Consider the following 70,829-nt stretch of genomic DNA (forward strand, 5'->3'; position numbering starts at 1 on the left):
TCTATTAGGGTGACATAAGATCTTTTCAAGATAAGATGAGAATCTATTTTTTTTAGGATAAGATGGATCTATGAGTGTAGGATAGACTTTTTCAAGATAAGATGGATTTTGCTAGGCTAGATTCTTTGATGAGGGATAACCTAGTCCATTTAGATATTTTTATAACCGTTTTTTTTTTCTATATGTATATGCAGATGTGATTGTGGACATTACTCCACAACTAATCACACTCAATCAAAGATCCAAATCAAACAAGTATCATAAAAACAAACATTCAAGCATACAAATACCTATAAAAATAGTTTTGTTTTTGTTCCTAAGAGTAGGTCTCCTATTCCTAAAGTCACTTTAGGCACAAGATTTCAAAGTGTGAAATCCACATTTGTCTTTGGAATAAAAAGGTAAGAATAATCAGAGTAAAGCGGAAATAGATGAGAAAAGATTAAGAAAAGTTTAGAAAAGAATCAGAGTAGCCAGGGTAAGTAAAGAATGGTTGTCCGGTTCTATCTAGGTTTCGTCCTACAGTCAACATTCCTCTGATACCACTTCTGTAACACCCGGATTTTAGGGGTCCAAAGCCCGGGCGTAAACATAATCATCAGGTGTGCTGGGACCAAGTCTCACACATATGATGAATCATGGCACAGGATCGAATGTCACATCTTTATTATATAACAGGAGTTCTATACAAAATAAATAATTACATTATAAGGAGACAACGGTCCAGCAAACCAAAGTTGACTGGGAGACGACGACCTAGACCTCTCACGAACTCGCCACAGCATCCTCCATGCGCCTCATCCAGCGGTACCTGATCTTGACCTGTGGGGGGGTGTGAGACAGCAAGAGTGAGCTCACATACGTTCATCGCTCAACAAGTTGTGGGGAATAATGTGAATGAACTCGCCAAAGGTGGGAGTTCATGTGAAGTGTAAGGCTTACCAAAGAGAATGGTTAGAGCTGAGCATTGCTTTTAAAGTTGGTCAAAATTTTATTAGCAATTACTAAGTATAAGTAAATACCAACCCAATTAAATAGTAGAATAGAAGTAACAACATCACCTGCGATGCAATGCATATGACAAATTGAATTTAATTCCATAAGTTAATCATGTGAGGGTCCGAGCCGCTCATGACCGTGAGCACGGCTAGTATACCAGTTTTACACTCTGCAGAGGTGGCGCATCTTTACCCACAAGTCATGTTACCCATCTGCCAAGGGATCGCGACTTCCCATACACCTCTACCGAGGAGGCGAGGCAGGGTAACACTACGAGGCCTTTACAAAGTTCCACTAGCTTCAGAAAACCCGCTACAGTTTATAGGAAGCTCCAATGCAGGAATTCCCTTGCAGGACCGCCATCGCAGCAAAATCCTCCCGAGGGCCTCCCTACACTGACCACTCCCCTACTGCCCTTGCCCCTTTCGGGTAAGGTAGTCCTCCACTAGCTTTCCTAATTAATCAGCCAAGGGCGTCCCATTATACCCTTGTGGTAGCACTGTTTTCCCGGGTGGTCGCTCCATGTTCCAATTAACATAATGATCTTATCATGAACGATAAATAACAACGGATAACAAAAGTATAATCATGAGTAATGTATCTTCATACCCAAAACCACATAAAGCACTAGCAAGTACTACCCAAAAAGTTCAGTGGTAAACAAGGTATAAAGATAATCAAACTAGGGTAACCTATTGGGTCCCATCAAATTTAACCTATGCAGATCATTATGATTAATTAGAACATGAGTGGGTAAAAAGAAGTGATCAAGGGCACAACTTGCCTGGGACTTGAGATTCCAGGTACCAGGATGATCTTCAGGTGACTCGTGACCTCACGCTAGTCGTAGCAATACAAACAAACATGGTATAGACAAAATTAACACCACACCAAACATAAGAATAAATTGCGTAATAATAATCTACGCTTTGCTACGAGATCGTGGGATCGAGAACCGCTAAGATCGGAGTTACGATTAAGGAGTTATGATTTTATAAAAGATATATGTATTGGACAAGAAAGAAATTGAGCACATAAATTATACCTTTGTTTCATAAAATAAAATTACCGGATGATAAACAATATTATTATGAATTTATAGCAAGTGGGATAAATTAATTCGGACCTAAGATGAATTAAATATGAATTATACAAGTTTCTGGAATTATTTTTATACTAAAAATCAATTTCCCTAATCATTTATCTATTTTTATCTACCTCTGGACTGCGCGTCATTTACTAAGAAGCTCGAGGTTTAATTCGCAAAATCGACCAGACTCAACCCTGACCCGAGGTGGACGGCGGGTTATTTTAACCTAAACCGAGGGACTCTTGTGCAAAACGGATCCGCGAAGAGGTATCTAAGGTTTTCTGGCCGTCCGATCGAAAATCAGGGGCTCGGATTAGATTTCCACACTCGCGAACCGGTACGCACCCCTGGCCATCGGATCAAGATCCTACGGCCATACGATGAAAGTAACGTCATAAACTCCCATGGCCGTTGATCTGCCCATCGACGGACACGATCATACGATTGAATCGATCCCGCCCCAATCCAATCACGGCCGATCGATCTTATATCAACGATCCAAATCTACCAGCCCCCAGATCTAATCTTAACCGCACCTTTACCATCCAAGGGCCAAGCGCCCTCTTCCCCCCTCCGGCAGCCATTGCCAGCGGCAAGGTCCAGGACCGCGACGGAGCTTGGACGGAGCTCGGCCATTCCATCCAGGAGGGCCCTAATATCTAATTTACAATGCGATTCACGCAATTCCAGGCACGGCGAATGCAAGGGGAGAGCTCTCACCGGCAGGGATGACGAATCGATGGCGGTCCACGGGCGACGGCTGTTGCGCGGTGAAGAGCGCGTCGGTGAGAAGTTCCCGGAGCACCAGCAGGTCGCCCACCGATTAAACCCTCACACAGCACCGCTGGATCACGACCACCCTCCCGCTGGCACAATTGGCGCCCTACTTCCCCTATCGGTGGCGAATCGTGGCGGCGGCACCCTCCATCTTACACGGCTCTCTCGGTTCACGGGAATAGCAGCGAGATGGAGGGATGTGCAGCGGCCGAGAAGGAGAAGGTATTTATCTTCCGCACGGATGAGTCGGGAGGTGGCCACGGAATACCCGAGCGAGATTCACGCGCGCGGCGGACAGCCAACGGACACACGGGTTCGGATCGGCTCGAATCCAGGGAGTAGTTCCGCCATGCGCGGGATTGAAGGTGACGGCGGCTATGGAATAAGCTGGAGACCCGGGAAGCGAAGGACGCGTGGAGTTCGTTAGGGAATAGGGTGGATCTCCGAGCGGCGCGGCGATTTGCGCGGCGCACCCGCGGGCGACAAACCAGCGGAGCTCAGTTGGAGCTCACGTGGGAGATGGGCCTGACATGGTGGCCCACAGGTAAGTGACCCGAAATGAGAGGAGAAGCCCGATCTGCGGGGGCCACATGCCAGTGGCAACCCGGCGTGCAGATGACCACGAAGACGTCCGCGTGAATATGACGAGTGGAGCCCACATGTAAGCGCCACAAACGAAAAAGAAAAGGGAAGAGCGTAGAGTGGGCTGGCGCGGGTGAGAAGGCCGTGCGCGGGTGCAGGCGAAGTGGGCCGAAGGTGTGAGGATCCAGCCCATGCGCAGGTATCTCCTTTCCATTTTTTTTCTTTTATGTTATATTTTCTGTTTTTCTTTTTCTTTGAGTTTGAAATTCAAAGTTCAAAATTCAATTTTTCTCTGTGGTAAATCCTCCTCAATTTAAGAGAATCATGTTGCACATAATATTCTTTCCTTTATTTATAATTTGTATACAAATTTTCTTTTCTTTCTCCACTTCTAAATTCTAGAATAATTCTTGGTTTCAAAATTCAGATCTCAAGTTTCAAAACTCAAGTGCAATTTGAGATATCTGAATTTACTAGTTTATTTCTTCATATATTTATTTTGTTATTATTAATTTTTTTATACAGATTTTGGGCCTTACAATGTCTCACGAAAAAAAGTGTCAAGTTGTTGCCCCTTTGAGAAATTGTAATTGTGCTAAGTGATATATGAATAAATTTGGAGTATCTCTCGCGCCTATTGTGTTTTGCCTCTCTATAAGGAAAATAAAGTATGGTGTCATCTGCTATATGCAAACAATGTGATGCTCTATTCTAGTTGCTCTAAAGTCCCGCTCAAGTCTTTCTCTCAAATTGTGCTCAAAGAAATACTCTTGGATCAGACAGATTATTTGGATATCATGCTCTGAAATCTATAAGGTTCAAAAGATCTTTGTTAAGGAATATAACACCTATAAACTCTCAAAGTATGATGAAGCTAGTAGAAATCTGAAACCATCCTTGTTCCTTGACTAATCTTATTTGGAAAAAAAAAGTTTGTGTTCGCTCTTCATCTTAATGTCACACAAGCCTCTTATGCATTCTGTCTCACTAACTCTTTTATCCTCTGACTAGATGATGAACCCCAATGGAAATGAAGTAAATGGTGCCAATGACAATACCCCTACCTTAACAACTATGAACGAGAAAAATGAGTCACACAGATATTCGATGAATGGAATGAAGAACAACAAAAGGAATAGAAAAATGTTTGGATACATGATTAGTCCACCTCAACCACAAGCAAAAGCCACGAAACACTTGGATACCCAAACAGAAAAATCAAGTCAGGCTCAACTACATGAGATACAGACACCCAATCAACCCTCACCCCCTGTTGGTCAAGCAAAGTTGACTCGCAAAAACTCAAAGCAAGAGGTGCTTGCTACTACTGCAAAAACGAAGGACATCTTATTCGTGAATGCCCCAAGAAACGTCTAGACCGACTAGAGAAGAAAGCTGCCAAGCAGGACCTAAGCAATAGTTCATAAGACCAACCATTTTATAATTACGATAATGAAGGTCGCTTGATTAGTATACATTGCAGAGCAAAGAAGAAAGGAAGTTTCTTAATTTTAGAATAGTTCAATGTGAACTAAGAACCTACAAAGAACCATATATCTCCTTTGCTTTCGTGCTAGCCTTCCTTAATCTCGAGGACGAGATTCTTTTAAGAGGGGTAGATTTTGTAACACCCTAAAATTCATCAATTAAAAATAACCCAATTTAATTTACTAATTTCCAAAAGATAGGAAAAATATTATTTTAAAATAATGAAATGGTGACATAAATGAATGGGACAATTTCTTGATTAGATAAAATTTTGTCAAGTGTTTGATGCATTAATGACGAGGCATAAAATTTGTTTCCTAATACATTGCAAGGATTATATTTATGTTATTTTTATTGGAATATTTAAAAAATATATTTATTTATAATTTTTATTGAACAAGCTATTATAAAAAAATGAATTTCGAAATTGAAAAAAAAGAAAAAAAATGTGGACGATCGGCCGCTCGGCCAACACCGTCACGTGAACCTCACCCGTGCTCCTCTCACCTTCGTCCTTTCTCCCTATGACAAGCAGCCCAGCCATCAACACTATCCGTCTTCTACATTCCTCGCCAAATGTTTGTTGTTCGCTGTTCGCGGCCGTACCCGTTTGCCAGCCATTCCGTCTCCTCGCCTGCGTAGTGGAGCACCATTGCGGCGACGTTTCTCCTCCTGTGATTTTTCCCCTTCTCCCTCCTCGCGGCATCCCCGTCAGCAGTTACCTTCCCCCGCAGCGGCCATTGATGTTGATTCTGGCTGTTAATTACTCACGGATTAATAGCAGTGCATCAATTGCTCTTTATAGGGTCTTAATCGACACTGATTCCCTCCTTTCCTCCACTATATAGGGCGCAGCACCCCCTCCTCTCCTCCTTTCACCATCCGACACCGTTAATGGATTTTATTGGCAGTCGTTTTACCTCTGTAATTCAAGGCCGGCTTCAATGGTCGCGGTTGCAAATTCCTCCTCCCTTTGGGCTATAAAAGGTTGCGCCCAGTCCTTCTCTCCTTGCCCTTGATCGCTCTCTCGCTCACAAATCACAACATCACATGTGCTTACCGGCTCGCAGCTGTCGCGGCTGTGCTCGCCGGAGTTCATGCCTCGCTGACCCCCTGCTCCATTACTGAGCCTCCCTGCTGCTGCCTACCGTTGTGCTCGCGCCACCACGTTGTGTTGTTGCCGTTGCCGGAGCTCCGTCTGCTTTGTCGTCTGTACTACACCGGTGCTGCTCAACCCTCGTGCCTCGCACTATCTACTAGCCCGGCTCTCTGCTCCTCCACCACGATGTCTACTACTCACCATCGTCATGTGTCGTTGGAGACCCTTGCCGATGAACTATCTCCTCACCGGACCTTCTCCCGCGCCACAGATTTCTCAGCCGTGCCGAAACCCCGCTTCTGAAGCCCCCTGCTTTCTTCCCCGTCGCAAGGTAGAAGATGACAATTTTTGTTGTTATTCATACGTATGACGTTTTTTATGTAAAACGATTATTTGGAGTGCAAATAAATCGATTCATGTAATATCAGTTCTATATGTTTATGCAAAATAATTTATTTCAGCATTCACAATAGTTTACACGTTTCATTAATTTATGATCGTTAGATTCGATTCATATGTAGTCATCAAATTAAGAAATTAAAAATAATTATAACCTTGATGTTTAGACAAGATTAGAACTAGGGAAGTCTACCATGAGTGACCACCCGGGAAAACAGTGCTACCATGAGAACTATCATGGCTCTAGTCTTGGCTAAATAACTAGGGAAGTCTTATGTTGGGTGCTGGTCGTGGTCGACAGGAACGGGGGCATCTGGCAAGCTCTTATAGTTCCGGCTCAGGCAGATTGGATACGGGCATAGTTCCCAAAGCTTTACCCTGTAGTCTGGACTATAAGTTGGTTACGGTAGGTGTGCCTTATGCAGTTTGACCATTTCCAGCATTTGCGTAATGAGGACTCTAGGGAGAAGCCTCGTAGTGAGACCCTGGCCATTCACCTCGGAAGTGAATATGGGTCTAGCTAACCCGGGCTAAAAGGGAATCGCGACTCATGGGTAAAGATGCGCCACCTCTGCAGAGTGTAAAACTGATATATCAGCCGTGCTCACGGTTATGAGCGGCCTGGACTCCTCACATGATAATTGAACTTGAAGATGGAAATAAATCGAGATCCGATGATCTGCCAATGGTTTGCTTAAGTGGTTTCACTTAAGTGTTTTTGATATACTCTTATACCTTTGCTTAATGGGAATACTTGGGATTCACACTTATTAGTAAGACAGGTGTTGTTAATAAAATGTTGACCAACTAAAATGCTTACTGCTCAACCTTAGCCTCACCTTGTTAAACCTGCATTAGTTTTTCCCCCACTTGCTGAGCCCCGACCATAAGTGAGCTCACCCTTGCTTAATTTTGATCAGAAGTTGCAGATGAAGATATGATGCTGAACTCCATGGATGCTAGTCTAGTGATACCCCCGGTCATCTTCCTGTGGATGGATGTCCTTGTTTCGCTGTACTTTGATGAATAAAGGTTAAGACATTATGTCTGTTCAAAGTGTAATATGTTAATATAATTGTTATTTACGCTTTTATGCATTGTTCTTTTGATATATTACACTTGTGACGTCAACATATGTGTGGAAATAGATCCTGGCACACATATGTTATGCACCCGGCTCTGCCCTTAGGAAACGGGTGTGACACTGGTACTGCCACGTGGCTCATAGACGTGTGGCAGAAGCCTTCGGCTAGAAGCAAGATCGCCGCTCGCATTCAATGCGAGCCGCCGAGGCGTGCCCTGTTGCGCATAGGACATGGATAGGCTTTTGTCAAGACGTGCAGGCGCGAATGACCACTCCGCGCATACTGATGCAGACAATTGTTAGCGCCGCGCGCGTTCAGTGCATCGTATGACACCATGGCAGGCGGTTGTGTGTTGGCACCGAGCACGTGGGTGGTGCCATCAGGAGCAGCTGTTTGCTCGGGTAGTGCGCGCACATCCATCGCATTAACTCCCGCTCACATCAGTGTGCCTGGTCTCTACATACATCAGCATACCCAGGGGCAGAAGACACGCCTGGTCAGGAGATCTACACGTCGGCCAAGAAGATCTCTATCCGCCATAGCACTCGCTGCTCCATGTTGTATATATTTAATACTTGTTCGTCGTGGCCCACATGTCGGGGCTGCTCAACACCCTTGTACATGTCACCCTTGGACTATAAAAGAGAGGGCACATGAGTTACAAGCGAAGGACAAATTCACACTCATGCAACCTCACCCACACTCAAGCTCTCAGCAATACAACTCATACCGGAGGTAGGAAATTACGATTCGGTGTCCCAAACCACTCTAAATCTCACGTGTTCTTGTGTTCTTGTATCTTACCAGGATAACCCTAGGCAATCCCCTCGTTTCTATGATTAGACGAGCGCACACCACCCGACTAGAGTTTAGCTCCGATAGTGTCCATCCCATCTGGCTGGTAATGAATCACGATCCACATGCTTCTTCATAAAATGGTAGGGCCGAAAATGAATAGAAATAGGGCTCGATCCTAATCTGATGTAATCTTTAACTTTTATATTGTAAAATTTAAAGCCCATTGTCACCCATAGGTAACACCTAGTATGTCCATCTCATTTGGCCAGTGGCGTAGACAAGGGGCTAGTTGGGGTCATGACCCCCTAACAAGAAGAAATTTTGATTTTGTAGTTATATATCTATGGCTAAAATAAAAGAATTAGCTTATAATAAGTGCATATTTTTATTAATTGTTATGACTAGTGCCTATTGTATATTGTATATGTATATATATTCTATTTATTAGGAAAAAAATTGCTTCAGCCCGGCTGCAAAACAGGATGTTTGCAGCCCCTTACAAAAAAAAGGATAGACCTAATACAATTAAAACGTTATCTGGTAGACCTGCAGGTGGGATCTATCATTCTTTTTGTGAGGGGCTGCAAACATCCTGGCTTGCAGCCGGGCTGTAGCAATTTTTTTCCAATTATTAACATTATAACTATAGTTATATATGCCTTGGCCCCGCTAAAGAAAAATCCTGCATTTGGCCAAGTGTGTCCATCCCACAAATACCACGATGCGCGCCACATGACGTCCCTGATGAACTCACGGGTGATCTCACATCCTCTCCTCAAGCGCGCGCCCGCAGCCCTGCTCTGCTTCTGTTGCACGGCCATCCTCAAGCGCGCCGGTAGAGAGACGATGGAGCTAGGAAACATCCCATCCGAATTCAGAAATATAATCAGCTGGATATATTATTATTACTATTAGTATTATATACTACAACATGTTACTCGAGCTAAAGAAGGATATATGATTGACGTTAACTACTATTGCTTATGATAATCTCGCCGCCGCCGGCTATCCGGTCCTACTGTGCTTGCGACCCTTGTTTGCTTACTGTACCTAGCTCTATTTATTGGGCCCGATGGATTTGGCGCCGGAGAGCAGGGTGTACTCGAGACAGACAGGCAGGACGGCCACATCCGCCATATTCAGGCATGGAAGCACCGGCTGCGAAGCGCGTCCTCCGCGTGGCCGCCATCAGCGGCTCCATTCGCAAGGCCTCCTGGCACAGCGGGCTCATCCGCGCCGGTACGTACATCTGTTCTTTTCTTGCTGAAACACCATATATATATAGGAATGGGTACACTAGCTTGGCAATTATCCAGCCGCGGAGGTGTGCGAGGACTGCATCCCGGGGCTGCGCGTCGACCACCTCGACGTCGCCGACCTGCCGATGCTCAACACCGACCTCGAGACGAACGGTGGTACGGGCTTCCCGCCCGCCGTCGAGGCGTTCCGCGCCAAGGTCCGCCATGCCGACTGCTTCCTCTTCGCCTCGCCCGAATACAACTACTCCATCACCAGTGAGTGTTTTGCTTATTATACTGTATACTTCGTTGTTTTACATGCCTACCCCCCCCCCCCCCCCCCCAATCAACTGCTGGGCACTGAACAACAATGTGTAGGCCCACTGAAGAACGCGCTTGACTGGGCTTCTAGAGGAGTGAACTGCTGGGCAGACAAGCCGGCCGCCATCGTCAGCGCGGGAGGCAACTTCGGCGGCGGCAGGTCCAGCTACCATCTGCGCCAGGTCGGGGTGTTCTTGGACATCCATTTCATCAACAAGCCGGAACTGTTCGTATTCGCCTTCTTCGAGCCGGCCAAGTTTTTCGACAGCGACGGGAACCTCATCGACGCCGACACCAGGGAGCGCCTCAAGCAGGTGCTCCTGTCCCTTGAGGCCTTCACGCGCAGGCTCCAGAACAACAAGGACTGAAGCAGCAGCTCCCGGGATCGCCGTGCTAATAATAATAATCTCTACTTCCTTCCTTCAGCAATTAGTAATTCGTGGTCGTCTTATTACAAACCAAAGTATATGTGCTCGAACCTATAATAAAATACATGGAGAACTTCGCTATCCGATCCCTGCCTCCATATTGGTCCCATTGGAGTAAATGGGTTGGCCCATCTAAGACAATTGATATTTCATGACACATAATAAATAATAGGGAGTTAAGAGATTATTCCTACATTGCTAGTTGATGAAGACTTTGATCAACTTATAAGGTGAATTTGGTGTATATTGTTTGAGAAGTTGGAAAAAATATGTTGACGTGTCACACGCGCTCGCTCACCTCGCTAGGCCATGGACGGTTGAGTCTAACTGGACTGATGGCCATCAAGGCCTACCCAAAGGCGTTCAAGATGGGGCCCTGGCATCGGGCTCTGCATACACGGACCAACGACTATCTTCGACGATTGTCACTAGTTGTTTTATATTGATTTTCTAGATTAAAATATAATTGAAAAGGTCTAATTTTTAACAATCCAAAAATGTGATAGAATTTTTTTCCATCTATTGGCTTTGCTAGTATTCTAAAACCAAATGTTTTTAAGAGTGCACACCATAAATAGTGACGTCAAAGATGTGTACTATGGTTGACAACCATTCATTGCTATTTCGTTGTCGAATCTAGATCATCTGGACCACACACACTAACGAATAGGAGTGTGTGTTTTAGGATGTGAATACTATGTTCAAGGAGCAATAATTGATATGCTAAGATTCCATAGTAGACTCTTATTTGATGTTGTCCACTAGAAATAGATGTAGGACACAGAGGCCAAATATGAGGTGTGTGATGTCAGCAGTGAGTTGTATATTATGGAGCATTTCTATGACTATATAATGGTCAATGGTCTCTATAGTAGAACAAGCTCATGAGACACATGTACTGGTGAAAGGTCTCGAAAAATTTGGTTGTGTGTGGCCTAAAATGTTTGTGGTGGTTGCATTATTGCAAAGCTTCCATAGACTTCGACAGATTTCGCTACCTATCTGAAACGTAAGAGACATGAGTTTGGCATCGCTGACCTCATCCGTTCTTTGGATATTTAAGATAAGGCAAGAGGAGGGGGATCTCTACTGCCCATATGGTGCAGAAAAATCCCCAAAGCTCCCACAAAAAGAAATCCAAGTAAGAACTCAAACGAAAAAATACCACCACTACTTTTAAGAAGAAGAAGGAAAATAGCAATTGTTTCACTCGTGGCAAGACCAAACATTACCAAAAGAGTGTCGCGGTGCCAAGTGGAAGTCAAACAAGAAGTCTGCAAACGTGAGTGAGGTTGATGAAGAAAATTTGGAGTATGATAATTTATTACCTATTGTTTTTTTGTCATTCACCCGATTCGTGGGTTGAGACAAGAGCCAATATTCACATGTGTGTCAATATTCATATGGGCTGACACGGGGCATTTTTAGTTAGTATGGATAGTCCACTAAATAAGCTTTTCGTGAAGTCCAAGATCATTGAAATCATATTCTGGAGTGAAAAGTTATGGCTCTTTTAGTTCCATGCAGGGTCAGAAATTTCGATCGATTTTTAGATCGGGGATTGCTAAAGTCGATTGATTCTCTATGATCAAAATGTTAATTTTTCACGTAGATGTGCTCATTTTGAACCAAATTCTGCAGGGATAAAATTTTTCGATGGGGTTGGTTTTTTTATCGAGGGTAGAAAAGTGTCATAATCGCTAGCTTTTAGTGGTTAGGTATTTATGCCCCATCACCCCTCCTTCAGTCCATTCATCAACTCCACCATGAAAAACACCTCTCTCTAGGTAATTTGAACTCTCCCTCCTTGTGAGATCAATTTGATTCTCGTAAGATCTAAAGAGTTGTGTTGAGAAATTGGATGATTAAGAGAGAAAGAGAGTAATCCCGCCCTTGAGCACTTGTGGATTTCGTTGTTGCGTCCACCCACTTCCTCATTCTCAACGCCGCCGAGCTCGGCGTTGTGCCTAGGGACGTCAGCTTCGCACCGCAAGGCTCCGACAAGGCGCTTGATCTCTTGCCATGCTCCTGTTGTCCAATGTGCGCGAGTGTGTTTGATCTACTCGTGTAAGGCTCGGTGGTTAGATGTGGCGATCTTCCTTGTTAGGATTTCATGTCGCTTCACTTGGTGTACTCCCGAAGCAACATGTTGAATTTGTTCAGATCCATGCTTAGGATCATATCCTCTTCCTCCTTGTCCTCATTTTCTTTCTGCTTGTCCATCCTCACATGCTCCAGATTCAACTTCTCCTCTATGATGAGCTTTTGTCTGTGAATTCTGTCATATGCCTCCAACTTTCTTTCTTCTACCAAAGCAACTAACTTGTAAACAAACAATCGTTCCAAAGATAGATCACCAAGTCTGGTCAGGTACTCCGAATCAGTGGATGAAGTGTCCATAGATTGTGTCTTCTTTGCCTTTTCCTTGCTCAAATCACGACCAAGTGGGAGTTTTGGAGGTGTGAGCTAGGGTTCTTAGATGTTGTTTTTTTTTACTTGAATACCACTCGATTGAAGCTTTTATTTGCTCATATCAACTTCAGCAGTTCAACATGGCATTAGTGTCAGTTTGCCGGGGGTGATATCAGTGCCTTAAACTTTGTGTAGTTTCTTAGGGCTAATAGCTACCTCAAATTTTCTTGCAATTTAATTGATTGAAATACATGATTTGGTGCTCAAATAGTTTTAGATTACACTTGGACCAGGAGTTCTCTATGGGGGGCAGGCACCAACAAGAGAGGGAAGTGGAATAGGAGTGGAGGAGCCAGAACCACTCGGGGCGGTGCCGTGACGAGGAAGAGGAGATGGTGAGGGAGCTGGAGCACGAGCGACACCACGACCGTGATGTTGTTAGGTACGAATTCGTGAACTCTTATATGTCAGTGGAAGTGAGTAGGTACACAAAAAGTAGTAAGTATATAGCTTTTCGTCAAAAAATTGGCAGGGGCAAATATAATCGTGTGTCATCGTAGTGTACGATTATATGTAAAATATGTATCACTCATTCACTCGTCCAATTCGTTCGGCAAACACCTATTATGCACAAAAGGCCACAAAGCAAAGCCGGTGTGCATTTGTTTATTTCTGTCACGTACCGTAATACTAGTGCTTTGGCGGTTGTGTTGTGGCGAGGATGAGGTGGAGGGTGGATCGTGCTGCTTTATTTGAAGGGCAAGAGAGTGGTTGGGTCAGATGATCGCACCCCGATTATTTTTCCTGGGTGGTTGGCAAGAATGGTTGGGCCACTAGTAGAACTGGGGGGAAAAGTTGTCCACAAAGAGTGCTCTTGACTGACGCCCAAGCCTCTGGGAGGAGTGTATATTCACACGATCAGGGTAACAATCACCTGCATGGCTATATAAGCACAACCAAGTATAGCCAAGCAAGAATTAATGCCTCCGTTCACCTGATGGAAGAAGCACGCAACCAGATTCATCATGGCTCTCATACTTACAAGCAGCCAATGCCATATGGACATACGCATATACGCTACCAGCCTACCAATATAATGCGCACGTCACACCATCGTCTCCTTCGCCGCCGTCGCGTCGTCGTCCACCCACGTGGCGTGCCACAGCGCCGACCGCCTCCGGGGCAGCGTGGACCCGACGCAGCTATCGAGCGTGGCGCGAAACTTGGCCTCCCCGGGGCGGAGCATGGCGGGCAGCGGCATCGCGACCCCGCTCGCGGCGCACGCCTCGTGGCGCGGCACGATGCGCGCGGCCAGCGCGTAGGAGAAGTACTCGGGGAACTCGTACAGCTCGTCGGCGCGGCGGCCCATGGCGCCCACGCCCAGGAGGTACTCCGCCTTGGGCCGCATGTTCCCGTCCACGCCGTAGCCGAAGAGCGCGGGGAAGCGGCGCGCCATGGAGCGAGCGGCGCGCGCGGGCAGGCCTAGCGACTCGAGGAACTCGATCCGCGGCAGCAGCTTGTCCTCCACGGAGAAGGACAGCAGGTCGGCGCGGCGGTGCAGGTCGGGCACGCCGAGCGCGCGCAGGAAGTAGAGCGTGGGCCGCAGCCGCGCCGCCACGGGGCACACGAGCAGGCGCGGGCGCCGCCGGAGCACGCGCTGGAGCTCCGCCTCCGGGACGCCCGCCTCCTCCGTCAGGAACCGGAGCGCGGCCGCGACGGCCTCCGCGGGCACGGACAGCAGCTCCGGGCACATCCCCGCCGCGCGCCGGAGGTCCGCGGGCGGCACGCCCGCCTCGAGCAGCACCGCCGCGACGCCTGCGGCCACGGGCGGCGACGGCAGCACGGGCTCCGGCGTCGGGGGCGGGAGGCCCGGGACTGCGAGGCTGGCCGGCCTGGTCCGCACCGCAACGGCGACGACGCTTAGCCTGCTGCGGCGCGGCGCCACCAGCCTGGGACCATAATCCAAGCCCTCGTGCGCCAGGGCGGTGCGGGTGCCAGACATAGTCACCATCGCTCGCAAGCTTTTCTCTTTTTTCTCTATCTCTTTGTATGTGAATGAGGACCATGCATGCGATCGAGGAAGAGGATAAGGCTGGGAGTGGGAGATGAGTCGGCGAGTCCGGTGCCGTAGAACGGTAGAAGTGGAACGACGAGTCTAGTAGTAAAAAGAGATGACAATGTCTACCCTGACCCGATATTTAGTGAGTATTTATGTCATTAGGATATGTATATGATTTAACTACATATCTTTTATTAGAAAAATAACGAGTATTAGAATATTATGCCATTACTCGTACGCGTTAATCTATGGGTATAAAATGTTCAATATAAATTTGGAGAAAAAAATATAAACTTGAGCACTTGGACTAGCCCAAAACAAATAAAACTCTAGCTATATAATCTCTTTCTACTATAAAAGTCCACATACTCTCGTACTCCTGTTCATCCTGATCGCAATCTCGTCCAATCAAATGTGTAAGTATAGTTTCCGAGCAGTTTTTATATTTTTTGCGCAACTATGTAATTAGACATTATTTATACATATATGAGCAATCTTAGCTATGCAGTTTGGTTTTTGCAGTGTCGTGTATCTATAATGTTAGAAATCAAATGGTCTGATGCTTAATTATGACACATGGTTTATTTAAATTTGATGTTTAGTAGATGATATTTTTTACAATTCATTGTATTTGTTGAATGATGCTTACCATATATGATATATGTCTAAATTTTATAGGTACGGATAACCCGACGGGTGACTCATTTCCATATGGGTATGTATATGGTGGTAAATTCAATACCCACCAGTGAATATAGGTACCCGACGAGGTTATTTTTTATCGTGTGTATGGGTATAGAACAGAGGCAGATAGGGTTCATTGTGGTTATTTGATCTCGACAAAATTTGTAAATATTTTTAAGATACTGTTAAAGCATTGATAACGTTAAAAGTATTGTATCATATATTAAAGTTGACTTATTAACCCAACAACATTGTCATCTCTAGTAGATGGCTGCATGTGTCAGTGTCAACCCGCTGTAGTAGTATGTTTCCATGCTCGTCCTTCGTTGCTACGTGTACGACGACAGCTCGGAAGAGAGCCCCGGATAGTGTTCAGGATTTCAGGTACTCATGTGGCGCCACCCGGTTGGTTCGGCAGGATGGTGCTTTACCCATGATGTAGCTTACTACTCCTCTACACACGCGATATAAATCTAGCTCAAGTTTAATTACATTTATAATAAATAATGTCGGTATTTATATATTGAAATAAATTTATTATTTAAAATATACTTTGTAACTAATTTAATTTTGCTTATTTTATATGATCACAAGTATTTATATTTTTTTACATAGTTCAATCTTGGACCGTTGATTTCTCGAAAAAACAAGATTTTTTTATGGATGGACTAAGACTGTCTCAACAATAAAATGTAAAAGATCCGGTGCTCTAAATATAGCGGTTTATACCGTGTGCTAGATGGACTTAAGTGAGTTTGATGTAGCTCGCGTCGGTTTCAGCTGTAGCACTGTTTTTTATGTAGTGACACTGTTACTGTTAGACTGATTTAGTGACAAGTGATCCCGAATTTGCTATTAAATTCCAAATATCTTATTACCAAGCCAGCCCTATAGGGATAGGCTCAAAGAGATAAAATTTCAGCTTCAACTGTTTTATTTTTCATAGTTTATTTGTTGTCTGAAACAGCTTGACTCAATTAAGGGTGGGTCCAATTGGTAGTCATGATAAGTCTATAATTATCCTGAAATTTAACCTTAAAATACTACCCTAAGAGCAACTCCAATAGTTCTTAAAAAATAGCTTGCTAAAATCATATTTAGCAAGGTGCTAAATAGCTATTGAAAGTAAAAAATAACTTAGTCTCCAATAGTTGCTCATATTTAGGAAGTAGTTCGATTTTGAATCTAGCTTTAGTGGCCCTGCCCCTATGAGATCTGCCTGACAATAAGGTTGAGACCACAGGATGTGATGACAGAAGAGAAAAGGCCGGTCGACATGAACTATGGAGGAGTGGTGGTCCGGTGGCGCAACCTATGAGGAAGTTGGGTTCGACGGTGAAGGAGAAACTTATGTGCACACATGTTTGACCTAGCTACCTCATTATGCTAGAAAGTGAAAAAAGAGCGTGATATACCTGGCTACCTCACTGTGTGGGAAATAGAAAAATAATCACGCTAGTGTGAAGAAATTGATGTCAACTGCATTTAGGGAGTTTCTAACGAGTTGCTAAATATGGAGAGTAAATAGAGTTAAATAGCAACTAAGTAAATTTAGCAAGTCTATTTAGATAACTATTGTAGAAACATTTTTATGTTCACTTCTTAGATTTAAGATTTAGAGAGTTGTTTAGAGAACTATTGGAGTTGCTCTAAGAGCAACTCCAAGAGTTTAGATATAATCTTAGCTAAATTTAGAGTTTTATGAGGACTCTAAAAAATAGATAATTTCTTAAACGATGAGATAAACCAACAGACTCTTTAAATATTGTTTATAAATATTCAAAACACCTCTCAATTGACGTGAATAAGATACACGTGTTTATATTAAAATATAAATCTACAGTTCACATGTCTCTCTTTTTACTGCTGGCATGAGAAATTTTTTTGTCCATGAATCGTGATATCGATCAACTTTTAGAAAGTGCTAGCATATGAGCTAGAAATTGGAATGCTAGTAAAACAAACAAACAGGAGGAGCAAGCATTTACACTTTTGCTGATACGCTTGCATTGTCGACATTGGCCAAGAAAATTAATCGATGTGCTCTTCCCCTGTATTGCGGTTAATCCCCTCCCAGCCTGGGTATGTCATATCTACCAACACACGCGAGGACGGCGAGGCTTGGGAGCGGCGAGAGGACGACGAGAACGGCAGGCGATGGAATGGTGCTACAGGCGTCAAGGGCTCAAGAGGGGTGACGGTAGGAGGGAATGGCTAGGCGGACAGACTCGGCAAAAATACCTAACAATCTGGATGGGATGGTGAGCAGGATACAATAGCGAGCAAGAAAGAGAGTCCGTTGGATCGGATTTTAATCCTAATTTTTCTGTTTTTGCGTATACTAATCTATTTAGCTAGGTTTTTGGAGTTGCTCTAACACTTACTCTTTAGACTAACTCCAGCTGATCTCGAGCGCGGACGCGAAAAAGCACCAGGCCGATGGGGAGGAGCGCGTCGCGGAAACAGACACGAGTTCCTCGCGTAAAGAGGAGAAGAAGAGAGAGGATACGTTGGTTTGACCGTTTGAGGGGAGAGGAAGGGGATGCCTTTTTTTCCAACCGCATCATCCGGTTTCTGATGGACGCCCTATAGTGACGCTCGCCACGAAAAAAACCCATCCGTGACGCTTTTCGCGTCCCGCTGAACTCAGCTATACCAATTTTTTAACTACCCATCGTCTCAAGCTAGTCGAGAGTACGGTGAAAGTTTTTTTTTAAAATAAAATATTTTAACAATTTCATCCGGCTAGATCGGTCCATGAACACGCGGATACCATATGCCTGGATATGTGATTATCCCGAATGAACAAAATTGCAGCCTAAATCGAATCGAAGCGAACCACGGAACCAGGCCAAATTCTTGTTCGGTTGCGCTTGCGCGGATCCCTCCAATCCTCATCAATGCACCCTTGGGCTCATAATTGAACACATTACAATATTGAGGACCTATCCATAAAACTCACGGCCCTACTGGTTCGAGGCTGACTAGCACTCGTCACCGTTCCGAGACCAGCGCCAGACGCAGACGGCCCCGAACGCCGGCGGCGGAGCATCAGGTCGTCGACCTCCGAGCATCGACCCGCCGCGATGGAGAAGGGAAAGGGCCTCGCTCGCCGCTGGGCGGTGGAGCTCCCCGACGCCTCCTCCTCCTCCCCCGCCGTCCCCGACCCGCCCGGCTTCACCAGATCCGCGCCCGACGCGGTAACCCCTACTCCTCCCCGTTCGTCCCTTCGCTGTTTTGCTCTGTGTCCCGCAATTCACGTGCCTGCTCTGGATCGCAGGACGACGCCGCTGGAGCGCGCCAGCGCAAGGACTCCGAGGCTGCATGGAAGGCGCAGGTTCGTTCGTTCGGTAGCCTATTCGTGCTTGGTCTAGTAGATCCAGGCCGCCGTCAGCGCGACCTACAGGCTATGATAGGATAACCATGTCGTACAGTTTTGCAAGAGCTAGATTAGATCTTGATGACTTTGCCGTCCTCAGTGATTATCTAGGGTTAGCATCTACGTAGTTCTAGGCTTTGAAATTGCTGTCTAACTGTGTGTGCTCCCTGATGTGAACAGAAAGCTTGGGAAGTTGCGCAGGCTCCGTTCAAGAACCTGATGATGATGGGATTTATGATGTGGATGGCAGGGAGCACTGTCCACCTCTTCAGCATCGGAATTACCTTCTCTGCTCTGTGGCAACCCCTCAACGCTCTCCGATCTGTTGGGAAAGGTACTGCTTAGCAACTGGTATATATACTAACATTTAAACCCATAACTACTAATTTAGCTTAGCCGAGGTACAAAGGCTAGGAAGTTTACTTCCAATGAGCACTCAATGTTCCATGGACTGCCATGTAACTTCTGATCTAACTAGGTGAGTACCCGTGCGTTGCAACGGGAACATATAATAACATAATAACTTATATATAAAATGTGTCTTATATTGTTATAAAAAAATATTTCATAATCCATTTGTAATCCTAGCCATACATAAATTTTGTTATTTTAATTTAGCTGTTTTAATACTGCATTGCAACCATCAGTATCATGCAGACTTCGATATATTTGTATGGTCTCATCATTGAAGAGCACATGTCACACCTGTCGGTAGAAGTTCCCTCATAAATTGTCAGTCATCAAGTAAGCACCACCATACACGCTTGCTTAAACAAAAAAATGCAAGTGTATGTGTTTGCGAAGAGAATTAAAGGCAAGCCGACACAAAAGCTACCCCGACGATGGCGAGTGGTCATTGTTGTCGATCCTCCTCTGCGTCACTTCTGGTGCCAAGATGACGCCATAGTCCTTGATATAGTAGTCATCGAACGCGCACGACATGGCGAGTACCGATGACTCTTGGTTAGGTTGTCAAACAAAGTGCACCCCGGGCTCATCAGCGAGGTAGTACACCTAGCCGTTGCACCATCGGATGTGCTACTCCTCTACATACATCTTGTTCGAGGACACTCACAGAACGTCAGCAACGACCGTCGTCCCAGCGCACAAGAATTCATGGTCGGTCAGTAGTGACTTACGTGGCAGGTTGAGCTTCAGGTGGATTATGAGCTAGACAGTGTGACGGCGCCGTTGTCGGATGCGGTGCCCAAAACAACCCGAGAGTTGCCGGCGTTGGCAACGACCATGAGGTCTCCCTGTTTGAAGATGGACAGCGCAGTGTAGCCGCTCCGGACCGCGTCCAAGCGACGGCTGCGCCGGAGCTTGCCGAACACAGCGATGCATGCGACCACGTAGTATTGCTTCCAGAGGTCGAACTGGCAGTCGCCAAGCTTCTTCTCGTCGTCGATGAGCGATGCCAACGCGAGCGCCTTCTGTCAGTGGTGTTTGTTCGGGGTTCCCAAGTAAGAAACATGGATTCATTTTTGGCGTTGGTTTATGAAAATGACTCACGAGTAAGATCCATGGAAAAATATTACGGAGAATAAATGTCACACATATAAAAAGAATTTAAGTTGAAAACATTATTCAAACAAAAGAAATTGCATGAAAGGCTCTTCTTTAAATACTACTCGCTCAATCCAAAAATATAATTCAGGAATCTCGTTGATAATTATCTACTACTACACATTGTGCAAAGGTAGCATGTGAGCTTTGGGAGAGATGTAGTAGATATTTTTACTGTAACAGGTATTGACATAAACACACATGTGGTGTAGTGGTTGCTACGATCACATTTGCTTGAGGGGTCGCAGGTTCGAATCCCATTGGGCCACATTTATGTTTTTTTTAATTTAATTTTAGCTAGGCGTGGGATACACGTGGGAATGAGAATGGATTTGCGGGGATGGGGGAATGAGAAAGACAGTGCGGGGAGGGGGTAATGGGAATGACAGAACACTGGCAGAACACAGAATGACAACCGGGAATGGGAATGGGCTTTGCAGAGAGAGGAGAATGAGAAAGTGCGGGAAGGTGGGAATGAGAATGACAGAACACGGAATGGGTAGCCTACCCCTTACCGTTTTAATAAGTAGTAGAGATTTTTAAGCCTTCATGTTAAATCATCTAGGAACACACAACACTCAACGTGTGATCATGTTGAGTCATTCTGGATGTCCAACTAACTTTTAGGCGTGCTTTTTAGTTTTGAGAAGTATGATGGTTTATGCGTCTAACCCTTGTACAGTTTGTAAATCATACACAATGTTAATCATTTCTTAAGGCAAAAATTGAGTTCCTATGAATTATTGTATTTACTGATTCTATAACATATATACTATTGCAAATGTACAATTCAGACAAGAATGTGTTTTCCAGAAACAAGGCATGTGTTTTCCAGAAACAAGGCATATGGGTACCTTTTAAGATGCTGCCCATAATTATCATCACTGTGAACTTGGTGAATGAATAGCATAAAGCACATGCATATCATGGGTTGGCTAAATTTTTCGTGATTGTCTTGCTTTTCTCTAGTAATACACTTTTGTAGGACATCATTGTTTCTCTTCAGTCTTCCGTTGGTGCACTTTCTTTAAAATATTTGGTATCCCTCCCATAAAAGAATGCAATGTTAGCACCACTTCATGGCTTATTGAAAGCTGAAAATTCTGCACGTACAGATTGACTTAGAAATCTTCATTGGAGTGCAATAAGGTTGTCTTATGCTCTAAAAATTATTGTGATATTGTAAATTTTATTTGCAACAGTACATCTAGTGTAACAATAGCCATGTATTTCACTCATACGCTGTTGGGTTGTGTTATGTTAGTCAGCACATGGAACACAGAACAACGGAGTTGGCTGAACGCAATGTGTGTTGAAATACAATTAATCACGCTTAAATTGTTTGCTTTTGGTCCATAATGTGGCGATATGTTTACAAAGTTATGGGTGTGCTTTATGAAGAGATGAACAGCTAAAATTGCAAATAAAAAACTAGAACAAGATGACCAATGTGATTTCATTGATATGGAAAGTGTTTTTCTTCTGTCAATCTTCACGCTTCTAAAGTTCTCTTGGAAACAAGAAGTATACTAGCTTGGGATGCTTCAGTTGATTTCTTAGGTCCAATCAAGCATATATTGTAGTCCTTCCAAACCAAGTGATAGCTTAGTTCTAAGCAATTCAGCATTGATTATTTTTCTTAGCAACAGTTGTTTTCTTTGCAGTTTTTGAACCATTTAAGGACCCAAGGGTGGATACTATTGCTCCTAAGTTGCTCTTTATTGCCCTCAATTTGGCTGCCATGGGATTGGGTATATGGAAGGTGAGCTCTTTCACATGTCTAGTTATACAGAGTTATCTTGTATTTCTCTAAGCATTTGAATTTCTGATATATTGTTTCCACAGCTTAATACATTGGGCCTTCTTCCAACAAATCCATCAGATTGGGTGTCTTCTCTGGCTCCTGCTCGGGTATGCTTTTGATAACCTGATACTATATGAACTAAATTCCCTGACTCTGTGTTCAGTTTTTGACATTGTTCAGTCATCTTTAGGTTTTTTTATGATAGTTTCAAAGTATTGTTCGCTTTAGTAATTGTTAGCTGTGTGCTGTAAGTAGAAGTGTGTAACTCTGTATTACTTATCTGTATATTGCCAGCTGTTATTTGGTGTGCTGTAAACTGGTATTAGTCGTTAATAGTTGCTTGCACTCGCTTTGCTATCAGATGAAATAGTCTCATCTTTGTCATGATGCACCTTTGGCACTATGTATGAACTGCCTGAAAATCATCTAATCGGCCAATCCCAGAGAACATTTGTTTGAAAACATTGCGAGGTTGTTCCTTTTCTGCACAATTACAATGGAACTACCTGTATAGTTATATTGCCAGTGAAACATTTTGTTAGAGTGCAAGTTTGCTTAATGAAATTAAATGTGACAATCTTTCGATGATGACTAAAGGCGAACTTTTATATGTGAACCCTATTTAATCCATGACCTCTGATTGAGATACATTTCAGGTTGACAACTGTACTATTCCGCTCACCCAGCTTATATTGGTTGCCTAAACTGGTTTCTTTTTTCTTGTTCTTATTTCAGGAGGTTGAATATGCCGGAGGAGGGCTCCCCTTAATTTAATGTCCATTTCCATTTGAACTTATTTTACTAGTTGTAATATTAATACCGAGTGACATTTTTACCATACACCCCTGAATACACGAAGTTCCGGGTTTTTTCCCCTGTCTGGATTTGTACTACTATTTTCTAGATGCGTTTGTTTGTATCGAATTTGCGACCCTGAAGTATAGTCGTGTCTGGATGGAAAAGGATTAAATTATCTTCTATTCAATTTTGACTAGGAATGAATTTAATTACCTTCAATCTCTTTCAATCCAAACGCAAGCACCCTGAAGTAAAGTCTCGCAGGATATCTACCGAGATCTTGTTCTGTTGTGTCTAGATAGAAGAGGATTAAATTATCTTCTATTTAATTTTGATTAGGAATGAATTTAATTCCCTATAATCTATTTCGATTCAGACGAATAGACAGCAGGCTGCCCATAGATAGTTTCTGTTGCTGTTTGGCAAGAGTAGCTTTCGACCAAATTTCAGCAGCCGTCAGCTGAATCCACATGATCTGTAGTACCCAAAGCCGGCAAGCAGGCTACAGCCACCATCTTCACTTCTCTATTTGTGCGGCTTTGATCCATTGGCTTTTATTTTTTCTACAGTATTTTGTCTTTATGAATTGTAGCTGCAGCAGTTTAAACAGTTGGTTTTAAATCGTAGCGAATAGGAGCTTGTCTCGTTGCCCTCCGCCTCTTTATTGCCCTCATGTACCTATGGGCGGTAATAGATCGCGAACCAAATACTTCACAATTTATTTGAGTCTTTAAATATTTTTCATTTAAAAATAAATCGAAATAGAGTCCGATGTTAATCTGTTCGATCCTTAAATTGTGTAGTGTACAATTTGGAGCACATTGTCATCTCTACATATACCCCGTGGCCTTGACTCCTTTCCCCGCCATTCCTATGGTGGCCCCCTCGCCTTCTAAGGCCAACTCCAACGTTTCCTCCACCCCACGTCCGATGATACATAGGGTGAAAAAGTCATCTAATAGTTTCCTCCACAACACACCCCATATAGTGAGACATATAGCTCTCTCCACACCACGTCCGGTGATGCATAGGGTGAAAAATTCATCTAATAGTCCCTGCCGAACGGATCCGTGAGGAAGGAACCCGGACCGACGCTGTGGGCCCACGACGGCACGACAAGACACAACACCACCAAACTATGTCCAGACCGTACATACAATACCAAAAGGTCTCTAGCAGACACGATGGAACACCCGTGTGCCCCCACGGACATACCCTCACTGATTCGCGGGCCATTCAATTCCAGTCGCGGAGACCTCATCACCGGAGTATCTACAGTGGCTCATACACCGTAAGGCCTAGTTTGGATACTTTAGGATTAGAGTGTTTTGGAGGGATTGGAGAGGGTGTAAATCCCCAATAGATCAAATACTCTCTCAATACATGTCAATCCACTCCAATCCCACTCATTACTAGAGTATCCAAACTAAGCCTAAAGGGGAGGGGTATAACGGAGGACGAAGCAGTACTGAACACAACCCTCAACCTCGTTGTAAGCCCACTTGAAAGTCGTCTAGATGGGGTGAATAGGCAAAACCTGAAAATTATAAATTTTGAACATAAACTTCACCCATTGTTAGGATTAGAAATGAGTAATAACGAAATCATAGTACGTAAGAGAGTTTTTCTTGCTATGAGTTGCTCAATCAATGCAGATAACTGTGGGAGCTAACTCAAAAAAGATCGAAAACAAGAGAACTTAGAGAGAGGGGAGAGGAAGAATCAAATCATGAGGTAATGAATAACACAAATGAATACAATGATTTGTTTCCCGAGGTTCGGTTACAAATAACATACTCCCCATTAAGGAGGCCACGTTGTCTTGGTCTCTTTCAACCATTTCCTCTCTCAAACGGTCACTTTGACAGTTTGAGTGCTTCTTAATCTTGAAGGTCACTTAGACCTGAGAGCACCTGTAGGGGGGTGAATAGGTGATCCTGCAAAAATCAACTCTGAACAAGACAAACTTGGTTTATGATGAGTGTTAGTGAAAACTAAAACCAAGTTGTTATGAGAAGAGATGGAGAGGAGAAGAGAACTCTTCACTTGATTGTTCCTTGGATATGTGTATTAAACTTAGGAACAACAATGCAAGTAAAATATGAGAACTCTTGGAAGACAACAATCGCAATAAAGAAAATGCACAAGAGACACGTCGATTTTATTACGTGGTTCGGCCAATGCCTACTCCACGTTGTGGTGACCTCCTTCGGTCAAGGGTTGCACTCAACCCCTCTCAAGTGATCCAAAGATCAAACTTGAGTATCACGTTATTCTTCCTTATATCAAATCCCTTTGCGAGGAATCTTCACAAGTTGGAGTCTATCACGCCTTACACAATGATCTCAATCAAGGCACAAAAGTAAGGAGTGAGTAGAAACACACACAAGAGTACAAGAGCAGCAACACCACACACACGAGCAAAGAAGAGAACGCAAGAATCAAAACGACATAGTTTCTCTCAAGAAAACGCTCAATTCTCTCTAAAATGAGTCAAATGCATGGTTGCGTTGAATCAGAGTTTCAGTGTGCTCTTAGTATACTTGGGTAACAGCTCCATGAGCCTAGGGGGTCCTTTTATAGCCCTAAGGGGCAAATCAGTCGTTTGATCTTCATTTGGAAGGCTCTGTTTGCCTTCTTTTCCGCGGGTGCACCGGACAATGAACAATACACGATTTCTTTCCATCCTAGCCACGCTGACCTTTGAGTTAGTCGTTGCATCCTTTGGCTGCCCGGCACACTGGACAGTCTGGTGCTGCCACGTGTCCACCGTTGATTACGCGCCGACCGTTGGCATTGGAGAGAGCCGTCGATCGCCTGGCTCACCAGACAGTCTGGTGCACACCGGACAGTCTAGTGAATTTTAGCTAGAGCGCCCGGCCAAATTCCTGAGACTGGCCAGTTTGGCCACAATGCAGTCTGGCACACCGGACACCATCGGCGCACACCGGACGGTACGGTGGTGCCCAGACTGGCCCAATCTTGGCCAAACATAGCCAAACTTCTTTTCTCCAGTTTTGCTTGACTTGAGAAGTTTCCTAGAACTTATATAGACATAGTTACCAACTAAAACAATTCACTAAGTGCTAGATTCATACCTTTGATTCTCCATTTCAACAGGATTTCCAATGTGCTCATACTCATAGTAGGCATGCTAGATCAAAGTGATGTGTTGGGCACTTTATCACCAAAACACTTAGAAATGGCCCAAGGGCATATTTTCCTTTCAATCTCCCCATTTTTGGTGGTTTATGCCAACACATCAAAAGCAACTCAAAATACACTAACATAGCCCAATGTGAGGCAAAATGTGCAAATCGACGTCAAACTGAAACCAATTGAATTATTACAGGATTTGGCATATTGGGATCAGTTTTGCCACCAATTGGTTTATTTTTTATAATTCAAATTCATTTTCTTACTTCTATGTCAAAAACACTTTGTTTTAGCAAATCAAAACATTTTTCAAGACTAGTATTGATCAAAAGCCAAAAACTCCCCCTTTTCCCATAATCAAAATTCTCCCCCATAAGAGAATAATGTTGCAACACGTACCAAACACAATAATTTTCGAAATTCACAAGTGGTAGTTGATCCAGTTGCTTTGGCCTTTAATTTCTCCCTTTTGGCATTAAGCACCAAAATGGAGAAATTAGTGGCCTATAAACCTCATTGCCTCACCAAAAATTACGAATTAAAAGTAAGATGGCAACTTGAACAAGATACTGTTTTGCAGTGGAAGCCTTGTTTCTTTCAAGTTCACCATTTCCCTTTCCATTCACCTTTGAGACTACATCAAAATCACTTAAGTAAACATGTTAGTCTCAATGGGACTAGTTGTAACACATCCTCCCCTAAACATGTGCATCATTTGCACAAAGACTTGTGAGGTTTGGGGATGATGTTTACAACTTGAACACCATAAATGTGTAATGAAACTTATAATGACATGATCAATATATAAAAACATATGTGCTCTAGATCAATCTAAGTTCCGCGAATCTAAGACATTTAGCTCACTACGCAGCTTATAAAATCTTTTTTCATCTAAAGGCTTGGTAATGATATCGACTAGCTAGTGATCGGTGCTAATATGACAAACATCGATATCTCCCTTTTGCTGGAGATCTCTCAGAAAGTGATGTCGGATGTCTTTGTGCTTAGTGTGGATGTGTTCAATGGGATTATCCGCAAGCAGATTGCACTCTTATTATCACATAGGAGTGGGACTTTGCTTAAATTGTAGCCAGCCCCGGAGGATTTGTCTCGTCCAAAGTAGTTGCGCGCAACACTGGACTGCGACAACATACTCGGCCTCGAGGTGGACAGAGCGACAGAAGTTTGTTTCTTTGAACTCCAAGGCACCAGGGTCCTTCCTAGAAACTGACAAGTCCCTGCTGTGCTCTTCCTATCAACTTTGCACCCGGCATAGTCGGAGTCTGAGTATCCAATCAAATCAAAGGTAGACCCCTTAGGATACCAGAGCACGATGTAATACGTATGAACTAAATATCTAAGAATACGCTTTACAGTCACAAGGTGGCATTCCTTGAGATCAGATTGAAATCTAGCACATATATAAACTGAAAGCATAATGTCTTGTCTACCTGCACAAAGATATAGCAAGGATCCTATCATAGATCGATATACTTTTTGATCTACGGACTTACCTCCCGCGTTAAGGTCCAAGTGTCCTTCAGTTTTTATTGACGTCTTAGCAGACTTTCATTCTTTATCCCAAATCTCTACAACTATTAAGCGTCATCTGTAGACTGCCCCCGCTCTCACCAGCCTCCCGCGGATCCCGCGCGCGCACAGCAGACAACCGCCGCCGAGGATACCGCCCCCGATAATCTCGCCCCCGCCCCACCTTCGTTTTCGCCGCCGCCGCGCCGCGCCGCACGCCCACGCCAACGCTCGCCCTCCACCCGCGCCCGCCGCAAAGCTCGCCGACAGCCACGCCCGCACGACCCGAACGCCATCCCGCCTCCATCCCCCGGCAAATCGTAACCGCCTGCCGCCCGACCTCCGTTTTTGTCGCGGCCGCGTCGCGCCGCACGCCTACGCTCGCCCTCCCCCCGCCCTAGCCGCAAAGGTCGCCGAAAATCCCGCCTCACACCTATACACCGCCCGCGATTCGCGCCATCCCGCCTCCCTACACGCGCCCGGCCGCCGCCGCGAACCACACATCTCCGCCAATCGCAAACGCGCGAAGCCCGGCCGTCGCCGCGAACCACACATCTCACGCCATGGATGGCGACGATAAACCCGCGCCTTTGTGCCGACGTCGAGCTCATCTCCATCCCACCAGTCCATGGCGTGACCCACCAGACCCCAAATCTAGGCGCGCCAGCTCCAAACCCTCAACAACCTTGCCGTTCCGATCTACCCGCGAACATGTCGCGCCTAGATGCTTAGCATTTTATACGACCTTTCCATCGCCGCCAGATCCCCAAACTCGACGCGCGGGTATCGGAGTGGCGAGCTCCGCGTAGCACAAGGACAAGAGCAACGCCGCGGGTAAGATTTGATACTTACGGTCTCCATTGATTTTAGAATTGTCTAATATGTGCTTGCTTCAATTCTGTTACGCGCTTGCTGTTATGTGCTTCCATTGAATTTAGCAACTACTTTCGAGACCGTGTTTGCTGTTATGTGCTTGCTTGTTATGGTGAGTTGGTGACGATTCAGTTCTGTCTAGGTGCACTGATATTGGCGTGTGATTAGTAACCAAAACTAAGAGTAATTGAATAAGATCCTAAGGCTGTGTTCTGTACCAGTTTGTTTAGAATGAGACAGAGCAACTACTTTCGAGAATTTTTTTGCATTGCTTTTGCCATATGACACAAAAATTTCAGCACAACTGAACCCTTCAGAAGCTTTTGCTATAGCTACAAAAATGTCACAGCACAACTGAACCCTTTTCCTCAAAATTGACCTGGATCAAGAATGTCCACTCAAGCAAAAGTCTGTAAGACGATGAGCATGGAAAGCATATGGTCGCTTATTTTAATCATCACCATTGGCTAGCACTAACAAAATAAACATTCAGTTCATCAGAGAGTTGAACCACACAATCATTCGGTCCTCCATGTCCACCCTGGTGGGTGCTGATCCCTGCAGATGAACATTCCATTACCATACATACCCGAAGCACACATGAAAATTCTAGGAAGGTGATGGTGACCAGATATGTTCCACAGAGATATTTTAGAGCTGACACCTACTGGTAATCCACATATGTATTGTAATGGATTTTCAGAATCGTTATCACAGACCCACAACATTGCACTTATCACTTTAAGCATTCCAAAATCTATTGTTGGTTTCAGATGAAAGAGTTGCATCCAATTGTTGATGTTGCCAATCCGATTATCGCCAATACGGTTGGTATCAAAGTCTTCTTAATTTCTCCACTGAAGTCAGACAGTTCACAGGACCCATCAGCGCACAGATCCTCTAAGGGCTTGTTCGGTTATTTTCAATCCATATGGATTGAAGGGGATTGATACGGATTGAGGGGGATTTTGACTTACTAGGGATTGAAACCCCCTCAATCCCCCTCAATCCATATGGATTGGGGTATAACCGAACAAGCCCTAAGCGATTAATTACCCAGAGCGGTCGCGCCTAGAACTACCTTGGAACAAACTGCAATCTTTGAGAGTCTACATAAATGATCTATCAAAGAAAGCTCCAATACTTGGACCTCCAATACTATATTTAATCCAATATAACAATATTTCATCCTCCTACAATGCTGGCTATGAAAACTATACATAGCTGTTCCATAAGTCCTACAATGCTGTTGAATATTATTTCTGCCCAAAAAAGGGTGTCAAGACATGCGATTTTAATGACTAGGGTAAACAAATGAAACAATGAATACTATTGATTTGACTTTTACAAGGTCCACATATATTTTGATAGTTTATTAATTTAGCAGTTAAACAACATGGTACACTGATTCATCAAGAACCGAGTGTCTAATAAAAGCATCCAGGCTAACTAAGATTCAAGAACATTTTTTATCATATAAGACAACATCACAGTACTTGAGGGCAATAATTTGCTAGATAATAAGGTTTAGCATCAGGGTCTATATTTAGCTTTTTATCATATAAGTCAGTCAAAAAGGTTGTTCCCTCACATAGCCATTGGCAGTCGGGAACCATATGGGTACTCCACACCTCTCCCCCATCAGCAACCTAAAACTTTTCAAAGGGACCACATCATCATGGGGGTAGGCCCACGGTATGGTAGCAGGTATATTATTTGTCAATTCAGTCCGCAGACTGCTAGGTATTGGAGTTCATAGTGTCAAGTGTAATTGGAAGTAGGCTAAACTTGAACCATGGTCTTCTTTAGAATGAGAAAGAATACTCGTAGCCATGGTGTTCTTTAGAATGACAATGCTGGTAGTCTGAACATGAACCTGAACTGGATCATTTGGAATGCAGGAATTTCATGGTATAGAAATTTCACAGGAATTAGTTCAAAAACACAAGAAAATTTTTCTTTGTTCCAAAGGGGCCTAAACTGTCGGCAGTGTTCAGCTTCATGTTCTAAACTGGAGCAAGTTTCAGGTTCAGGTTACTGTTTACGAACTGGAAGAAGATAAGCATCAGGGTGGCGTCTCCTCAATCCTTAGTCCGTGGTGGTGGAGAGAGATAAAAAAAATCAGTGCAAATTCTTGCAGCGATCTCATTTCATGGACACCATTCGGCCAGACACAAACAGAAGAATTTATCATTTCGTCTGTTGCCTTGTTGCTGCAGCAGTAGCACGCGTTGTGGGCTAACAAAGTGCTATAGAGGAAGAGGAGAGAGCGTGGAACTCATGGCTAGGCTCAACTCGAATAAGGCCCAACGCAACTAAAAGCTTTGCTGGCCTTCTCCAAACACGTCAACATGGAGTGCATTTCCCTGTTTCCTGCTACGACCCGGAAACTGGCTCAGATCATGGACTTGTGGTGCCGGTCCTTCGCTTAGTCGTCAGGCTCAGGCATTCTCTGGCGGTAAACCAAACAAACCAGAAGAATGCAACCCAACCTGAAACGCATACGAAGCACAGTTGAAAGAGACAGTAGTATCGATAATGACAATAACTGGTAGAGGGATTTGAGACTTGGAGAGGCATTTCGAGGACTGGAGATGGCAACTCGCAAGCAGCAGCGGCGGCGGCAGAAGTTCTAACTACAGGCATAAAAGTTAATTACTGAAGATTGCATTGCAAAAAAATGGCGAGTAACGGTATACCAGTGGCGATCGTGATGGCAACGACTGTCGCGATCGTGGTGGCCGAGATAACGGTATACCAGTCTGCAGCAGAACACTGCTGAATTTGATATACAGTGTGAGGTTTTTAACAGTGAAATCTTTTCACTGCGCGATTATTTCTATGTGTTCAACAACTGATTATAGATATTTTTCCCCGGAAGAAGCTGATGCTTTTATCATCATGTATAGTGGTTATGTCTTTGGTCCTGTTTGGTTTGAGACTAAAGATTAGTCCCTCTATTTTAGTCCTATTTAGTCCCTAAATAATTATCAAACGGTGAGACTCTCAAAGTTAGCTCACTATCCCATTTTGGCCTTGTGTCCCACTTTGGTTCACAGTCCCAAATAGGTCCTGGGTCTGATATTGTTGAGGAAATGTCTTATCGTGCATTAATGGGGCTGCCCAAGATGACCGTATGTCATTAGTAGATGTTATACCAATTGAATTTCTATCATGATGCAAGCTACACCAGAGTATTGGACTGTCGTTGCAGAGTTATTTTCAATGAATTATTGAATTGACAAATTTGTGCGATTTCTGGTACATTTCAGATTGTGCGGATTTGGTAAAGGGAGCCAAGGACAAGCATTTGAGGGTTAAGGGACCTGTCAGGATCCCTACTAAGGTTCTCCACATCACCACTCGCGTGTCCCCTTGCGGTGAAGGTATCAAGTTGTCTGCTGGTTGGTTTTGTTTAATTTTACTGATTGAGTTTTTAGTGCTTTCATTAATAGGAATACGTAATACATTGATCTGTTCACTTTTCACTAATTTATACATGTGTTAAGCATTAAAGTGCTCGCAGTTCACAAAATATTATGCTATTGTTAATTTTATTTTGGATTCCATTTATTTCTTAAAAAGATTTTTCTTACTATTATAACATGTAAAACTACTGTATCTATCCTGCACCATGGGAGGTGATTTTTGTTCTTTACGTTATTATCTACTCCTTGTGTTCCTAATTATTGTTCACTTTGGCTTTTGTATAGTATAATAATCCAAACTTGTGTGTATTTCGGGTATTTATTGGGGTAGTGTAAAGTTTATATGCATACTTCCTGTATATAGAGGTTGATGCTATTTATCTAATGGTATTGGTAAGGCTTAGCTAATAGTATGATTTGTGTACGGTTTGTTGCATCCGTTCACAATTCTCTTTCTCACATACTTCCTGTGTTCATGCTGCATTGCTGCTTAAAATCAGCATCGGTCAATAACTCCTTGAATGATGTTACATCCTGCTTACGTGGTGTACCTTTTACGAAAGGAAGATTGAAGAGAGCAGACAAACAGCTCTGCAAATCCTCATTGTGCCATGTTTCCCATTAATTAGCTCCCCCCTCTACGGTCATCTATGCCTCATGTCGTCGTCTGCCCTGACCATTTCGGCACTAGGAGGACTGCTATCATTGTCTGTCCCACTATGCGTGCTCTTGTGCTCAGCTCCCTGTTTCTAAGTCGCTTATCCACCTCTGCATGAGTTGCAGACTCATGAACTACAAGCCTTAATCACATTCACACCTATAGTCCAAAATAAGTGCTCAACCAACCAACCCACACTGCTCCTATGTCGTGCTATATCAATGCATTAGAGCATTTTACAATTTAGTTTAAAATATTTTCAAATGATAAAAGGTTTTGATGGAGCCAGCCGTATTGAACCGTGAAAGAGTTGCATTGGACAAGAAAAACAGGATACCTATGTAAGTTATATTATAAACAACAGTTAACACAAGATTTCGCTATCAAATTTATATGAACGTTATTTAGTCACATGTTTAATATAGCTTCAGGTTATTCGACGACTATAGCGATGAAGATTTTTATGGGGTACAACGGAAGTATAGTATTGTCGCTCGAGTTGAAGTTAAATTCCCGATTGAACCACGTTATCGTGACAGGCAACATTACATTTTGTCTGACATCAATGTAAGACAACCCCTCTTTAAGTTTCAGTGGATTGATTTTGTCCGCCTGGTTGTTCCTTCTTGCTGAATTCAGACGACGCCATATGCGGCCAAGCCATCCGGTTGGAGAAAGGCTCAACACGCTGACGCCGAGATGACTCCAGCGCCTCTTCCTGCACAAGGGCGAGTGCACAAGCAGCATCGAGATTTGGAGGTCTTTGTACCATTATAACAGTTTTAATATCATGTTTGAGACCATCGATAAATCACATTGTGTAGTACAAGGGATCAGTATGCGACTCATATGTAGCTAACTCATCTATCAAGGATGCAAACTGTTCAACGTAGTCTGAAACAGACCCTGTCTGACTAATATGGAAGAGATGACGAATCAAGGATTCATGTTGTTCACGAGCTGGATGGGCTTGGCCAGCATCGCCTTCGACCCTCCCCCATCGTCGTCGCTCGGGGTTGCAGGCGAATTTTGGGCGGAGAACGTGCTGCATCTGGACCGCCGGTGTGGAGGCACGCGATGTTGTCCCAGACCATGCCGAGCACGGGCTCGTTCTGCGTGATGTTGGGGAGCCCCCGCAGGTCGCCGTCGCCATCGTCGTCCTGTGGGGACGAGACGCGGATGAGCCAGGCGATGTCCTCGAGCATAATCAACAGTTGGAACTCCAGCATACATAGCCCCCGAGGTTCTTTCCAGAAAAGAGTATGATGGAAAGGTGAGTTGTTATTTACTTCACTTCATGCTTGATAATTCTCATTTCTTTGCTGTATGTGTATCTGCTTTTTCCCCCTGCATCAATCAATGAGATAAAAGGTTCGTGGCCGCGACACTTAACAAAACTGGAAGTCGTAGTTCCTTCAGTTTTTGTTTGTATCATGTATCTTTAGGACTTGAAGTCGGCATCTTTCAGACAAACATGTTTTGTTTTCTAAGTACTGCAGCAGTACTTACTGCAACTCATAAAAAGAAGGCCTTGAAAGTAACTGACTTATCTTGTGTCTAGAGTTTGACTCGTGCTGCATATAGAATTAGCATTGGGATTTGTTTCTAATGTTGTGTGGTCACAGTAACTTACCATTTAGGTACCAGTTGGTTTCTTGGCTCGTTTTCACTGAAAATGCTTGCATTGAGGACAAGCAGGAATATGGAGCTGTATATCCTTCAAGTGCTGCTTTTAGGCTTTTGAATTTCACATCGGTAGGGTAGTTTTAACACTGCATGTTGTGAGAGAACTCATTCTCCTCGTCCAGGTAGCAGACGTTTGGTCCTGTGGTGTCACGCTGTACGTGATGCTCGTGGGATCATATCCATTTGAAGATCCTGAGGATCCAAGGAACTTCCGGAAAACGATCAGCGTAATCATCTCCCTTTTCCTTCTATTGGTTATCACAGCTTACTTCAGTTGCTTGTTTGGTGATTCTGAAAGCAATTTCAATGTCTCTTGTGCTTGGCAGAGAATTCTTGGCGTGTAATACTCCATCCCGGATTATGTGAGAGTGTCTTCAGACTGCAGACGCCTTCTGTCTCAGATATTCGTTGCCGATCCTTCAAAGGTACTTCCTCTCTCAATTCAGTAAATCCAAATCCAAGCTGGCCTAATCGTCAGAGTTCAGATCACCTCCAAAAGGCAAATATTTCATATGCTGATTATACTGAGGTGTGGATCCTGCAACCCTGGACAAACAATTATCAGCGTGATCACTGACAGTGAATTTCTTGTGAAACGTCCTCTACCTGAAACTGAAAGAGGGCCACGATCCCACAGATAAAGCATCACCCGTGGTTCCTGAAGACCCTCCCGAGGGAGATCTCGGAGAGGGAGAAGGCCAACTACAAGGTCGCGGATGCCGCCGAGCCGGCGCAGCCGCGCAGGCCGTGGACAAGATCATGCGGATCGTTGAGGAGGCCAAGACCCCCGGTGACATGTCCAAGGTGGTCGACCCGGCGCTGCTGGCCGAGATGGCAGAGCTGGAGAGCGACGAGGAAGAGGCAGACACCGATGACACCTACTGATCGCTCCTGCATGCAGCTCAACAGCTGCTCAGTCATGGTGTCCAGTACTTGTGCTGCAGACATGGCGCCGCCGAGCGCCCGAGCTTAACCCGTGCGTGTGATGACGGATGTTGTATTGCACTCTTTACTCTGTTTGTATAATAAAAGTCTGTACAGCGCTGTACAATTGCAGATTGCCTTGTACAGATAAACTAGCATGCAGTGATATACTCCGTCCCAAATTCTATGTTCCAAAACAGTTTAAATAATTATATTTTTTAGAGAGATCAAAGTAGTTTTAAGTATGATTAAATTTATATAATAAAATAATACTAATTATGACACCAAATAAGTATCATGGATATTTAAGTATGATAAATTTATAAATAGTATTACATTATAATCAGCTACTACAGAAAATTAAAGATAAAACGAAGCGTCGATCATGACAGAAGCCAAAATATATTATAAAGAGGTCATATCGCGGATGGCGTCGAGGGCCAGAACGCGACGCTGGGGCTTCTTTCGTGCTTGAGCGGCAGGAGCCAGACCCACGAAACGGACAGTATGGACGCCCTCGTTCCACTCTTATGCTATTTTATATCTTAGAATGTGAATACTTATGTTTTTCTATAATAATCATGGGTCATTTTCACTATCCTGGGAAATTCGGATCTGTGTTCGCCTCATTTCCTGGACCCATCTTTGCAGCTCTATATCTGTTTCAGACTACGTTAGGTTATTATGTGTTTCCGTTGGCATCCACCTAGTATTAAATATATCTTGAATGTACTTCATTTGAGAGAGGAATATCCATTAGTTGAGTTACTTTACTTGAAATCCGAAAAAGTAAGTCAACTCTTTCATCATCATAGACATCTCAAATTTCTATGTTATCACCTGTTGAACTCTTCACATGATTTTTGATTAGCAGAACCAAATATTATGTCATCGACATATATTTGATATATAAACAAATCATTATTGCAAGTTTTTAGTGAAAAAGTTAGATTAGCTTTCCCGATCTTGAAAACATTAGATATAAGAAAATATCTAATACATTCATACCACGCTCTTATATACCATCTTATACATTGCTTAAGTCCATTAAGCGTTCACACACAATGGTGGATGCATCACAGCATCAGTCACGCACTCACGTACCGGGATTGGACCCAACCAACTGAATCCCAACGGACGGGACTGCCTCCTGCGATTCGAGTGGGACGGACACGAGCCGGCCCATGCCCACCCAGGCAGCCTGGTTGACTCGCACCCGTCCACCTCCCTCGCCGCATAAAACCCCGGCCGCGCTCGCCACTGCCCACCGGCGACGGAGGAGGCTCTCCACTACTCACTCCATTTCTGTGAGATCCTCGCCGCGCAAGAAGCGCAACATCGCGTCTTCCTGCAGGCTGCACCCGCGTGCCGCGCTTCCTTCCGAGTCCCGACACCCGAGGCCCGAGCGCCTGCCGGCTGCCGCCAACTTCTGTTTCTGACGAGTGTCTGTGACCTCGGCTCGGGTTCGACCTTCGACGGGGAACGGAGTGAGGTCAGCTGCCGACGCAATGAGCGCCTCCGCAGCCCCGGCCCCCGCAGCGGTATGGCTCCACTTCCCGCGCTTCTCTTCTCGTTCCGCCGCGCGGACCCGTCCCTTGATCTGCCTGCCCGTGCTTCTACCGCCTTCTCATCGAATCGACTCTGCACTCCGCCTCGCTGACGGTTCCACGGGCCTCACAACGGAGGATCGCCGGTTCCCGAAGCACCACCTGTTCGGCAGGGCCGCCGGATCGCTTATACCAGCTAGCGCGTCTATGCATGTCTAACTGATCCATCTCGCTGATGCAGGGAGGGCGATTCTTCACGGGCTTCACAAGACTGTGCAAGGGCCTCGCCGTCGTCCTCTTACTCGCCCACATTTTGGTCCACCTCTTCCCTTCAGCCGCCACATATCTCACGCTGATACCAGCCAGGTACCCACTGTGATTCCTGATCCATGATTCCTGAACCGACAGGGTTAGCCGAGCTACCTGCTCTTCCCTATTTGGCTGAACAGCGACCAGTCATGTAATCTATAATTCTGTACCGCCATTCACTTACTGTCTGTGTAATTGGAAACTTATTTTACGAGTAAAATGTAGTCCTCTAACTTTGTCGGTCCGTGCAAAACCGTCCAAAATAGAGTTTGCTCAAACCAAATGCCGACGCCACGTTGGAGTAAATTGAGTCCCCGAACTTGACATGCTATATCAATTGGGTATCTGAACTTAACATGTTGTGCTACTTGGATCCCCAAACTTTCATTAATGTGATCCAACGTGGTACGCCATTTGAGCAAATCTGGTTTTCAACAGTTTTGCATAGACTAGCATAGTTAGAGAACCACTTTTGCTGGTTTTATAAATTCGGTGACCCAAGTGACATAATGTGCCAAGTTCGAGGACCACTACTGCATTTGACTCTTATTTTATTCACGTTTCCCTTCCGTTGCTGCTCAGTTGTGCCTAACTGAAATCAGGGGAAAAAATCTGAATGTATATGCCTCCCGTGCAGTTATTGCTAATGCTCTTCTGTATATGGGGAAAGTGCAACTTCAGTAAAATACAAACCAATTCGATTACTTGTCAGTTGTGTTTAGTTGGAATTTTACTAATTTGCATTCCTTTTTTTGTTACTGCTAGGTTGCCTTTGATAACTGAAATTAGAAAGAAAAAAAGGTTTCTGAATGACAGTAGTTAATGCGTAATTTTAATTTGATGTAAGTTTCAATGTCCATTTCCACATCTACCTATGTTATATTGTTGGAAATGACCATATATAACTACGTCAATCTACCTACATACTAAGATCCTTGCGGTGCCATTTCTTCATAGTAGATTACATGAATAGCTGTTTTCAGGAGGTTAACTAACTAGATGTGCTCTCTGTACAGGACAATCCCTTTTGCTTGGAACCTGGTTACCGCTGGTTACATTGAGCAAACAATTCCAGGGGTATGTTTGCTCAGCACATCTCCAATAGTCCAATGTACCAATTCACCATTCTGTGATTATGTTTGCATTTCTTGCTAACCAAACATCGGAACAACTCTACGGACGAAAAAGATTGTGAGGAGTGCTGCGATATTTCATCTGTTTTCTGTTTCCCATTATATTGTCCCCTATGCCTGTGGAATATTTGAGATATGGTTCTTGATGTGTACTTTAATTTGAAATCATGTTATTCTGTTGTCTGTTGGTCATCAGTTTTCTAGGAATTCTCTTTATTCCTTGCTCATTATCCTATCTTACCTAGGATATTGCATCACACCACAATGTCGTGAAGGCTCATTATTCAGTATTTTAGGCAATGGCACCCTTATCTTACAAGGCTTCCGTGTTTCCAGGTGATTGTGAGCATAGTTGGTCTTCTTCTATTTGGGAAGGTGTTGGAGCCTTTATGGGGAGCTAAGGAACTGCTCAAGTTTATTTTTATTGTTAATCTCTCAATTTCAGCGTGTGTCTTCGTAACTATGATTGTGCTATACTACATAACACAGGAGGAGAGCTACCTGTAAGTGTCACATTTCATTACTAGCTTGCTAATCAAATAGTTTTTATCTGATTTATTTACATGGGCACTTTGTTATGGAATATTTTTAAGTGTACTTGCAAAAGTATTTCCAGACAGGTAACCTGCAGATTCAATGCCTCCAAGTATAGTATTGTTAAGAAATAATGTGCTGAGCTCCCTCATTTGAAAATTGAAATAATGTTTTTGTCTCCTAATTTTGATCATAAGATATCCAAGTGATAACAAGAACTAGGTTTAGATGGTTTGCTGAAACATGCAGCAAAATAATGTTTTCTGGTTCTTTTCAATAGTGGATTTTCATGACATATCAGTTCATAGTGATCAGTTTGCCATGAAAATTGACACTACATCTATTTGATTCTGCAGCTACACACCTGTTTCTGGGTTTTATGGAGTTCTTTCAGGACTACTGGTGGGCATCAAGCAAATTTTACCTGATCAGGAGCTTAACCTTTTTGTGTTCAAGATTAGTGCAAAGGTATTCGGTCACTTCTATAATGAAATTTGTTTAATTTGGCAATCAATTTTGATCATCTCCCAAGGTTTCGTAACATATCTTTCTGTTTATTCAGTGGATTCCATCTATTGTTGCATTTATCTCGGTTGCTGTAAGCTTCTTCATGAAGGAAGTGATGTCATACCTTCCCATCATATTATTTGGCATCTACATGAGCTGGATTTACCTGCGTTACTTCCAAAGGAGATTAGAAGTAGGCCTTAAAGGGGACCCAAGTGATGAATTCTCGTTTTCAAGCTTCTTCCCTGGATTTTTAAGGTACTATTTTTCACAAGTGACGTTGCTGTAGAGAGAAATGCAAACGCAATGCAATAATTGTGTGAAACAAAGAACATTTTAGAGTACCCCTTACTCAGCAATGTGTGAATCCCTAGTTTAAAAATATTAGAAGAAAGTTTTGGATTACCATTGCAATTAAACGTAACATCTAACTCTACCTTCAAAAGCATAGAGAGTTAGGAAAACGGCTGTAGAGATATAGGTGCTCATCCAACCTGTTTTTCACCATGCTAGCCGTGGCTCCTGGCCCCAAGTAAAAACGCAAAAACTCTAGCATTAACCCTCCAAGCTCCAACTATACCAATTTATGGATTCCTAGCTCTAGGGTTATGCAAAGAACTGTCCTTGGATTTTTTTTCTTCTCTGAAAGTTTTGCTCAACACTTGCCGATTCCAAACAATACAAGACTCAACAATTCTAGAAATAAATAAACCCTAAAGTCTGTTTGTTTTTTTTAATTTCATAAACTTATTAAAATGTCGCAGGCCAATTTTGGACCCTATTGCTTCTGTATTCCACAAACTTTTCTGTGGGCGATCTGCAAGACCTGAAGGCACAGGCCAGACATTGGATGGGTCACAGTTCCCTGGTTCAGGCTCCACTGAGGCAAACAGGAGGAGGTGCGGATTCCCTTTTTCTCTCATCGTTGTAGCCATCCATCACTGAGACCATCTGCATAGTGGAGCACATGATGTTGTTTCCTACCCGTTGAGTGATTTCTACCCATTGTTAAAGTTTGATGTTCTTATCTGGTGATAACCGGCTTCAATCAGGCATCTCATTTGATTCAATTATTGCCCGTTCCCTGCAGAGAAAGGGGCCAGAAGGCACTGGAGCAGAGACTGGCAGAGAAGCTGGCTGCGGTCAGGAAGGCGGAGGGCACGCCTCCGCCGAAGCAGCAGCAGGAGGAGGAGGAGGACGCGGAGAATGATGCTTCTGATAAAGTCTGAGCGACTGAGCCCCTCTTGTTTTCAGCTGGTGGAATTCGCTGCCAGGAGATCCTATCCTTGTGTCAATTTTTTCCTTATATTTGCGCGTGCCGCCGCGTGAGCGAGACCCGCAGTATAGTGGAGTTGAGTAGCCTCATGGCATGGCGATTGTGAGTTGTGACAAAAGAATGCAGCCGTGCAAGAAGGCAAATGCGACACGCATGTTCGAACAAATTCTTGCAGGGTAGCGAGTAGTTTTTTCTTTTCTTTTTATTTTTAAGTTTGCAAGAGCACTGCATATCATTTAAGGAGAGGGGGAAACAAGTTCAATACATGGTTAAATTATACATATGTCCTAAATTAAAATTCGTTTTAGATAATTATTAGATTCGTGCAATACTTGATATAGGTGTTTTATATATGTGATCACCATCCATTGAATATAGGCATAAAAACCAAATGATAAAATGACTATCATTAGTATAGAAAGCCAAAACAACCCTATCACAGCAGCCCTCTTTCCAACTAGCTAATGCCATTGATAAAGGATGCCAAGCCGGTGAGCTCACTTCGCCATTTCTTCTTTTGATTCACTAAGTGCTAATTTCGCATTAAGAAAGCAACCTAGTTTTTTTAAAATCAGTTTTTTATTTTTTTAGATATGCGAGACTAGTTTCTTGGTTTTTAAGAGACTGAGAATATAATTCCTATAAACTAAGATATAAATCAGTATGTTTGGAACCACCTAAATTTTCATAAACCAAGTGCTTCCAAACAGGTCCTAAATGCTAAAGTTTAACAAATTCATACATTTGCTGAGACTATATGGATCAACGGTTGTATATCTTCAAGGGCCTAAGGTGTAATGTCAAGCCAGCGATTAGTTTCTTGCATGGGTGCTTGTGTTTCGTGTTATGCTCAGTAGTCAACCCTTGCCAAATAATTTTTACGCCGACGTTTCATGTGCGATCTGACCGAAATGTCTCACTCAACTCAAGTGAAGTTCTAGTCGACTGGTCGGATTGGAACTTGGCCTTGCATTTTATTTCTATACTTTTCTCTGTTTTTTTCTAAAGAAAGTAGCTGTAGCATTGCATAAAGATCATAACTTGTTCTTTAGATAGGCGAACGTTCGATAGGCAGCAACCACAGCTATCATTCTTGACTCTTCCTAGCTGGCTAGCTCCGATCCTGCGGCAACTCAAGACAGGTTCCCAGCAGAGCAGAACGGTTAAAAAGCAACGTAGCAAAGTCTCCGGACTGAAATCAAGCGCGTGTTAATTACAATTATTTATCAGCGTCCATTGTATTAACATAATAAATCTTTAATTTATTACCTCACTTAGTTATCAACACCACTGAAGATAATCACACACTCACTCATAGACATTCAGTCATTCATATGCACAAGCACATACAACAACAGAAACACCGCACAAAACGAATTCTCTGAATATTCATTCATTCATTGACGCGCTGCCAGACACAGTATATATCGATCACTGCGTGGAGTTGGAGTCGGAGGCGGGGAAGAAGTCGAAGCGCATGAGCAGCTTGACGGAGGGCAGCGGCTGGCCCTTGTGGTCGGACAGCCTGACGGAGCGGATCCCCGGGCGGAGCTCCCACACGGGCAGGCAGGTCTGGCCGCCGAACTCGTCCTTCTGGTGGTTGTCCGACTCGTGCACCTCCACCCGCAGCAGCGCCAGCTCCGGCATCGCCAGCGGGAACGGCCCGAACTCGTGGTCCCACGCCGGGACCCAGCTGTCCATCGCCACCCGCGTCTGCTCCATCCTCGTGTCCGCCGGCACCCCGGCGACCCCCACCCGGGCGTAGAAGTCCGGCGGCGAGCACCGGTCGAAGTGCGTCTTCCGGAAGTCGAACCGCCAGCCGTCCCCCATGTACACCGTCACCCTCAGCCTCGTCTTCACCGGCAGCTCGGCTCTCGGGTCGAAGTCCAACGGCTTGCTGCGCATCAGCGCGTCGGGTTTCTTCACGTAGCCGCAGCCGCCGTTCGCCCGGAACATGCCTTGCGTCAGCCACAGCTTCCTCCCGTGGCCCTGCATGTTTGCCGCCACCATCTGGACTCCGTACCTCCACCCCATCAGCGGGTTGTAGTTGGACGAAGTGATGCGCGTCGACCGCGGGAAAATGCGCAGTAGGTTCCGCTGCGTGAACCTGGATTTATTTATGACGACATGTCATCGCCGGATCCGGACGTACTGGACAGGGTTGGTTGTAACTGGAAAACAATGTGCAGGTGCATGGCCCCCCCGCGCGCCCCTAGCTGCCTCACCTGACGACGTGATCGCCATGGGAGACGATGGCCTTCTCGAACGCCTTCTCCCCGAGGCTGACGCGCGTCACCTTGTCCGGGTCCACCCGGAGGTCCTGCTCTATGTCGTGCTTCCGTCTGGTGAGCTGGATGGCGATGAGGCGCCGGTACTCGTTGTCCTCCGTCCCCTGCCGCGACTTCTTCTCGGCCTCCGCCTCCGCCTCCACCTCCATCTCATCCTCTGCGCCGGCGCCGGCGGTCTCCTCATCCGCCGTGTACTTGCCGCTGGACTGCTCCGACATCTGCTTTGTTCCATCATGCATTCGATCGGTGTGCTCCGACAACACTACCTTGCTTGCTAGCTAGCTGGCTTGAAGAGTGACGGGGACAGCAGCAGCAGCATGCATGCATGCAGATGCAGATGCAGACATAAAGTTGCAGTGGGTGGAGAGCGAGGACGTGCCTGACGCGCGGTGGCCTTGTCGTCGGTGATCTCCTCCCCCCAGACGCCCTCCTCCTCCTCCGTCGCCGCCGCGTCCTTGCTGCTCTTGGTCTGGAAGTACTCCTTGGGCGCCTTGGTGGAGCAGCATGCATGCAGATGCAGACATAAAGTTGCAGTGGGTGGAGAGCGAGGACGTGCCTGACGGGCGGTGGCCTTGTCGTCGGAGATCTCCTCCCCCCAGACGCCCTCCTCCTCCTCCGTCGCCGCCGCGTCCTTGCTGCTCTTAGTCTGGAAGCACTCCTTGGGCGCCTTGGTGGAGATGACGATCTTGCCCTTGAGCTCGTCCGGGGAAGGGAACTCCGCCATGTGCTCCGACTCCGACACGTACAGCATCTCCCCGAAGGTTTCCTTCAGCATCTGCTAGCAAGCAAGGTAGGGTTGTCAGTTCAGTTCCGGCCATCGGATCGGAGCAGCCAGCCAAGCATGAGGAGATCGATCGATCGATGCAGCGGTCACCGGCCTTGGCCACTTTGGCTTGGAGGTCCCGGTTGAGGTGATCTTCCAGGGTGAGGATGACGGGGTAGGGCGAAGTCGCGAAGGCGTGCTCCTTGATGGCCTCCAGGCACCTGATCAGCTCCACCGGCGACGTCCACGTCCTGCACGCGCCATCGTCGCCGCCGCCGTCAGTAGCGGGGACCAGGATATACAGCGTGTTGGGCCGAGTTTTGTTTTGGGCTTTTGTTTCCCGCGGCAACAGAACCCACCCACCTGCCGTGGAGAACCTCAACGTCGTCCTTGGCGGCGTTGGGCCAGAGGTCCAGCTCGATCACCCGGACGCCGTCGTGGAGGGCCTTCACGATGGGCCTCTCGCTGCACCCGCTGCTCAGCTGGTTCCCCGTCAGGTACGAGTTGTGGCCCGTGTAGATGAAGTAGTGCGACAGCGGCAAGCCCATGTCCTGGTATACCTGCACTTCTCGTCCATGCAGTTTTTCACATTAGTATTTTTGGTATTTGTGGACATTGTGGTCATATGAACTAGATATATAAAGTAAAATTTCCAAGGCGAGGATATAAGGTAAATTTTCGTAATTTTAGGAGCTAAATATATAAACAGAAAAGCTAAAATTGAATAAAATAGTAAAAACTTATTCTTGTAGTTACTTTTAGTTCTTAAGAAGGAGCAAACTTTAGTTAGTTTACTTTAGCACCTAGATTCAAACGGGCTCTAAAAATGTTGAATGTAAATAATTAAGGGTTAGAAATACATATTTAGGGCCTATTTGGGTCCAGAAGCAAACTGACTAGATTTTAGCTCCTCTTTAGAAGCTAAAAGTGACTAAAAAGATAGCTTTTTTCACTGTTTTAATCATTTTTAGTTCTTCCGGTTTAAGTCTTTAGCTCCTAAAGTGACTAAATTTTAGTCACTTTTGTTTTAGGTCATCAGATCCAAATAGGCCCTTATTAACAACAGACAAAAAAGGGCCTTACCTTACTACGATGTTTGGTAGAACACAACTTGCATCGAATATATCAAACACCAATTCCGGTCATATTCTTATCTTATGCTATATATTATTAAGCATTTCAATCTATGTAGGCCCTTGACCTTCTTTTTGTCTAGCTAGGTGACGACACTTTAATTTTGTGCATGTTTCTTTCTGATGAGGTGGGTGGCACTTGCTTTTGCAAGAATCTAATCATACCAAAACAACTAAATGTCAGCACTATCGTTTCTTAATTCCGAAGAATTTTGAAATGCATCATAGAGTATATTCGCTTGGCTTTAATCTGTACGGTGTACCAACTTCAATTGTTTTTATAAGGGAAATTTGGATCCATACCATTAAAAGATCACCACTTTGGATCCATACCATTACTATCTCACTTACATGTGGGTCCACATGAGTCAATGACATGTGGGGTCCATGATATATATCTAAAGTTTGGATCTTTTAATGGTATAGATCCAATTGTTCCTTTTTATAATGTTTTTTGTCTCTATAGATTGTAGCTACAACAGTCCAAACAGTCGACTTTAATCCCGAAGCGAACAACTCAAGATAAATTAAAGGCACATACGTGGCACAACGAACCGCTACCACTAGAGCCTCCTAAGCCGGTCCCAAGCATAGTATAGCTAAAAGTACGACCGCAGCAAGAACTATGGATTGACTAGTTTTTGACATGAGAAAGTACTCCAATCGGGTGGTTACTGGAGGAGAAGTATATCTTCTCAAATACTTCGGTTGACCATAAATACAATGTGTCAAGGTTTGTTATAAGTCAAACAATTTTCATGAGCATCATTGATGGGAGAACAGCACAAGAGTGATATTGTTGCTAGACTCAATATGATTTTTAAAATAGTATATTTTTATGGATATCGTTAACATAGATTGGCTTCAAATAATTAAGTATATTATGTTCTAAAACATAGACCGGCACGATAAAATTAAGTGTTCAATATATGTTTTTTTAATTCTTGTAATAGATTTTACCTCTAGCAGATTTCAAATAGTTAATGAGTGAGAATCAATGTATTACTTTGTAATGGTATTTTTCATATGTTATCTATACGTTATCATATAACTTTTGAACTATGTTTTTTACGTGCTTAGAGCCTTTTATTTGAAATTATAATCTGTCCAGATTATATAATCTAACTTATTTTTAACTAACACAATCTAAGTATATTATAATCCTAAACAAACAACCCCTTAGCCGGTTCAAGACTTTAATAAATTCTATTTTTTGTCACTAGTTGAAGCTATGATAAAGCCATATTGTGTCCCTTGATCTAAGCTTCTTAGTACCACCACCTTTAGTACCGTAGATGGTCGGCATGTACATGATTCAAATGGTCCTGCAGTGGCTAGGACTAGTGCTGGGAATTGGGTCGTGTCGGGCTAGGTCGGTCTAGATCCATCGTGCTTCGGGAGTCGGGACAAACGGGCTCAAGCGGGTAGTGTCGTGCCAGCCCAAAGAGTAGAAACAGTGGCTCAGCCTGGCCCTAAAACAAACTAGACCTTTCATCGGTCCATTGTCGTCCTAAGACCGGTCCATATATTTGAACACATAAAGTTTAAATACTATAACTGCATACAGTCCATAGCTTACTAAATTAAAGGAATTACCCATGTATGTGCAGTGCTAGGTCCGACATGCCGGAATTTAAATTTCGTTCTATGCACGCCTTTAGGTCGTCCTTTGGTCTAATGTTTTCGGACGTGCTCGTAAAAAAAAAAAAACCCGGCCCTTGCAAATTCCAGCAATAGGGACACTGGAGACTGGACCTCATCAACTATTCGTCCACAGTCCACATCCACACGCCCCGATCGTTTTTCCGGCAAGTCATAACTATGAACAGTACCATTGACCGAACGGCAGGCACTTAATTAATGCTCTCAAGTAAATGTATCCTCTCCTGGAATAATGGTCCCAGATAGACCGGTTAATACGCCGTAGTACCTGTGAGTTGTGACCAGAAGGAAAAAAAATCCTCTCAACAATAACCCTTTTTGTCTTTAGAGGGGAAAAAAAGAAAATCCTAATTTAATGCATGTGTGCATGTGCACAATGCAGAAAGGGCGGAGCTGCAGCTGTTGTCTGATCTGCATGACTGCATGTTGAACTCTGCAGGACTCAAACTGATATGATATGATAGATATAATAGTGGGGATAGATAGATAGATATTTCTTACTGACACTGATATGATATACGAGTAAACTGTATTATATAGAATTGGATCACAACACAGTATATGTGGATGTATGTTTTTATAGGATTATTCCTAGAACGAACAGAGAAAAATTAAAAGAGAGGGAGAGAAAAACTCACCCCTCGGCGCGGATCGAGGGCGGCGTTGGCGTCGCTGAAGAGCCACCGGAGGAACCCCTCGGCGGTGAGGCCGCGGCCCTTGCTGAGCAGCCTGTGCTCCGCCGCGAACGCCACCACCTCCTTGGCCGCCGCGTCGGCGCCAGCGTCGGTCTCCCGCTGCACCTCCCGCAGGAACCTCCGCAGCGCCTCCTCCCCGAGCAAGCCGCCGCCGCCGTCGGCGTACGCCCGGAACACGTCGCCGACCGCTTCCGACGGCTCGTTCGACGCCGCCCGGAACCGCCGCAGGAAGCAGCAGACCCTGTACGTCGTCATGGCATCCGCCGGTGGGGTGGGCGCACCGCGTACGTACGGTTCCAAGCTGCTCTCCTCTCTCGCGCGCTAGCAGACAGCTGCTAGCTGTGCCTGTGCGTGCTGCCCCTCCTGCCGGAATAGGACTTTAGCTGCTGCTGCGTTTGCGTGCATGCAGTCCTTATTGAGCTACGTATGTATGTCTATACGCGAATATATATATGCCTGCTGTTGGATTCTTTGTTTGTTATATGCATATAAGTATATATGCGAGTGGTGGTGGTGGAGCAGTTATTGCCGGCTGGCCTGTGGGCGGTCGTAATCCAATATATAGGAGCGGTCGCACCGTTATTATACCATCTTATTTAATAGTCTTTAAGGGGCTAAGTAAAAAAAATATAAGAGACATGATCTCGTCTTTTTACGACTTTATATATACTGTAATTCTTAGCTATATTTATGATCCATGGTCTCAGAAATTGTACCATGCAGTCTTTTAGTCGTCTCTTATACTTAGAAAACTGAACTGGTGTCTCAGGGTTGTACATGTCCTAAGGCCGTTCTCAATGGAAGTTTCATTGCACGGTTTCCAAAAGTGATGCATCAGTTTTGTCTATAAAACAATGTATCCTAAGTTTCATTGGAATGAAACCCTCTCTCCTCTGTTGTTGGGATGTTTTAGCCTCTCGCCTCTAGCCTCCGCCGCCAAGCATTACTAATTTGCTTGGTCTACCCTACGGATGCATGGCTAGGGAGATCTTGTTCATTTGCAGCTGTTTGCAACTGTCGGCCGATAACACAGGAGCATCACGAGTGTATCAAGGACCCCAACCAATTCTATCCGCCACTAGGCACCCTGCTGCTCTTGAAGACATTTCCTGCTTGACTGCTTGTGTCTGGATTCCTATGAATGTTGCATCAGCAGAGCGGAGCTTTTCTAAATTAAAACTATTGAAGTCCTATTTGCGTTCTACAATGACACAACAAAGACTAATTTAGCCACAATAGCACTTGAGAGTGGATTATTGGACAAGATTGAATATAAGCATATCATTGAAGAATTTATTTCAATGAACACTAAGAGAATGAAGTTATTCAAGTAAAATTCATGCAATAAAGAGTTAAATAGTTATTTTTTTATAAACTCCATTTGTATATACTACATTACAACATTTTAATACTTACAGTTCTGTTTTTAAATAGTTTAGTAAGAAGAGTTTTTTATTCAATAGTTTGTACAGGGCCTCATTTTCTTCCGGCACGGCCCTGGGGCAAGTGGAAAAATACAAGATCTCTTCACGACTCTCCATGTATATTGTCTCTAAACTGTATTTATGATCCATGGTCTCGAGATTGTATCATGCAGTCTATTGGTTGTCTCTTATACTTAGAAAACCAAAACGAGGTCTTAGGATTATATATGTGAGAGCACCTAGAGGGGGGGGGGGGGGGGTGAATAGGTGATCTTGTAAAAACTTGAAACTTAATGCCACAAAACTTGATTAGGAGTTAGCACAATAAAGCCAAGTGGCTAGAGAGGAGTTCTTGCAAAACACAATAAGCACAAAGAGATCAACACAGAGATGGCACAATGGTTTATCCCGTGGTTCGGCCAAGTCCAACACTTGCCTACTCCACGTTGTGGCGTCCCAACGGACGAGGGTTGCACTCAACCCCTTTCAAGCGGTCCAAAGACCCACTTGAATACCACGGTGTTTTGCTTTCACTTTACTATATCCCGCTTGCGAGGAATCTCCACAACTTGGAGCCTCTCGCCCTTACACTTTGATTATCACAAAGAAGCATAGAAGTAAGGATGGGATGAGCAACGCACACAAGACAAAAATCAGAGCAACAACACACACACAAGTCACAACACGAGCTCTCAACACAACTCAAAGAGTTCTCTACTCAAATGGAGCTCTAGTTGCTATCACAAAGAATAGAATGCGCGGAATTGAAGTCTTGGTGCTTAGGAATGCTTAGAGAATGCTTGATGTTCTCCTCCATGTGCCTAGGGGTCCCTTTTATAGCCCCAAGGCAGCTAGGAGCCGTTGAGAGCATTCCAGGAAGGCAATTCTTGCCTTCTGTCGCCTGGCGCACCGGACACTGTCCGGTGCACCACCGGACACTGTCCGGTGTGGATTTCTTTCCTTCTTTAGCGAAGCCGATCGTTGAAGTTTCAGAGCCGTTGGCGCACCGGACACTGTCCGGTGCACACCGGACAGTCCGGTGCCCCCTTCTGACCGTTGGCTCTGCCACGCGTCGCGCGTGGATTACGCGGCCGACCGTTGGCTGGGCCGACTGTTGGCACACCGGACAGTCCGGTGCACCACCGGACAGTCCGGTGATTTATAGTCGTACACCGCCGTCGAAGTCCCGAGAGCAGCTAGTTGACAGACGCCAGCCTGGCGCACCGGACACTGTCCGGTGCACCCAGACTGCACAGAGTCTTGGCTGCTCAGCCAAGTCTTTTCCAAATTGATCTTTTCCTGTTTCTAGCACTTAGACACAATACATTAGTCTCCAAAATAATGTACTAAGTCTTAGAAACATACCTTTACTCTTGATTTGCACTTTGTCCATCAATTGGCATAGATTAACACTTAAGCACTTGTGTTGGCACTCAATCACCAAAATACTTAGAAATGGCCCAATGGCACATTTCCCTTTCAATCTCCCCCTTTTTGGTGATTTATGCCAACACAACAAAAAAGCAACTAAAGAAGTGCAACATCAATGCAAATGAAAACTCAAATTTGTTTTGATTCAAATTTGGCATATTTGGATCATTCTTTGCCACCACTTGGTTTGTTTTTGCAAATCAACCTCAATTTCCTATCTCTAAGTCAAACACACTTGTTGAGACATAAAGAGAGTTGTTCCAAGAGAAATTGATCAAAGATTTCAAAAAAAACTCCCCCTTTTCCCATAATCAACCATTCTCCCCACAAGAGGCCAACTTTTGACAAAAGAAACAATAAGAGATTTTTGACAAACCAAAAACTCTATTATACTATTTTCAAAATTCTCAAGTGGTAGCTGATCCATTTATTGCTTTGGCCTTATTTTCTCCCCCTTTGGCATCAAGCACCAAAACGGGATCAATCTTGGCCCTTAAACCCCATTGCATCACCAAAATCTTCAAATAAGAGCACAAAGGCAATAAGGATATTGAGATGAACTTGGAGTAAGGTACCCTCTCATCGGAGTGCAGTGGAAGTCTTGCATGGTCCAAGTCCACCTTTTCCCTTTCAATCCACCTTTGAGACTAAATCAAACAAACTCAAGCACACGGTTAGTCTCAAAGGGTCAAGTTGTAGCACATCTCCCCCTAAATATGTGCATCACTCACACATGGACTTTTGAGGTCCGGGGAGTGTTTGTACAACTTGAGCACCATAAATAAACAACAAAATGCATGAAGAACATGATCAAAGGTATGAACACATGTATGCTATAAATCAATCCAAGTTCTGCGAATCTAAGACATTTAGCTCACTACGCAGCCTGCAAAAGGTCGACTCATCTAGAAGCTTGGTAAAGATATCGGCTAGCTGGTTCTCGGTGCTAACATAAAACACTTCGATATCTCCCATTTGCTGGTGGTCTCTCAAAAAGTGATGTCGGATGTCAATGTGCTTTGTGCGGCTGTGCTCAACGGGGTTGTCCGCCATGCGGATAGCACTCTCATTATCACATAGGAGTGGGACTTTGCTCAGATTGTAGCCAAAGTCCCTGAGGGTTTGCCTCATCCAAAGTAGTTGCGCGCAACACTGTCCTGTGGCAACATACTCGGCCTCAGCGGTGGATAGGGCAACGGAAGTTTGTTTCTTAGAACTCCATGACACCAGGGACCTTCCTAAGAATTGGCACGTCCCTGATGTACTCTTCCTATCGACCTTACATCCAGTATAATCGGAGTCTGAATATCCAATTAAGTCAAAGGTAGACCCCTTTGGATACCAGATCCCGAAGCAAGGCGTAGCGACTAAATATCTAAGAATTCGCTTCACGGCCACTAAGTGACACTCCCTTGGATCGGATTAAAATCTAGCACACATGCATACACTGAGCATAATATCCGGTCTACTAGCGCATAAATAAAGCAAAGAACCTATCATGGACCGGTATGCTTTTTGATCAACGGACTTACCTTCTTTATTGAGGTCGACGTGTCCATCAGTTCCCATCGGAGTCTTTGCGGGCTTGGCGTCCTTCATCCCAAACCGCTTTAGCAAGTCTTGCGTGTACTTCGTTTGGGAGATGAAGGTGCCATCCTTGAGTTGCTTCACTTGGAACCCAAGGAAGTAATTCAACTCGCCCATCATTGACATCTCGAATTTCTGAGTCATCACCCTGCTAAACTCTTCACAAGACTTTTGGTTAGTAGAACCAAATATTATGTCATCGACATAAATTTGGCACACAAATAAATCACCATCACAAGTCTTAGTGAATAAAGTCGGATCGGCTTTCCCAACCTTGAAAGCATTAGAAATTAAAAAGTCTCTAAGGCATTCATACCATGCTCTTGGGGCTTGCTTAAGTCCATAGAGCGCCTTAGAGAGCTTACATACGTGGTCGGGGTACTGTTCTTCCTCGAAGCCAGGGGGTTGCTCCACGTACACCTCCTCCTTGATTGGCCCGTTGAGGAAAGCGCTCTTCACATCCATTTGGAACAACCTGAAAGAATGGTGAGCGGCATATGCTAGCAAAATACGAATGGACTCTAGCCTAGCCATAGGAGCAAAAGTCTCCTCAAAGTCCAAACCTGCGACTTGGGCATAACCTTTTGCCACAAGTCGAGCCTTGTTCCTTGTCACCACCCCATGCTCGTCTTGTTTGTTGCGGAACACCCACTTGGTTCCCACAACGTTTTGCTTGGGACGAGGCACCTGTGTCCAAACTTCATTTGTTTTGAAGTTATTGAGCTCTTCCTGCATGGCCAACACCCAGTCCGGATCTAGCAAGGCCTCTTCTACCCTGAAAGGCTCAATAGAAGAGACAAAAGAGTAATGCTCACAAAAATTAACTAATCTAGAGCGAGTAGTTACTCCCTTGCTAATGTCACCCAAAATCTGGTTGACGGGATGATTCCTTTGAATCGTCGCTCGAACTTGAGTTGGAGGGGCCTGAGGTGCTTCTTCCTCTTCCTCTTGGACATCTTGTGCTCCCTCTTGATCACATGCCTCCTCTTGATAAACCTGTTCATCGTCTTGAGTTGGGGGATGCACCATTGTTGAGGAAGAAGGTTGATCTTGCTCCTTTTGTTCCTGTGGCCACACATCTCCAATCGCCATGGTACGTATTGCGGCCGTTGAAACGTCTTCTTCATCTACATCATCAAGATCAACAACTTGCTCTCTTGGAGAGCCATTAGTCTCATCAAATACAACGTCGCTAGATACTTCAACCAAACCCGATGATTTGTTGAAGACTCTATACGCCTTTATATTTGAGTCATAACCTAACAGAAACCCTTCTACAGCTTTGGGAGCAAACTTAGAATTTCTACCTTTCTTCACAAGAATATAACATTTGCTCCCAAATACACGAAAGTAAGACACATTGGGTTTGTTACCGGTTAGTAGCTCATACGAAGTCTTCTTGAGGAGGCGATGAAGGTACACCCGGTTTATGGCGTGGCAAGCCGTGTTCACGGCTTCCGACCAAAACCGCTCGGGCGTCTTGAATTCTCCAAGCATTGTCCTCGCCATGTCAATGAGCGTCCTGTTCTTCCTCTCTACCACACCATTTTGTTGTGGTGTGTAGGGAGCGGAGAACTCGTGCTTGATTCCTTCCTCCTCAAGGTACTCCTCCACTTGAAGGTTCTTGAACTCGGACCCGTTGTTGCTCCTTATTTTCTTCACCTTGAGCTCAAACTCATTTTGAGCTCTCCTTAGGAAGCGCTTGAGGGTCCCTTGGGTTTCAGATTTATCCTGCAAAAAGAATACCCAAGTGAAGCGGGAAAAATCATCAACTATAACAAGACCATACTTACTTCCTCCTAAGCTTAGGTAGGCGACGGGTCCGAAGAGGTCCATATGAAGTAACTCCAAAGGTCTTGATGTTGTCATCACATTTTTGGTATGATGAGAGCTTCCCACCTGTTTACCTGCTTGACAAGCTGCACAAGGTCTATCCTTTTCGAAAGTAACATTTGTTAGACCTATTACGTGTTCTCCCTTTAGAAGCTTGTGAAGGTTCTTCATCCCCACATGTGCTAAACGGCGATGCCACAACCAGCCCATGCTAGTCTTAGCAATTAAGCATGCATCTAGACCGGCCTCCTCTTTTGCAAAATCAACTAAATAAAGTTTGCCATCTAGTACACCCTTAAAAGCTAATGAACCATCACTTCTTCTAAAGACAGACACGTCTACATTTGTGAATAATCAATTATATCCCATGTTACAAAGTTGACTCACAGACAACAAGTTATATCCAAGCGACTCAACTAAAAACACATTGGAAATGGAGTGCTCGGATGAAATAGCAATTTTTCCTAACCCTTTCACCTTGCCTTGATTCCCGTCACCGAATATGATTGAGTCTTGGGAATCTTTGTTCTTGACGTAGGAGGTGAACATCTTCTTCTCCCCCGTCATGTGGTTTGTGCATCCGCTGTCGGTAATCCAGCTTGATCCCCCAGATGCATAAACCTGCAAGGCAAATTTAGGCTTAGGTCTTAGGTACCCAACTCTTGTTGGGTCCTACAAGGTTAGTGAGAATATCCTTAGGGACCCAAATGCAAGTTTTATCTCCCTTGCATTTTGCCCCTAATTTCCTAGCAATCACCTTTCTATCCTTTCTACAAATTGCAAAGGAAGCATTGCAAGCATGATAAATTGTAGAAGGTTCATTGTTTACTTTCCTAGGAACATGAACAACATTACTTCTAGGCATAACATTTTTCCTAGTCAAATTTCTATTATGCATAATAGAAGAACTAGAAGCAATCATGACATGAGAATCAAAAGCATCATAACTTCTATAAACATTCCTAGAATGTCTCCTATCATGATACATGAAAGCATGGTTCTTTTGAGCACTACTAGCCATAGGGGCCTTCCCTTTCTCCTTGGCGGAGATGGAAGCCTTATGTCTTGTTAAGTTATTGACTTCCCTCTTGAAGCCAAGACCATCCTTAATTGAGGGGTGTCTACCAATCGTGTAGGCATCCTTTGCAAATTTTAGTTTGTCAAATTCACTCTTGCTAGTCTTAAGTTGGGCATTAAGACTAGCCACTTCATCATTCAAATTAGAAATTGAAACTAGATGTTCACTACAAGCATCAACATTAAAATCTTTACACCTATTGCAAATTGCAACATGTTCTACACAAGATGTTGATTTATTAGCTATTTCTAACTTAGCATTCAAATCATCATTTATGCTCTTTAAGCTAGAAATAGAGTCATGGCATGTAGACAATTCACAAGAAAACATTTTATTCCATTTAATTTCTAAGGCAAGGGATTTTTGTGCCTCTACAAACTTATCATGTTCTTCATACAAAATATCCTCTTGCTTTTCTAATAACCTATTCTTATCATTCAATGCATCAATTAATTCATTAATCTTATCAACCTTAGTTCTATCTAGGCCCTTGAATAAACATGAATAGTCTATTTCATCATCGCTAGATTCTTCATCACTTGAGGAAGCGTAAGTACTAGTATTATGAGTGCTTACCTTCTTTTCCCTTGCCATGAGGCAGGTGTGATGCTCGTTGGGGAAGAGGGCCGACTTGTTGAAGGCGGTGGCGGCGAGTCCTTCGTTGTCGGAGTCGGACGACGAACAATCCGAGTCCCACTCCTTTCCAAGGTGTGCCTCGCCCTTAGCCTTCTTGTAAGCCTTCTTCTTTTCCCTCTTGTTCCCTTGTTCCTGGTCACTATCATTATCGAGACAATTAGCGATAAAATGACCAATCTTACCACATTTGAAGCATGAGCGCTTCCCCTTCGTCTTGGACTTGTTGGGATGCTCCTTGCGACCCCTTAGCGCCGTCTTGAAACGCTTAATGATGAGGGCCATTTCTTACTCATTTAGCCCTGCCGCCTCAACTTGCGCCACCTTGCTAGGTAGCGCCTTCTTGCTACTCATTGCCTTGAGAGCAATGGCTTGAGGCTCATGGATTGGGCCATTCAATGCATCGTCGACGTATCTTGCCTCCTTGATCATCATTCGCCCACTTACAAACTTCCCAAGTACTTCTTCGGGTGACATCTTGGTGTACCTGGGATTCTCACGAATATTGTTCACAAGATGTGGATCAAGGACAGTAAAAGACCTTAGCAGTAGGCGGACGACGTCGTGGTCCGTCCATCGTGTGCTTCCATAGCTCCTTATTTTGTTGATGAGGGTCTTGAGCCAGTTGTACGTTTGGGTTGGCTCCTCTCCCCTGATCATTGCAAATCTCCCAAGTTCACCTTCCACCAACTCCATCTTGGTGAGCATGGTGACATCATTCCCCTCATGCGAGACCTTGAGGGTGTCCCAGATCTGCTTGGCGTTATCCAAGCCGCTCACCTTATGGTATTCATCCCTGCACAATGATGCTAGAAAAACAGTAGTAGCTTGTGCATTTTTGTGAATTTGCTCATTGATAAATATGGGACTATCAGTACTATCAAATTGCATTCCACTCTCTACTATCTCCCATATGCTTGGATGGAGAGAGAACAAGTGACTACGCATTTTGTGACTCCAAAATCCGTAGTCCTCTCCATCAAAGTGAGGAGGTTTACCAAGTGGAATGGAGAGTAAATGAGCATTTGTACTTTGCGGAATACGAGAATAATCAAAAGAAAAGTTTGAATTGACCGTTTTCTTTTTCTCGTAGTTGTCGTCGTCCTTTTGGGAAGAAGAGGACTCGTCGCTGTCGTCGTAGTAGACGATGCCTTGATACGCCTTGTTTTCTTCTTCTTCCCGTCTTTTCTTTTGTGACTCGCGCCCGAGTCAGTAGGCTTGTCATCTTTTGGATCATTTACGAAGGACTCCTTCTCCTTATCATTGACCACCATCCCTTTGCCCTTAGGATCTATCTCTTCGGGCGATTAGTCCCTTATGTGAAGAGAATGGCTCTGGTACCAATTGAGAGAACCTAGAGGGGGGTGAATAGGTGATCTTGTAAAAACTTGAAGCTTAATGCCACAAAACTTGATTAGGAGTTAGCACAATAAAGCCAAGTGGCTAGAGAGGAGTTCTTGCAAAACACAATAAGCACAAAGAGATCAACACAGAGATGGCACAGTGGTTTATCCCGTGGTTCGGCCAAGTCCAACACTTGCCTACTCCACGTTGTGGCGTCCCAACAGACGAGGGTTGCACTCAACCCCTTTCAAGCGGTCCAAAGACCCACTTGAATACCACGGTGTTTTGCTTTCACTTTACTATATCTCGCTTGCGAGGAATCTCCACAACTTGGAGCCTCTCGCCCTTACACTTTGATTATCACAAAGAAGCACAGAAGTAAGGATGGGATGAGCAACACACACAAGACAAAAATCAGAGCAACAACACGCACACAAGTCACAACACGAGCTCTCAACACAACTCAAAGAGTTCTCTACTCAAATGGAGCTCTAGTTGCTATCACAAAGAATCGAATGCGCGGAATTAAAGTCTTGGTGCTTAGGAATGCTTAGAGAATGCTTGGTGTTCTCCTCCATGCGCCTAGGGGTCCCTTTTATAGCCCCAAGGCAGCTAGGAGCCGTTGAGAGCATTCCAGGAAGGCAATTCTTGCCTTCTGTCGCCTGGCGCACCGGACAGTCCGGTGCACCACCGGACACTGTCCGGTGCAGATTTCTTTCCTTCTTTGGTGAAGCCAACCGTTGAAGTTTCAGAGCCGTTGGCGCACCGGACACTGTCCGGTGCACACCGGACAGTCCGGTGCCCTCTTCTGACCGTTGGCTCTGCCACGCGTCGCGCGCGGATTACGCGGCCGACCGTTGGCTGGGCCGACTGTTGGCACACCGGACAGTCCGGTGCACCACCGGACAGTCCGGTGATTTATAGCCGTACACCGCCGTCGAAGTCCTGAGAGCAGCTAGTTGACAGACGCCAGTCTGGCGCACCGGACACTGTCCGGTGCACCATCGGATAGTCCGGTGCACCGAGACTGCGCAGAGTCTTGGCTGCTCAGCCAAGTCTTTTCCAAATTGATCTTTTCCTGTTTCTAGCACTTAGACACAATATATTACTCTCCAAAACAATGTACTAAGTCTTAGAAACATACCTTTACTCTTGATTTGCACTTTGTCCATCAATTGGCATAGATTAACACTTAAGCACTTGTGTTGGCACTCAATCACCAAAATATTTAGAAATGGCCCAAGGACACATTTCCCTTTCAATATGCCCTAAGACCTTGAACCATAAATGCAACTAAGAGACAACATATAGAAAGAGTCGTGAAGAGACAAATTCTTTGTGAAGTGCTCGTATCTTATATTTTTTCACTTAGCCCCTCAGAGACCCCTCAAGAGACCCCATATTAAATAAGATTGTACATGCCCTTAGCCAACAGAGATGGCAAGGCTAATATGTTGTTCCTAGGTGTAATAATTAACGGGTTCTAAACTTTACACTATAAAATTTAAGGATTGGGTCGAGTTAAGATCGGGCTCTATTTCTATTCATTTTGAACTAAAATTATTTAGGACTCTAATAATTTGTGAAGAAACATTTAGATCACGATCTATTACCACTTCTAACTACAAAATGGTCTCTAGCTGGGTTAGTTAAGTGATATGAATAACACTCCTTAGATGCTGAGTTCGAACCCTAATGAGAGCGAATTTCACACTGGGGTTAAAAAATCTCATTCGTTGGTTCCCCTGGTCGTGTGCTCACGAGATGGACTGACATATGGGGAGCGGATTCTCGTAGGGGCTCGGCAAGCTCAAAGCACGAGTAAAGATCTGGCCTATAGGGAACAGATCCACATACTGCACGATAGACTAGCTTTCATGATCTTTCTCGATCGAGACTTCGATTGAGTTTTTTTTTAATATAATACCACCGTGGGGCGATCTTTAACCTATTGGCCGAGTTATTACCACCTCTAATTGTGCCACGTAACGGCCCGGTTGACCATTAAGCTAGCGTGTGCATGGACAAACTGACACATCAATATACATATGCTGTGTGAGAGAGTACCTCACTTGATTATATAGGTTCGAGGTGTTGACTTCTTCTATTTTTGAGGAGCTGAATTCAAATCCATGGACCCTCGAAAATTGGAGTGTAATATAAGAGCCTAATAAGTAATACCACCGTTTTCAAATATTTTGTTGTCCATTAGTTTATTTTTAAATTACACCGCGACAAATAAAAAAATAGAGGAAGTAATAGTTGTCCCGTTAGAGTTGCTCCGATCTTTTAGAGCATGTTTAAGAGTAAAGACATGTTTGGGAACCTTCCAATCCCCTTACTTCTTTAACTTCACCCGATCGAAGCTACGTAGCTCCTGCTGGTCCTATAGGCTATAGCAAGCACGGGCAAATCTAGACTAGAATATTGGCGAGGTCATTAGAGTTAGTTTTAATTTCCTATATGCATGATATAATTTTTTAAAATTTTAACAATGTTTTGTTAAAGGAATTATAAATTTTATCAGGATCAGCTCCGACAAACCCCCTAATCCGCCCCTGACCGTCAGCAGGTTAGTAAAAATGTCACAAATATATATATATATATATATATATATATATATATATATATATATATATATATATATATATATATATATATATATATATATATATATATATAAAGTACCTGCGAAGTGGCTAGTGCAGCATGCCACTGACAAGTAGAACTAATTAACGTCGATCAGAGCCAATCATCAAGGACAGACATTGAACGAAACCACACACGATCGATCGAGCTGCAGGCGGCCCCTACTACACATCATCTCGCCTTCATGTATGCATGATTGGTCTCCCTCTCTCTCTTTCCGCAGCACACATCCTTGTTTTGGCACAGTGCCGGGCCGAGCTGACGAGGCATCCGCCAATGCCGGCACCCGGTCACTTCTGGGCTTCTGTCTATGTGTAGCCGTCGTCGTCCAGGTGTTGTTGTTGCGTCGCTAAAACTAATGATGGAGAATTAATTAAACGTTGTAAATTACGTACCAGCTGCTTGTCATCGCTCCTGATTATACTAGCATTGACTCACTTCCTCCCTGTCCAATGGGGGCCTGCTAGGCGTACACCACTGACACGTTGTAAATTAATTGCGTCATCGTCGCCACCTCTCAAGCCGAAAGAGACATGCGCAAACTTTATTAGTCGTGTCTTATCTTGATGGTACTGCACGAGAATACAAAACCAGTGGTTACAACAACATTTTCGCCACGTAGACGTTGGTTCAGCTCGAATTGAGGGGGTGTATGTTTAGTATTATAATCTACATAGATTATATAATCTAACATTTTTTATACTAATTAAGTGTTAGTTTAAAATTATTGGATTACATAATCTGGACAGATCATAATTTCAAACAAACACCCCCTAAGTCTACGTACTCATGGGGCACACACGTATGTTCAGCACACTCGGCCCTCGCTCGAGCCAAGCTTAATCAGCCTCGGCTGCTGCTGGCTCTACCGTCGGTGACATAAACCATCAATCGTACTCTCTATAGTACGCTCAATCATTTTCAGCTACTTTTGGTGGCATATGCCCTATTTTCGACGGTCTCTGACCGCCAAACAAATTTAGCCAAAAATAAACTCTTAATTTCAGTGACCCTACCCCGCCACCGAAAATAATTAATTTTCGGTGGTTTTATATTGGCAGTAAAAAATAGGGTTTATTTTTGGCGGCCGACACTAACCGCCAAAATCAACAACCATCAAATAATATATGAGCTTATTTTCGGCGGCCCAGACTAGGCTAAGCCCAGACCATGCCACCAAAAATATGAATATTGAGAGAGGAAATATAAAAATAGGTAAATTTAACGGCAACTTTCAACAATATACATTACAACACAACATTATAGCAGCAACATAAAATTCATTCACCACAAATATCACAATTCACCATAATTTCTCACAAATACATCACAGTCCAGCAAAGTACCTCACAAATCCATTACAATCCAACACAAACTCAAAAATACATCAGAATTCATCACAGTTCATATCAAATCCATCGCATCGGCCAAATTCATCGCAAGGGTAAAATCATCACATATGGGGGTCGTTTGAGTTGTGACTACTACCTTTAGAAGCGAATAAGTTGTTTATGAAGTCATTTATGTAGTTTGGAGTCTGAAAGAGAGAATACATTAATAACTACTATGTTAAGTTGACAACTATTTAAACGAAATGTTTGTCAAACTAACCTCCTCTATAGTAGCTCCCTCCCCTTCAGAAGCTTCTCCTGGATAAATTCTTGTTCATAATACATTCGAGTAGAGATACTTATCGACACACCTGAGCTACAGGAGGTGTCGGAGCATGTAATCCCCACTGAGGCATCAGCGACTGAAATTGAGGGAAAACGAATGGTTGTTGTTGTATCTGCTCTCGAAATCAAGACTATTGCAAATATAGTATATTACTTATAGGACAAATATACAACCGTGTTGAGAATAAATAAGACATTCACGTTCATTGCTTATTGCGCCTGTGCGTTGTAAGTAGCCATGTAATCTGATTGTTGACGGACGAATGTCATTTGCTGCTGCAGTAGCTCTTCATGAAACATTTCTTGCTGCTCTCTCATAGCCTCCTCCATGCTCGAGCACGGACTACGGCTGCTACCACAACCCGTCTGCGACGAAGAGCCCCCACGAGACCGCAACTCCGTCGAATCGATCACACCGGTAAACATAGAATACTTTGAAAAACAAGAAAACTAGCTATCTGATCATAATTGCAATCTTATTAAAAAAATCACAAGTTCATACTGTCCATTGACCTTTCCTCCAATAGAATGCACAACTTCAGCATCGATGGTAGGCGCTCCTCGCCAATCCTAGTCTTCACCATGCTTCTTAAACATCTCATGTCCGTAAGTCTCCTGCAATACAATATGAAGGTTCACCACACATGTAATGTATAGCTATATGGCAAGAAAACATTAATCCTAACAACTACTAATCAGATGCTCGATGGTCGCCTGACTGCATAGCTCTTCGGGGTCTTCAGTGTTTTTCCATCTATGCCCTCGCATATAAACATCGATTAGGCTCGGGACAACTCCAGTTTGAGCCTGCTACAAATCTATGAGTTTAAATTGGTTCTATTTCTTAGTAAAATAGAATACTACGTACTCACCATTCGCTTCGCCAACCGAATATGTCCATCAGTCCCATATGTATGGTTGACTACGACCTCATCATCATCCCCCGTCCTACTGATGGCGCTGCCTATGTCGATTCTTGTTTGACTTCTCAATCCACTTTAGTGAAGCCCATATCTCACATAGAGCCCTATAAGCCTGCGGCCGGTGTTCCATCTACGGAAGAGTTATCTACATCTAAGTATTAGCACATAATTACAGTCACATCTGATCTGGTAGATTAGATTTTTACCTCCATGTACTAGTCCACAGTCAACTAGACATCCAAATATTGTCGAAAGTTGTTGGTAGAATGCCCTCGACGCTTCATGTACGCGTTCACAACCTATATACGAGCATTGGAAAATGCATCCTTGCACAACATCTTCGCATTTTTCTGTAATATTCGGTCTGCATATTCCTAAGCCTCAGGTTCCACACGATAGCGTTTATGTCCAACATAAAAAATAAAGTTAGTACCAAACAAATCATAAAATGTTAGTATCAAACAATACTCTTACCCAAAAGTCATGCTTGATGGCACCTTGAGCTGTTCCATATGTAGCATGTGGAGCTAGTGCGACTAGCTAGTGTAAGGAACCACCACGCCTTCCGAGTCGGACACAATTCTAGGATTATGTAGATTACATAGGTTACCTAAGACATGATTAACCTGTCTATGGTGACCTTGGCCATCGAAAGATGTGTCATCCCATTAGCTACATGATAAAAAACAAAAATTTCATGTCTTATATACAATGTACAGTAAAATAAGGAAATATGTAAGAACGTAAATGACCAAATGTGACTACCTATCACGAACTGGGATGACCAGTACACGAGTTTCTGACTATGCAGGCGATGAGGGACGGAGCACAAAGTGGCCTTTTCGAGTGGTCCTTCGTCGAAAGGCAAGAGCCTCAATGGTCTCATCATCTGCCTAGACCTCCTCATGGCCTTGGACCCAACATTAGTGGTCACAGCCTCCTCATGGTTCTGCCTCCCAATATCTATGGTCATGATCTCCTCCTCATGGCCTTGCACCCCGACATCTGTGGTCGCAACCTCTTCCTCATGGCGTTGCACCTCCTCCTCCTCTTCCTACGGACATGAAATAGAGACATGTAAGTGAGAGCACCTAGAGGGGGGTGAATAGGTGATCCTGTAAAATTCAACACTAATAGCCACAAAACTTGATTATGAAAGTTGGAACGACTAAGTGGCTTGAAGCGAGTTCTTGTGAACACAGATAATCAAAGACAAAACACACAAGAGACACGCGATTTTTATCCTGTGGTTCGGCCAAGTAATACTTGCCTACTTCCACGTTGTGGCGTCCCAATGGACGAGGGTTGCACTCAACCCCTTTCAAGTGATCCAATGATCAACTTGAATACCATGGCTTTTCTTCCTTATCTCTTTTTCCCATTTGCGAGGAATCTCCACAAGTTGGAGTCTCTCGCCCTTACAACAAAGATCACAATGAAAGCACAAGAGTAAGGTTGGAGAGCAACACAGAAATCCGCAGCACACACACGCACACAAGCCAAGACTTGAGCTCAAAATGAAGCACAACGAGTTCACAACTAGAACGGAGCTCAAATCACTAACACAATCGATCAAGTGCACGGAGACGGAGTGTGGGAGACTTAGAATGCTTAGTGAATGCTTGGGTGACTCGTCCATGCTCCTAGGGGTCCCTTTTATAGCCCCAAGGCAGCTAGGAGCCGTTGGAGGCCAACAAGGAAGGCTATCCTTGCCTTCTGTCGGGTGGCGCACCGGACAGTCCGGTGCGCCACCGGACAGTCACTATAGATAGTCCGGTGCGGATCTGTTTCCTTTTCTGGCGCAGACGACCGTTGCAGATTTGTGGCAGTTGGCACACTGGACACTGTCCGGTGCACACCGGATAGTCCGGTGCCCCCTGCTGACCGTTAGCGCGGGCCATGCGTCGCCCACGGATTGTGCGGTCGACCGTTGCGCTGGCGGCCGTTGGCTCTCCGGACAGTCCGGTGCACCACCGGACAGTTCGGTGAATTATAGCCATACGCCGCCGAATTTTCCCGAGAGTGGCATGTTCACCAAAGGCTGGCCTGGCGCACCGGGCACTGTCGGGTGCACCACCGGACAGTCCGGTGTGCCAAGCCAAGCTGGACATTGGCTGTACCAAGCCAAGTCTTTTGCATCTCTTTTCTTTTCTTCTCTCTGTTTCTAGCACTTAGACAATATATGTTAGTACTCAAACAATGTACTAAGTCTAGAAATGTACCTTGTTACATGATTTGCACTTCTCTCTTCATTTGGCACATAATAACTCATTCACTATGTGTTGGACACTTAATCACCAAAATATAATAGAAATGGCCCAAGGGCACATTTCCCTTTTAGTAAGACACGTTTATATATAAGTGAATGACAAATAAGAGCAATCACATAAACATTTACATCGGTACTCCTTTGTACAACGATAGGTTTATCACGCAGCTCTGGCCTGGCGTGTCTCAACAATGCCTCCTATCTGCTCTGGCTAGAAGAACTCCCTTGGAAAAGGGAACGACCACGTGCACCATGGAGTATTCTGATAGCCGCATTAAGAAACCTCCTCGATGTGTGCCTGGTTTTCCTACTACTCATCATGTTCAATAGAAAAACATTAAAAATATTGGCTCCAAAAATTAAATATAGTTAATAAAAAGCAAATAGTACATAAATAATTTAAAGCAACTACAAATAAAGTATGCATTACACATCAAAATTCATCGGCATCACGATCGAATCTTCTTCATTGTGTGGTTGTTTTGTTACTTGCTTGTCCTTTTCGTTTCACATGATCTATAACCATTGCCCCTTGGAAGAGGATTTGGAAGACATGGGCTACTTTGAGGTGCAAATTCTTCATCTGGTTGGCGCTTAAAATAGGGTCTGGACAACAGATAGATTGGCCAAGTGAGGGTTGTCTCACCCAGCAACTTGTCCTCTTTGTGATCAAGCAGATGAAACCATCCAGCACATACTCATCTCATGTGTTTTTGCCCACCAAGTTTGGACTTTAATCCTTATTATGATGGGCCTGGGTGCTTTGGCTCCTCAACTTGGAAGCTCCCGTTTTTCAAGCTGGTGGTGCCAAAGTTTAAAAGATATGATGTTGAAAAAAGTTCTAGAAAAGGTTTCAACTCTCTAATCATTTTGGTCGTCCAGGAAATATGGAAACATTGTAATCTGTGTGTGTTTGAAGGGGCCATGCCATGTGTTCAAAGTGTTGTGGTGGCTGTTTTTGAGGAAGGTAGCGTTTGGTGCTAGGCTGGAGCTTCTGCCCTTAGGGGCCTGCTCTCACCACACCTATCTATAGAACGTTACTTGGTCGTCTCCAGTAGTGCTGCCAGTGTTGTTCTAGTGGTTGGGGTGTGTTTGGCCTAGTAATGGCTCTGCCCTCACTAGCCTTGTGTTGGGGTGGACATTTGTTGTTCCCTTGTTGTATTGTTTCCTTCTTGTTAATGAAATGACATGCAGCTCTCCTACGTTTGTTCAAAAAATGACACACAACTCTCCTGCGTTTGTTCAAAAAAATATGAGATCTAATTCAGCATAAACAGTCACCTATATATTACGAGCATAAAATTTGGGACAAGAGGCACTAAAGCCACAAGTACTCCGCCATGAACCAATTACCATTTTTAGAAGCGAAGCTAACGACGGCCACAAGCCTTGTCGGCATGTACCTCTTGATGTTGTGTGGAAAATGGTCCCAAGATTTTAGAGACCCGAGAGTTTCTTAGAGATTCAGAATAGTCCTCATTACAAGCATATCCTTTCTGAACATACACACCCATTATTTATACCTGTAGGCACTGGTAGCCCAGACCCGCCTGTCAGTCACACAAAGACGTTACACCCACTCAGGTTCTAGCTAGTTTGCAATAGCTTCAATCTTAACTGGATTAGTTGATACGTACTCCCTTTGAACTGACAACATGTCCTAGATAGGAAACCTGTTGTTGGGCAAACTTGCACTTGGAAAACTTAACCTTCCAAGCATCAGGAGAGAGCAGAAAAATGACTGATGTGCTCAGCAAGGGACGCATTGTAAACCAGAATGTCATCAAAAAATACTAGTGCACGTTTCCTTAATAACTGAGCTAGGGTATGGTTCATCGCCCTCTGAAATGTGCCAGGAGCCCCAGTCAGCCCAAATGCCATAACTCGGAACTCGTAGTGTCCCAAATGAGTCTAAAAGGCAGTTTTGTGAGCTTCACCGTCCTTCAGCAAAAGTTGGTGGAATCCTACTCGAAGATCCAAAATTGAAAACCAGGAGGCGCCAAATAACTCATCAAGCAGCTCATCAATTACAGGCACTGGGTACTTGGCTTTCACAGTGAGGGCATTGAGGTGTCTATAATCTACACAAAAGCGCCAGGTATTGTCCTTCTTCTTCACCAACAGCACAGGAGATGACAAAGCACTGGTGCTATGCTGGATCAATCCACTTTGTAACATCTTTGTGACCTCAGACTCGATCTCATCCTTCATAGCAGGCGAGAAACGATACGGTCGAATACTGACAGGTCGAACACCGTCAATGTGTGGAATAAAATGATCACAGGACCGACTGGGCGGAAGTGTAGTTGGTGGCTGAAATAGATCCTCATAGCGCTGAAGCAAGTGGGTAATAGGCTGGGGCAGGGACATGTCCACAACACAGTGCAGCTGGGCAGAAGTATCTTGCAACTCAAACATCGTCCACACTTCTAATATTGTACCCACAGGGACTAGGGGTGATAACCTTGTAATATCACCGTCTGTCTAGAATGAGGAATAGAAAGCCATTTGTGTTTCTAGTCCACCATCATGGGACTAAACTGCTCAAGCCAATCCATACCCAGGATAATGTCATAATTGAAAGGGAAATGTGCCCTTGGGCCATTTCTATGTATTTTGGTGATTGAGTGCCAACACATGTGCTTAATTGGGAATTTATGTACATGGATGAACAAGGTGAAAATCATGAAGTAAAGGTATGTTTCTAAGCCTTAGTACATTGGTTTTAAGTACTAATATATTTGTCTAAGTGTTAGAAACAGAAAGAAGAAGAATAGAGAAAAGGAGAAGGGACTTGGCTGTGTGCTGCCAAGATCCAGCTCGGTCTGGAGCACCGGACTGTCCGGTGTGCACCGGACAGTGTCCGGTGCGCCAGGCTGGCGCGACTCGAACTGGCCGCTCTCGGGAAATTGGCCGGCGGCGTACGGCTAAAATTCACCGGACTGTCCGGTGTGCACCGGACTGTCCGGTGAGCCAACGGTCGGCCAGGGCCAACGGTCGGCCGCGCAATCCGCGCGGGACACGTGGCCGAGCCAACGGTCGGAAGACGGCACCGGACTGTCCGGTGTGCACCGGACATGTCCGGTGCGCCAACAGCGCCAGATCTGCCAACGGTCTGCAACGGTCGTCTTCGCCGTTTAAGGAAACAAATCGGGCACCGGACAGTGTCCGGTGTGCACCGGACTGTCCGGTGCCCCCGACGACAGAAGGCAAGGATGGCCTTCCGGATTTGCTCTCAACGGCTCCTAGCTGCCTTGGGGCTATAAAAGGAGCCCCTAGGCGCATGGAGGACATACACAAGCAACCTTTGAGCATTCTTGATCATCCACACTAAGTCTCTGCGCATTCGTTTGTGTTTCTAAGTGATTCGAGCTCTGTTCTAAGTGAGAACTCTGAGATAGTCTTGTGAGCTCGATTCTTGGCCGTGTGTGTGCGCTTTTGCTGTGGATTTGTGTGTGTTGCTTCCCTCCCTTACTCTGTGTTTCATTTGTGATCATATACTTGTAAGGGCAAGAGACTCCAATTTGTGGAGATTCCTTGCAAACGGGATAGTGAAAGGAAAACAAAACACCGTGGTATTCAAGTGGGTCTTTGGACCGCTCGAGAGGGGTTGATTGCAACCCTCGTCCGTTGGGACGCCACAACGTGGAGTAGGCAAGCGTTGGTCTTGGCCGAACCACGGGATAAAACCACTGTGTCACTCTGTGCTTGATTCTCTTGTGGTACTGTGTTTTGATTGTTGAGACTTCACCTTAGCCACTTGGAAATAATCGTGCTAACACTTAAGAAGTTTTTGTGGCTTAAGTTTGAAGTTTTTACAGGATCACCTATTCACCCCCCCCTCTAGGTGCTCTCAATTGGTATCAGAGCCGTTCTCTTCACAAAGGGACTAACCGCCCGAAGAGATGGATCCTAAGGGGAAGGGTATAGTGATCAACGACAAAGAGAAGGAATCCTTCGTCAACGAGCCGAAGGACGATAAGCCTACCGACTCCGGCTCGGGCCAAAGACGGAAGGAAGGAAAGAAGAAGAAGACAAGACGCATCAAGGAGATCGTCTACTACGACAGCGATGAGTCCTCTTCTTCCCAAAAGGACGACGACTACGACAAACAAAGAAAACCGGTTAATTCGAACTTTTCTTTTGATTACTCTCGTATTCCGCAAAGTTCACATTCTCATTTGCTCTCCATTCCACTCGGCAAGCCCCCACACTTTGATGGAGAGGACTACGGATTTTGGAGCCACAAAATGCGTAGTCACCTATTCTCTCTCCATCCTAGTATATGGGAGATTGTAGAGAGTGGAATGCATTTTGATAGTTCGGATAGTCCCATGTTCATTAATGAACAAATTCATAAGAATGCACAAGCTACTACTGTTCTTCTAGCTTCCTTGTGCAGGAATGAATACCATAAGGTGAGCGGCTTGGATAACGCCAAGCAAATCTGGGACACCCTCAAGATTTCTCATGAAGGGAACGACGTCACCTTACTCACCAAGATGGAGTTGGTGGAGGGCGAGCTTGGACGGTTCGCAATGATAAGGGGCGAGGAGCCAACGCAAACATACAATCGGCTCAAGACCCTTATCAACAAGATAAGAAGCTACGGGAGCACGCGATGGACGGACCACGACGTCGTCCGCCTAATGCTAAGGTCATTTACCGTTCTTGATCCTCACTTGGTGAACAATATACGTGAAAATCCCAGGTACACCAAGATGTCGCCCGAAGAAGTTCTTGGGAAATTTGTTAGCGGGCGAATGATGATCAAGGAGGCGAGATATGTGGACGACGCCTTGAATGGTCCGATCAACGAGCCGCAACCTCTCGCTCTCAAGGCAACACGAAGCAAGGAGGCGCTACCTAGCAAGGTGGCACAAATTGAGGCGGCCGGACTCAACGATGAAGAGATGGCTCTCATCATCAAGAGATTCAAGACGGCGCTAAATGGTCGCAAGGGGCAGCCAAGCAAGACCAAGACCAAGGGGAAGCGCTCATGCTTCAAATGCGGTAAGCTTGGTCATTTTATCGCTAACTGTCCCGATAATGAAAGTGACCAGGAAAAGGGGAACAAAAGAGAAAAGAAGAAGCAATACAAGAAGGCAAAGGGCGAGGCGCATCTAGGAAAGGAGTGGGACTCGGATTGCTCCTCCTCCGACTCCGACAACGAAGGACTCGCCGCCACTGCCTTCAACAAATCGGCTCTCTTCCCCAACGAGCGTCTCACATGTCTTATGGCAAGGGAGAAGAAGGTGAGTACTCAAGACTCCACTTATGCTTCTTCTAGTGATAGTGAGTCTAGTGATGATGACATAGATTATTCATGCTTGTTCAAGGGCTTAGATAGATCTAAGATAGATAAAATCAATGAATTGATTGATGCATTGAATGAAAAGGATAGGCTTTTAGAAAAGCAGGAGGATTTATTGTATGATGAACATGATAAATTTGTAGAGGCACAAAAATCATATGCTTTAGAAGTAAAAAGAAATGAAATGCTTTCTTATGAACTATCTACTTGTCATGAAACCATTTCTACTTTACAAGGTGTTAACAATGATTTAAATGCTAAGTTAGAAGTAGCAAATAAATCTAATTCTTGTGTAGAACATGTTAAGATTTGCACTAGGTGTAAGGATTTCGATGTTGATGCCTGTAGTGAACATCTAGTTTTAATTTCCAAATTAAATAAGGAAGTGGCTAGTCTTAATGCCCAACTTAAGACTAGCAAGAATGAAGTTGATAAAATAAAATTTGCAAGGGATGCCTATACGGTTGGTAGACACCCCTCAATTAAGGATGGACTTGGCTTCAAGAGAGAGGCCAAGAACTTAACAAGCCATAAGGCTCCCATCTTCGTCAAGGAGAAAGGGAAGGCCCCTATGGCTAGTAATGCTAAAAAGAACCATGCTTTTATGTATTATGATAGGAGAAATGCTAGAAATGCTTATAATGATTTTGATTCACATGTTTATGATTCTCATGCCATGTTTGCCTCTAGTTCTTCTTATAAGCATGATAGGGATATGCCTAGGAGAAATATTGCTCATGTGCCTAGAAAGAATGTTATTCATGCTCCTAGGAAAGTAGTGAATGAACCTTCTATAATTTTTTGTGCTTTAAACACTTCCTTTGCTATTTGTAGAAAGGATAGGAAAATAGTTGCTAGGAAGTTAGGGGCAAAATGCAAGGGAGACAAAACTTGCATTTGGGTCCCTAAGGATATTTGCACTAACCTTGCAGGACCCAACATGAGTTGGGTACCTAAGACCCAAGCCTAAATTTGCCTTGCAGGTTTATGCATCCGGGGGTTCAAGCTGGATTATTGATAGCGGATGCACAAACCATATGACGGGGGAGAAGAAGATGTTCACCTCCTACGTCAAGAATAAGGATTCCCAAGATTCAATCATATTCGGTGATGGGAATCAAGGCAAGGTAAAAGGGCTAGGTAAAATTGCAATTTCTAATGAGCATTCTATATCAAATGTATTCTTAGTGGAGAGTCTTGGATATAATTTGCTATCTGTCAGTCAATTATGTCAAATGGGATATAATTGTTTATTTACAAATGTAGATGTGTCTGTCTTTAGAAGAAGTGATGGTTCACTAGCTTTTAAGGGTGTATTAGACGGCAAACTTTATTTAGTTGATTTTGCAAAAGAAGAGGCCGGTCTAGATGCATGCTTAATGGCTAAGACTTGCATGGGCTGGCTGTGGCATCGCCGCTTAGCACATGTGGGGATGAAGAACCTCCACAAGCTTCTAAAGGGAGAACATGTGATAGGTCTAACCAATGTTCATTTCGAAAAAGATAGACCTTGTGCAGCTTGTCAAGCAGGGAAACAGGTGGGAGGAGCGCATCACAGCA

General features: G+C 44.4%; 5 protein-coding genes and 1 long non-coding RNA gene across 9 annotated transcripts; 4 read left to right on the forward strand and 2 right to left on the reverse strand.

The window, feature by feature from the left end:
• The first annotated feature begins 9,423 nt into the window (after positions 1–9,423).
• On the forward strand, positions 9,424–10,388 carry LOC100275408 (uncharacterized). The gene is made up of 3 exons (NM_001355038.1): positions 9,424–9,556; positions 9,634–9,831; positions 9,934–10,388. Exons 1-3 carry the CDS (start codon positions 9,463–9,465, stop codon positions 10,242–10,244), a joined length of 603 nt encoding a protein of 200 aa, NP_001341967.1. The 5' UTR covers positions 9,424–9,462; the 3' UTR covers positions 10,245–10,388.
• Positions 10,389–13,595: 3,207 nt separating this feature from the next.
• LOC100284573 (mTERF-like protein) lies at positions 13,596–14,773 on the reverse strand. The gene has a single exon (NM_001372202.1). It carries the CDS (start codon positions 14,725–14,727, stop codon positions 13,822–13,824), a length of 906 nt encoding a protein of 301 aa, NP_001359131.1. The 5' UTR covers positions 14,728–14,773; the 3' UTR covers positions 13,596–13,821.
• A 3,684-nt stretch (positions 14,774–18,457) lies between these two features.
• Positions 18,458–23,082, forward strand: LOC100381640 (uncharacterized). The gene is made up of 6 exons (NM_001174455.1): positions 18,458–18,659; positions 18,740–18,796; positions 19,019–19,172; positions 22,069–22,166; positions 22,250–22,315; positions 22,944–23,082. The coding sequence occupies exons 1-6, from the start codon at positions 18,546–18,548 to the stop codon at positions 22,980–22,982; spliced, it is 528 nt and encodes a 175-aa protein (NP_001167926.1). The 5' UTR covers positions 18,458–18,545; the 3' UTR covers positions 22,983–23,082.
• Positions 23,083–33,843: 10,761 nt separating this feature from the next.
• Positions 33,844–34,780, forward strand: LOC103639118 (uncharacterized). The gene is made up of 3 exons (XR_559243.2): positions 33,844–33,924; positions 34,460–34,564; positions 34,664–34,780. It is a non-coding gene; the product is annotated as an uncharacterized lncRNA (long non-coding RNA).
• Positions 34,781–36,429: 1,649 nt separating this feature from the next.
• On the forward strand, positions 36,430–40,848 carry LOC100272463 (Rhomboid-like protein 19). 2 transcript variants are annotated; one of them, XM_008660010.4, is made up of 8 exons: positions 36,430–36,802; positions 37,050–37,174; positions 38,134–38,194; positions 38,587–38,753; positions 39,141–39,252; positions 39,347–39,549; positions 40,056–40,277; positions 40,382–40,848. In XM_008660010.4, the coding sequence occupies exons 1-7, from the start codon at positions 36,770–36,772 to the stop codon at positions 40,234–40,236; spliced, it is 882 nt and encodes a 293-aa protein (XP_008658232.1). In that variant the 5' UTR covers positions 36,430–36,769; the 3' UTR covers positions 40,237–40,277; positions 40,382–40,848. The 2 variants fall into 2 exon arrangements, with proteins under 2 accessions (XP_008658232.1, NP_001140408.1); NM_001146936.1 differs by having other exon boundaries at positions 36,473–36,802; positions 40,056–40,190; positions 40,382–40,730.
• A 912-nt stretch (positions 40,849–41,760) lies between these two features.
• Positions 41,761–47,636, reverse strand: LOC100191939 (Phosphoinositide phospholipase C 2). 3 transcript variants are annotated; one of them, XM_008659806.3, is made up of 7 exons: positions 47,052–47,635; positions 43,982–44,178; positions 43,734–43,869; positions 43,487–43,630; positions 43,235–43,309; positions 42,793–43,073; positions 41,761–42,674 (listed from the first exon to the last, which is right to left on the reverse strand). In XM_008659806.3, the coding sequence occupies exons 1-7, from the start codon at positions 47,361–47,363 to the stop codon at positions 41,999–42,001; spliced, it is 1,821 nt and encodes a 606-aa protein (XP_008658028.1). In that variant the 5' UTR covers positions 47,364–47,635; the 3' UTR covers positions 41,761–41,998. The 3 variants fall into 3 exon arrangements, with proteins under 3 accessions (XP_008658028.1, XP_020399041.1, NP_001348481.1); NM_001361552.1 differs by having other exon boundaries at positions 41,866–42,674; positions 43,235–43,630; positions 47,052–47,486; XM_020543452.1 differs by lacking the exon at positions 42,793–43,073 and having other exon boundaries at positions 43,235–43,630; positions 47,052–47,636.
• Between the last annotated feature and the right edge of the window lie 23,193 nt (positions 47,637–70,829).

Source organism: Zea mays, chromosome 9, assembly GCF_902167145.1.
Source record: "Zea mays cultivar B73 chromosome 9, Zm-B73-REFERENCE-NAM-5.0, whole genome shotgun sequence".
Taxonomy (NCBI): Eukaryota; Viridiplantae; Streptophyta; class Magnoliopsida; order Poales; family Poaceae; genus Zea; species Zea mays.

Coding starts and splice junctions, on each gene's coding strand:
- LOC100275408 (NM_001355038.1), top strand. CDS start 9,463: ATGGAAGCACCGGCTGCGAAGCGCGTCCTCCGCGTGGCCGCCATCAGC. Junction 9,557..9,633: donor CAGCGGGCTCATCCGCGCCG/GTACGTACATCT, acceptor GCAATTATCCAG/CCGCGGAGGTGTGCGAGGAC. Junction 9,832..9,933: donor ATACAACTACTCCATCACCA/GTGAGTGTTTTG, acceptor AACAATGTGTAG/GCCCACTGAAGAACGCGCTT.
- LOC100272463 (NM_001146936.1), top strand. CDS start 36,770: ATGAGCGCCTCCGCAGCCCCGGCCCCCGCAGCG. Junction 37,175..38,133: donor CTCACGCTGATACCAGCCAG/GTACCCACTGTG, acceptor CTCTCTGTACAG/GACAATCCCTTTTGCTTGGA. Junction 40,191..40,381: donor ACTGAGGCAAACAGGAGGAG/GTGCGGATTCCC, acceptor CGTTCCCTGCAG/AGAAAGGGGCCAGAAGGCAC.
- LOC100191939 (NM_001361552.1), bottom strand. CDS start 47,363: ATGACGACGTACAGGGTCTGCTGCTTCCTGCGGCGGTTCCGGGCGGCG. Junction 44,179..47,051: donor CCCTCGATCCGCGCCGAGGG/GTGAGTTTTTCT, acceptor CGAGAAGTGCAG/GTATACCAGGACATGGGCTT. Junction 43,074..43,234: donor ACAAGGCCACCGCGCGTCAG/GCACGTCCTCGC, acceptor GGAACAAAGCAG/ATGTCGGAGCAGTCCAGCGG.
- LOC100284573 (NM_001372202.1), bottom strand. CDS start 14,727: ATGGTGACTATGTCTGGCACCCGCACCGCCCTGGCGCACGAGGGCTTG.
- LOC100381640 (NM_001174455.1), top strand. CDS start 18,546: ATGGAGAAGGGAAAGGGCCTCGCTCGCCGCTGGGCGGTGGAGCTCCCC. Junction 18,660..18,739: donor CCAGATCCGCGCCCGACGCG/GTAACCCCTACT, acceptor TCTGGATCGCAG/GACGACGCCGCTGGAGCGCG. Junction 22,316..22,943: donor CTTCTCTGGCTCCTGCTCGG/GTATGCTTTTGA, acceptor TTCTTATTTCAG/GAGGTTGAATATGCCGGAGG.